General features: G+C 36.4%; 1 pseudogene; it reads left to right on the top strand.

Moving 5' to 3' along the window:
* Positions 1 to 18,769: 18,769 nt before the first annotated feature.
* LOC131856957 (clathrin heavy chain 2-like) lies at positions 18,770 to 30,698 on the top strand (annotated as a pseudogene).
* The last annotated feature ends 41,391 nt before the right edge of the window (positions 30,699 to 72,089 follow it).

Here is a 72,089-nt window from a genome sequence, read left to right on the forward strand (position 1 = left end):
TAAATGTGCCTCGTGCATAGATGAGTGCTTGTACAAGGCTCATGATGTTACAAGAAGGCCTGGAATGGCAAACTTACCACCTTCTCTTCATGAAAGGATTGGTAGGGTCCGCATGAGACTTAGTTGGAACCGGAGGCTCGGGAGAGGTTACCAGGAGAAACCCGAGTATGGGGGCCGAGACCTATGGAGGTTGTACCATGGTAACCATCAAGCTATGCGATGACACTCTCTTCTTAGAGTCACTAGTGTTTTGTGAGTTATGTTACATGGATGGTTGCAGAGTCTTGTAGTCCTTTTGTACTTGTCTTACTTTGCTTGCTTGAGGGTTTCTACTATCTCCTAGCATGGTGGGGTGGTTCCATTTTGAGATCACATGGTTGGGTGGTAGTGCCACTTCCCATCAGATGTTCTGGATTGTATCTTCAGGCGAGGAAAGGCTTCACTGGTGTTTCTTGGATCGTGGTTTATGTACCAGCTCTTGTTTGAGATCATTGTTTAGTTGAGACCTTGTGGTCATTGTATCAGACTTTTATGTAACCTTGATATTGTATCTTTGTAACCAGTGGTATTATTGGAAGCCATGTATTTATGGATATTGTAATATTATTATGTTAGTGAAATGAATGTTATTGTTTTGATCTTATGTTTAAATTATTTATGAAGATTGGATACATTGGAATACTTGTATATTTTTGTTTTGGGATGTATGTGTAGTTTTAAACTTAAGTTTTCAATTTATCTTATTGAATGGATTAACTGTGGTGTTAATATAATCTATGAAATTAATCTTCGTTGGTTACCCTTAGGAAAACTTATGATAGACTTCCGTTGTGTTGTTAAACATGCAATGATTATAGTTAGTAGACTTAGTCTTTAACAAAAAAAATTTATTTCACCCTTTAGTTGCCTAGTTGTGTTGTTTTCCTTTAGGGTTCCTGGCGGGCCATTACAATCTCTTTCCATAGTAGGCCAAAAGTAACCCATATGGATAAGTTTCTTAGCTAATGTTAAACCACTTGAGTGTGTACCACAAATACCTGCATGAATGTCATTAAGAACTCTCTCAGATTCATCTTTTTCAAGACATCTCAACAATGTACCATCTAGACCATGCCTATATAGGATATCAGCAATAATGGTATAGCGAGAGGACTTACGGATAAAGTTTCTTTGTTGATTACGAGATAATTCTAGAGGAAGGATATGATTTTTCAAATATTGGTAGGTTTGACCATATAAGGATTCACTGGTTCCTGATATATGGCAAATTCGATAGGTATGCTGGGATTGGATGGTAGGGGTTAAGATAACTTCCACAAGAAATTCGCAACACTATTGATTCTCTTTATTTTGCAAGAGAGATGCTATTGTAGCCATTGCATATGTTACTTTATTCTCATTTCTGGGAATCTGGGTGAATGTGATTTCTTTAAAGTGTCTTTTAAATTCCTCTACGAGCTATTTGTATGGCATAAGCTTATCATCCTTTGTTTGATATTCATAATTTATTTGATTTATGACAAGTTGTGAATCACCATAGACATGTAGCTCTTCAATATTCCATTCAATGGCCATTTTAAGCCCTATAGCCAATGCTTCATACTCTGTAGTATTATTGGTGCATGGAAATCATAGTCTATATAATTTCAGAATTGTGTGTCCTTGAGGTGTGATGAAAAAGATTCTTGCACCTAATCCATATTGAGTATAAGAACCATCAAAGTAAAATTCCAAAAAGTTTGTACTTATTGTCAAGATATCTACATCAGGAAATTCGATGTGCAAAGGCATGTTATTATGTAGAGGTGCATCAACCAATTGATCAGCGATGACTTGTCCCTTGATAGCTTTCCAGTCAACATATTCTATGTCAAATTCACTCAGTATCATAACCCATTTGGCTAGTCTCCCTGTCAATGTTAACTTTCTCAATAGATATTTGAGAGGATCTATCTTTGTTGTTAGTTTTACAGAATGAATCAACATATAATGGTGTAGCTTCTGGGTTGCAAGTACAACTGCTAGACATATATTTTCAATTGAGGAATAATTTAACTTATAGCTTACAAGCATTCTACTGATATAATAAACTGCTCTTTCTTTTCCTTCATCATCATGTTGAGCTAGGAGAGCACCTAATGATACACTTGGTGCTGAGACATAGAGTAACAATGGTTTCCCCTTGGTTGGTGATATCAGTACTGGAGGAATCCTAAGATATTCTTTTATTTGCAAGAAAACTTCTTCACATTTTGTATCCCATTTGAATGGAACATTTTTATGTAGAAGATGGGTAAATGAAAGACATCTATTGGCCAATTGAGAAACAAATCTCTTGATTGATTGCAACCTTCCTTGTAAAGATCACAATTGACTTATGTTCTTGGGTGACTCCATCTCCATGATAGTTTTAACTTTTCTAGGATCTACTTCGATGCCATGAACTGATATAATGTATCCAAGGAGTTTTCCAGAGGTTACTCCAAATGCACATTTCTTTGGATTTAATCTCAATTGATATCTTTTCAGCATGTCAAAAATATGCTTAAAATATTCAAATGTTCTTTTCTTGTGTGATATTTTGCAAGTATGTCATCGACATAATCTTCCATGAGTGTATGCATCATGTCATGAAAAATTGTCATCATAGCCCTTTGATAAGTTGCTCCTGCATTCTTAAGCCCAAATGTCATAACATTCCAGCAGTACGTTCCCCATGCATAGGTGAAAGTTGTCTTCTCTTGATCTTCAAGTGCAATTATTATTTGATTATATCCTGAGAAGTCCACTATGATATCAATGTTTGGTAAGGGGAAATCATCTTTTGGACATGCTTTATTTAGATCTTTGAAATCTGTGTAGACTCCTATGCTCTTATCTAGTTTTGATACTGGTACGATACTTGAGACCCATTCTGGATAAGCAATTGGTCTTATGAAACCCACTTCTAATAGTTTCTTGAGCTCGGTTTTGACAAGGAGAGCAATATGTGGATGCATCTTTCTTAGCTTCTGCTTAACATGTTTTTCTTTTAAATCCACATTAAGATGATGCATTATAAGATCTGGGTTAAGTCCTGGCATTTTTGCATAAGACCAAGCAAAATTTATTTGTCTTTGCTTAAATAATTCCATGTACTCTTTCCTCTCTCTTTCTGATAATGAGGCAGCGAAATGAAGTATTTTAGGATCTTTTGATGTATCAATGTTTATTGCTTCTATTGGTTCTATCAGGTTAGCAAATCTCTCTTGAAAATATGTAGGAAAAATGTCAAACTTTCCATCTTCTGGTGCCTCTAGGAGGTTTTCACCATCAAATACACCCTTTGTTTTCTCTTTTGATTGATCTAATGTTGCCATGAAACGGTTTTCAACAATAGGTCTCTTTCCTTGTTTTATTTCACTTTTGTGACTGGAAAGTTTGGCATTCTCCTAGCTATGAGAAACATCACTTGATTCTGCAATGGAAGATATCTTAGGATGGATAGGTTCAACAATGTTAAGGTACATGACTAAGTCATGATCATTGGAAAAGACATTTAGTTCAGGGTTGTCTAAATTATCCCAATCAATTAGTTCAAGATGTAGAAGGGGTAAATCATAATCACTATCATCATTAGGTGTTTCAATGTTCATGACATAATGATCATAGCTTGGCGTAGAATAGGTATTGTCACAGATTAAATGTTTTGGAGAATTGTCTTTCTCAAGCATTTCCGAATTAGTCTTAACAAGATTAATATTAGCATTTGGTAGTTCACACTCAAGTGGTCCTTCAACTAACGTGTGTCCCTTAAATGAATGGATTATATCCATGCACACATCTTTGATACTGCAAATTCCTTCTTGATTGACCTCATTGGCATTTTGGAGTTGACATATTTGTGCACATGATGAAGTAGATTATTTTGAAAGATTTTTTCTCCTTTCAAACTCAACTTCTTCTGGACTAATAGTTAGTCCAACTTGACTATCCCTTAGTTCTTCCATGGTTCTTACATATCTGATCCGTGTTTGTGCTTCCTGTGGCATTGCTTCTCTGTCTTTGTTATTTCCTTTCCTTTTTGCATACGCCTCTTTTCTTTGGATTCTGATTTTTTCTTGCCTTCTTTATAACTTCATCTTTTGTTCTTCTATAGACAAGTCTTCTTTTGTGATAGCTACTTGATCTTCATTATGTTCTTTACTTGATGTATTGGATAAGACATCTAGACTCCATTCATACTCATTGGAGTTTGTTTCTCAATCCTGATCCAAGATTACTCCACTATACCATATTGGAATGTCATATGGTGCAAAGAGTTCTCTGATTTCTGCCATCTCTATTTTTACTGCTTCTGGAATATCTTGTAAAGATTTTGCCTTTGTTTGTATTTTCAGAACTTGTTGACAAGATTTTTCTTCACCTTGGATGATGATCTCCTCCTCTTTCTTTTCATGTTCTTCTTGCTTCTTTTGTTTATTGGTTATTGTTTTGATCACTTGATGTAGCTTTTCTTGCCAATTTTCTTCTTTAGAAACTAATTTCTTTCTCCATTTTTGTTGTTGATGATTATGTTGCTTCTTATTAGACTTCAAATATCCTAGCCTGGATTTATCTTCTGTGGATTGTGAGTGTGGACAAATGGGTTATGAAATACCTTGATGTTGCTTACCAATTGGTCTGTTTCCTTCATGTCCCGTCATTTGCATGATTGCATATCCTTTGCCATATTGTTTTATGGGAATATTGACTTTTGTTGCTGTTGCTGTAGTTTTATCTTCATCTTTGTATAACCAACCAAGAATGTCTTTGTCTTCATTTTCCTCTTCAAGAGTTCCAACACTAACAAAGGTTCCTTTAAACATATGTTTTGATTTTTCTGATGCCTTTGATTGAATATCTGTAGGTTTCCCATATGACTTAGGGGAAAGTGGAAAATTTTGCAAAGAACACTTTCCCATTCCTTTATCATTTAACTTGAGCTTTTCTTCAAAAGTTTCCCATAACTTTGCTTGAATTTCTTTGGTAGGATATACTGATTCTTTGTTATGTGGAACTCTTGTATCTTGTGTTTCCTTCAAATTATTGCAATATTGACTGGTATCTGCAATTATAGTGATTTCTTTTCCTTCATGAGGAAATTTTACACATTGATGATATGTAGAAGGAACTGCTTGCATCTTGTGAATCCATGGTCTTCCCAAAAGAATATTGTGGGAGAGGTTCAAATCTTAAACTTGACACAATGTATCCTTTTCCACAGGTCCTATTTTTATTGGTAGCACAACAATCCCTTTAGAAGAATGTTCTGCTTCATCATAAGCCTTGATGGTTATTTTCTTTTTCGGGTCTACTGCATTCTCTGAATATCCCAAAGCTTTTATCAAACTTAATGCACAAATGTTTAATCCAGCTCCTCCATCTATGAGCACACGTTTGACACAAGTTTTATTTATGGAGACTTCAACATGTAAAGGAGCATTATGAGGATGTTGCAAGGATGCGTCATCATTTTCAGAAAATCATAAGCAATGAGGAGCTATGAGGTGTCCTACCATATTTTGGAACTGATCTATATCCAAATCTTTTGAAATTGTTGTCTCCACTAAAGCTTTCTCCAAAATGTCCTTATGCATAGGTGAAATCTTGAGAAGTTCCAGAATTGGTATTTGAGTGGGTATTCATTGTAATTAATCTACTAAATTGTATTGTTGTGGATTGGGTGTTGGATCTTTTGTTACACTTGGAAAGGTAACCTTTGCTTTTCTTCTTGTGATAACATTGATTGGTTCTGAAGATTAATTTTTGTTAACAATAATCACATTCACTACATCATCGTATGTATAAGTGTAATTCACCTTGGTTTTTCCTTTGTCATTTTTTAATTGAGACAATTCGCCTTTGTCATAATTTGGGAGTGGAGTTTTGAAAGCCAAGTGTGATTCGTTCATTTTATGGCTATCCACTATAATGGTTCCATTATCGATTAGATCTTGGATAAGGTGTTTCAATCTCTGACAATCATTTGTTAGGTGTCCTTTATTTCGATAATAGTTGCAAAAATGATTGTCATTCCACCAATTGGGTTTGATTGGTGGTTCATAATTTCTTGTTTCCGGCAAAACAATCAATTTATTAGCAAGTAAAGTTTTTAGAGCTGAATCTAAAGATTCTCCAATGTTTGTGAATTTTCTTCGAGGATTGGAGAAAAAAGACTTAGCTTTGTTGTTTTCTGGATTGTTATTGCTTGGGTTTTGACTTGATAGATTGAAAATTGGTTGTTGTTTTGCATTACTATTATCATCATTCCATTCATTGCTGACATTCCTATTATTTGACTAGAACTTGGGTTTGTCATTGTTGTTGTTGTTGTATGAATTATTGTAAAGTTTTAGTTCTCCTTTCTTTACCATTGCGTTCTCTATTTTTAGTCCATTCTCGAACATTTTGGTGAAAGAGGGAGGACATTGCATCTGATAACTCAAAGATGAACAAATAGTACCAAACTGGTACTAAGAGGGGGGGAGTGAATCAGTACAGACAAAAATACAGTCCAAAACCAGTTTGACAGCAAATACTCCAAATGACTGGCAAATAGTGATACTAGTTGAAACAGAGTGCAACTGGTAAGACCCAGAACAACTAAAACAATCATAAACCAGTTACTCACTAAGCTTTCCTCTTAGCTCAATACTACAACACCATTACACCCTCATGCATGAATAGGTAAACTATCATCAGATCTTCACAATAGCTAGTTCAATATGTTTTATAGACAGGCATAAAACACAGAACCATCATATGCTCAATAGGTAATGACAAAGCATCACAAGATAAAAGTATCTCACATGACACACATATTTTTCATGTGGAAACCCAACTGGGAAAAACCATGGTGGGGATGAATACCCACAAGATGTTTTTTGAACTCTTTAGAAGTCCGCTCTATTAGGAGCCTTGTCCAGTTAAAGACATTACAATAGGTTATGCTAGGAACCGATCCTGTCAGGGATCACCCAGTTAAGGGATGGCTATAATACCCAGTCAAGGGTTAAACCCGGTTAGGGTTACCTTGTTAGAGGATTTCAAGAACTCAATAGCTAAAGGATCTCTAGAGCTCTATAGCTTCTCAGAACTCAATAACTTCAAGTTACCTTGTTAAGGGATCTGTATCAAGCCAGTTAAGGCTACCTTGTTAAGGGATTTCACAGCTGTTGAAGTGGTTAAAGATCAACAAGAATTACAATGATCTGGTAATAGCACTCAATGCTAATGTAGATCCGTTTCGGCTCCTCTTCACCTTCTACACATTCACTTTGTAGATATCTCTTCTCTCCTTTGGTCTGGCAAGAATCACGTATCACTTCCTATGGATACACACATACAACTTTTGCCAACAACTTTGGAAAGAAACACAACATCAACCTTATAGGAAACAGACAGGTCGGTAGCAAAAACCCTAAACCCTAAACCTGTTAGGTTAAGCAATTCAAATGGTTCAATCCTGACCGTTGAATCATATTGCATTAAATGCAACACTCTTGAATCGATCTCGAGACATTCTCCATCATCCATTATCCACCGATTTCATGGTAGTTTATAACCCATCAAGCATTATCACCGTTTGAAAAACTTTGCACATTCCCAAGGTGGATAGGGATAGTCTTCTTTATGCAAGATCCTTCATGTGCATAGGGTTTACGTGGCAACACAATCTATTCTCCATTATATTGCTAACTCATCACACAAAGATCACCGATTGAGTCGCACAGGCTTGAGGTACTCCAATCGGAAATCCTGAAGTGGAAACTACCTACCAACCGGTAGTCACACAATGCTTCCATGTGTCGGTTCCCATAACTACATATCAGTTCATCTTGACATGTCGGTTCATCTTGAACAAATATACTGCTTCACTTTGGCATATATACTGGTTCATACATATGTTGGTTCTCTCTTCTCACATATCACATGTGTCAGTTCACATCATGTCACATATTGACATCAATGACAACATACAATATCATTATGTCTTCATACCGGTTCACATAATGCCAATAGCATCCTTAGTCGATAACTCATTTCACTGATAAGATTATCAATGAATATGTCCATTTTTTCTTGATCAGGTACATCTCGGGGATACCTATTAAACATGCATTTCCATCATTGTAAGAAAATCATAAAAGATTCACCATTCTTTTATTTAACATTGCAAAGATCTAGCATTGTTATTGCATTCCTTATATTGTAGGAATATTGTGAAATAAACCTATTTGCTAGTTCTTCAAAGGATTTGATTCCGAGTGGTAATCTTGAAAACCACTCCATTGATTGTCCATTTAAACTCCTAGGAAAAAGATGCATAAGGTAAGTTTCATCATGAGTAAATTCCATGCTCATAGTACAAAACTCCCTAATGTGATCTTGAGCATCAGATCTTCCATCATATTTGTTATATTTAGGAATCTTGCAATGTTGCAGAAATGGTATCATATTCAGATTTTTATCAAAAGGATATGGGCATATGTCTTCTAATGAATATTTCTTGGAGCTTGTCCCATTTTTTATGTCTTGTATTTTTTGTTGAAGAGTTTGTATTTGTTTAGTAAGGTTTGATAAGGGATTATCTACATAGTTTCTTCTTGTTTCTTTGTGAGTCTTTTTGTCACTATGCTCTTTTCTTTGATCATCCCTTTCTTTCCTTGTTTCTCTGTTACTTTCTTTGTTAATGTCCTTGTTATTTGGATCATCTGTGTTTTGGGTGTTACTTGTCTCTGCATCTTGTTTCAAGCTTTCCATGTTAAATTCTTGTGGTAGTTTAGGTCCAGATTTTGCCAACATCAAGAGATATTTTTCATTTTGTTTTGCCAACAATTTTTCCATTAGCTTATCAAATTTGAAATCTTGCTCAAGGTCTCTAATGGTGCTATTGACTGCTTCTTCATCAATAGCGGTAAATCCAAGAGTGTGGAATATAGAAGTATCTTCTTCCTCCATTTGTTGTTGTTTTCTAAGTTGCTCGTGTTGGGCTCTAGTCCAAACTGGCATGTGATTATTTCAATGTTGTTGAAATTCCCAAAGGACAAAGTCAATAGGCGATTATTGGTTTAGGAAGATATGCTTTGTTGATCTTACCACTATTGTTTGTTCGTTGGGATAAAGCATCTCTTTGTTGAAAGGCACGTCTTTATAGAGTTTCACCGTCAAATTCTGTACCGCAGCCACGTAAGTAGTGATGAAAATAGTGTAAGAATGTCCAATGTTTCAATAAGATCTTGCGATTGATATACAAGAATCTTATCATTTTTTGAGTATCTTTATAACTGGGTTTTGTTTTCTTAAGGAGATACTTAAAAGTCATATAAGCATTTGACAATTCACAAGTTTGTTTGATTCCAAAGTTGGTGCAATTTTGGTTTTGATATAACCTAGGTTCAAAATAGGAAAGATATATCCAAGATTAAGAACCTAGTATAGATTTGATCAAGCTTCGTGATAGAGGATTTGATTATCCTGATGAGAAACTTGACAAAGATGTTGATTTTTGCACTTAAGATAGTTGAATCGATAGCTTGTTAAATGTTGATGTTTATAGAACCTTTTGAGTATAACTTGTTGGATTAGTAACCTAGTTGTTTGAGCTTGTTTGAAAAGTATGTGATGGTTTAGAGACAAACCTACTTCAAGAATTATTTTGACATTGATGTTTTGACACTTTGATTTTGGGTCTGGTGTTTCAAGTGTTGAAAAGCTTTTGTATTACCCTTTTGATCAAACTTTTTTAGAAATTTGTTGGAGTTTTTCTCTCTTGTAGATGATAATTTTTCTTCAATTTTTGACCATTTGGAACATGTTATAGACATAGAAGACACAATGTTTAATAAACAAAATTCATAAGCAAGTACAATCCCTATGGCAGGCTGAGACAATAGTTGTTGAATCTCACATGGATTTTCCCCCAAGGCTGCGCTATTCAAAGCGGATATTTAGATGCTTGACCCCACTGGCTCCACCCTCGACACTCATTTCTTCAGAGCAGCCAAGCACCAATTTCCATGAAATCTCCTCATGGCAAACTTTATATCTCTACTAGGAACTGTATGTATGTGAGCCGCTTCAGAGGTCTGACCTCCTGTACCAACAACTAGAAGGATTTTGGCAACTACTACAAGTGGTTTTTAGTAAAGGCTTACGGTCATGTGGCCATACATGCGACACTTTCAGATCTGTAAATACAGAAGGTTCCCAGCCTATAGAGGTTATGCTCAATAGGGTTTATGGGGAAACATAGTGTCGGTATGAACTTATCAACACATGTTGTTTGGGACTTTCGTCACAAACACAATTTATTTAAAGTGGATTGGAAGGACTTGATATTAGCCCATTTCCACTTTAGGTCATTCCCCTCTCACTGGCCCCCGCAAGGCAGCTCGGGAAGGCAGGCCCTCTTAAAGGATTTAATTGCTTGAAAGTAAAGAAAGCGTAAAAGAGTGGGTTTGGTTTTTTTGGTCACCCAATTAAGGGGAGAGCATATACCTACCACTTTCGAGACACGGAATACAAGTGTTCTTTTTATCCTTTTCAAAGCAATTATTGGCTAAGTCCTATTTGGAGATGTTGCTCCAACAAGCATGGTGTTCATTTTAGCCCTTTTAAAATTCTATGTGCAACTATTTTAGAGAAAATACCAAAAATGCAAGTTGCATGCTGTCAATTCATCCTCTTGGTTAAACTAGGTGAACAAGATATGATATATTACTTCCCAAATGAAGACTTTCAATTAGCTAGATGATAAAATACATAAAATTTGCCTTAAATGCCATCCTGCACATGCATGTTAGTAATCTGACAAATCTGATTTCTTAGACATTCGGACCTACAAGAAAATTTTGTCAGTTTTATAAACAGAAGCGCTAACCTAACATATGTGATATCTTTCTGTTCAAAAGAACTAACCTACAGATCAAAAGCACTAACTTAGACTGCAAAAGCGTTCCTCTATGGATACAAAAGCATGATTTCTTTGACATATGCACTAACCTATGATGAAAATGCATGAACCTATGATGCAAATGCATAGAATTTAAGACAAAAGTGCTAACCTATATGATATATGTGCTAACCTATGATGTAAATGCGCAGTTTTTCAAACAAAAGCGCTAACCTGCATGACATATGCGCTAACCTATGATGCAAATGTGCTAACCTGTCGAACAAAAGCGCTATCAAAATTCACACATGCATGAATTTGCATTACAAATGCGTTGATTTAACTTTTTGCGAGATTTTTTTTTTTTTTTTTGAAGGTATATGTGAGGTCCTGCCCCACGGTGGGCGCCAAAATGTGTGAGCTTGAATTTCATCCTCATAATTTTACCTGTAATAAGTTACTTTCACAAAATACAAATGGAAATGCATACAAGAAATCCAAAATCCACCAATGAAACTACATGAAATACATACTAAAATAAAACATTATTTTACCTTCATAGCTTATGTCTCATTGTGTCCTAACTCCATTGTTCCTGGTTGCAGATGGTGTGCTCTCAGACAATGCACTATTGGCTTCCAAGATGGCATATGTAGAATGGACTGATAACTTGTAGTTTACTGACACTATGATATACAAATGCTACATGATTATGCTAAATGATATTATATGATAATTGTTATTTGCTTCAAAACTAAAACTCATGGATGCATATGATTAGCTTGCAAAATGCACTTGAAGTCTCTTGAAGTCTAACTTGAAGATTAACTCTCTCATTTGAAGCTCTTGATTTTATAGACTTTGAGAGGATAAGATGATGTGGCTTAGATCAACAGTCCTGATCAAATTTGTCGATTTGGATGGCTGTGAGCAAAGGTGAAGGTTGAGAGAAAGGGGGAAAGAGAAGACAAGTGTCACTCATCTCACCTTGACTGGGTTGCTGACTAAGGGAATCTAGGGATGGTTGGAGGAAATTTAGGCATGAGAAGATAAGTGGACTCAAGTCCTTCCTAAGATGTACAGGGTGTTGGAGAGAATATAGGAAATGGTTATGAAATATGTGTACGTACACAATTTTCATTAAGTTTGGAAGTTGAAGATAAATGATGAATTAATATTTAAGAAATATTAATTTCCTTAGACACATGTTTGATGAGTTGGTCAAGGGAAGATGAAGTGGAGATGGAGGGTGAGTTGGAAAAGGGATTAAATAATTTAGAAATTATTTAATATTTGAGACTATAGGATAGGAGAATAACTATTAAATATTGGATATTTAATTGTTTGGAGGAGATAATTAAATATTAGATATTTAATTAACTTGGTTAGAGGAATAATTAAATATTAGATATTTAATTAATTAGAGGAATAAAATAGATGAATTAATTAATAAAATATTAATTAATAGAAAGACATGAAAATAAATTAAATAAATTAATCTTTTCAAATTAACTATTTAATAGAAGAATAATTATTAAATAAATATTAAATATTTATTTAATTGCTCATAGCCAATTTTTATGTGTATACAACAGTCTTTGAGGTGACCAATATTTCATCTAGAAACGACATAAATCCTCAAGAGTCTCAAAATCAATACTATGGCATTTTGGATGATATACTTGAGTGTGAATCTAATTCCTTTAAATTAGTTATGTTTGTCGTCAAATGTTATAGGCTATAATTGAATAAAAATGATCCCGATAGAATTGTTATTGAACATGATAATGGATTTACAATGGTTAATACAAGGTCGTTCAAGCCAGTTGGGGATGAGCCCTATGTTCTTCCAAGACAATGTAAGCAGGTATTTTACTCAGAGTTTCCACATAAACTGGGTTGGTCATTTGTTGTTAGACATGATCCAAGAGGAAGGACGATAAAGTATAATAAGATGGAAGAAGAAGATACCGAAGAAGTAGAAGATGAAGATGATGATGATGATGATGATGATGATGATGATGATGATGATGATGATGATGATGTTGATGATGATGATGATGGTGGTGATGGTGATGGTGATGGTGATGGTGATGGTGATGGTGATGGTGATGGTGATGATGGCAATGATGATTATGATGATGATGATGATGATGATGATGATGATGATGATGATGATGATGATGATGGTGATGATGATGATGGTCATGATGATGAGTTGGATGAAGAAGAAGATCAATGACATGAATGAAATGTATGATTTTTTTTTAACTTTGTGTTTATTTATGGAATTTGGACTGTTTATTAGTTATGTTATGGACGGTGATTTAAAATACATATGTGATGGATTACATGTTTATGATGATACATTTGACATTTTTAAACTTTGTCTTTATTTATGAAATGTGGATTGTCTATTAGCTATGTGATGGATGGTGATTTATGATACATATGTGATAGATTACATGTTTATGATGATACATATGGAATGCCTATGATACTCAATTACATATATGATGATACATATGTGACACTTATGATACTCATGATACATATGTATTTATTGTTTATCAAATTAAAAATGTAATGCTTATGATGATCAATTGTTGGTGCTGATTTCATGTATATATTTTGTTCATATTGTGTAATATGTAATTTTTAGTATACGTATCATGTAATTTTTAGCTAACATAATGCACAGTCTCATGGATCAACATGTATAAGTCAATACACCCTATAGAAATAGTTTATTTTTAAAAAATTACTAGGAAAAAAAACTTCCTCAATTCTTCAAACCTTGACATTAGCAAAAAATCTAATACAGTTATCAACACTTGAGGCCCCAGTTGGACTTATTCAATTTTTAATCTCAACGTCAACTTTAGGGCCAACTTGTTCATCAACATTACCCTCATTTGCAAAATATCTCTCTCATTACCAACTAACTCTCTCATTTGATGGAGTGCAGGTACCACCAAATAGGTATTTGTCATATGTGTCTTCCTTGAGTGAGGGAAATGTAGGAATAGTCGATGAAAGTGAGACATGTAGTAGGTCTAAAATAGGGAGATCAACTAGAAGTGAAAAAATTAGAAGAAAATTCAATAAATGCATGTAACTTTTCCTTTCTCAAGGGGGGTCATGTTCTTATGATGATGAGACCAAAGGCAACATCGAGGTGCCCTTGAGGTACAAACATCTACAGAAACAATGGGTACCCAAGGAACTTCCTCCAATAAACACCGATTTTTGTGTTAACGAGAGGATATATCACATTGCACCTTCATAGTTACATGGTTTGGGCCTATTTTCAATGGATGGCATAAAGGTCTGTTACAACAAAGTTGCTAAATTAATGGATTATTTTGGAACTTGTTACAATTACAAAAATTGGATGCAGATTGTTCAATATAAAAAAATTATGCGTAGGTATGCACTGTCTGAAAATTATATACAACAGAAAGATAATGATCAAAGTAAATGAGTGGTTGTATACATTGATGGAAGGCCAAAAGCAATAGGCAATATTACAGGTTTTATAAATAGTATGCGACTTGGGTCAACTAATAAGCAACCCAATTGCATATTTCAGGTGCGTGAGGGAAATTGTGTATTCGTATGTGCGATAAAATCAATAAGTGTAGGGGAAGAGTTGCTAATCAATTACAATTTGAATCGTATAGATATAAACAAAGTTACTAACATGGGGGTGGTACATACTTTATAACATTTAAACCAAACTCTAATTAATGACTCCAATATACCATCTTATTATTAATTTTTTTTGTTAAGTGTATTGGTTTCATTTCGCTAATGTTGACCTGGATCCGTCACATAGCATAGACAGGGATGTAGGTCCCGACACTTCTACTGAGTAGGTAAACCTCATTGTAATTGTACAAATTAGATAGAAGAAAATTGTTACATTATTATGTTATTTTATTGAGTGTTTTGGAGTAATTTTGATAGTGTTAATAATATTCTTGTCATAGATGGGTGTTCGGGGAAAGGGAAAGGAACCTCCCTTACATCAGTACCTCAACACAACATTAAGCGATGAGGACTATGCAATTTGCACAAACCCTGTAGAAGTGATAACAATGTCTATCACAAAAATTAATAAAGAGATTGTTGCTTTGGTATGCATGACCCCTCAGAATGATGAGATAAAAGATAGGCTAAATCAATTGATGCTAGCAGTAGAAAACATGCAAGTAAGAAGTAATGAAAGCTTTAATTATAACAAAAGTTCAATAATGGTTTATATTTTATACTCTTTTATGTCACTAACTAAAATATGTACATGTTGTTTTTACAAAATTTCATGTGTCATCATCAACCTGGTGGACATGATCAAGGTATTGTAGGTAGTGTAGGTGATGATCATGTTCTATACATTAAAACTACTCCTTCTTTGGACTTGTGAACTTGCTTTTTCAATGCTAGTGTTATTTACACAGGCCTTTCACTGTCTACACTATTGTTCTCTATTTAGAATGAATGATAATAAGTTTTATGTGTATATATGTTTGTAATAATAGTTTATTAAACTATTAATAAAGTATTTAGTTGCACAATTACAAGTTCTCATTTGATCATATCTAATCACTTGTATTTTAATTTAGTATTATTTAATTATATTTCAAAGTAGGGACATTACAAAGACCAATAAGAAAACATGAAGTTTGACAACATGAGATAGCACATTGAAGCAATCTAAATAAATAGATTCCATGGACTATCTTTTGTAAGGACTATACTAGTTTATCACTTACACTTCCCTCTTGTCACAAATTTCCATACCTTTGTCTTGCATCAAAACCTACCTTCCTTATTCTCCTTCATACTGTTGTATCATTAAGATTAGCATCGAATAGTTGATAAACATTCATATTTCTTTACAACTCTTAATAAAGGTTCATCCTTGTTTACAATTCTTGTAGTTTTCATATATTTAATGTATTATTCTTCAGGTGTTGCCAATGTTCCAGAGGAAAGGCCACCCCATTCAAGGTTATCCCCATCTATATTGCTGACTATAATGTTGGCAACAGGTAGCATGTAGATGTCCTCTACTACTAATCATGTTGACCCACTCATTGTTGGTAGATCCCTCTTTTGCTTTCTCTTTTGTTATGTGTTTATTTCCCTTGAAGTGTTATTTCTTGGGGGCATTTCATAATGGATTCATTTTATGTAGTAGGAGATGCACATGAGGATGTGCCAGGGTGAATACTAGTGATAACATACCATCATTTCCTGGATCTTCCCATATTGCTAGTATGAGAATGTTGCAGACCACATTGGTGGTGAGCGATGAAGAATTGATTCCCTTGAAGATACAGAAGGTTCTAGGTACTTTTAAAAAATTATTATATATAGTGTAATTGTAATTTACTTACTGATCACTCATTTTGGACTAATTATCCCATGATTTTTTTGTAGGAAATGATATTTTCTATAAAAATCTTAATGACATTGCATTGCAGATGTTTTGTCCCACCATACGTAAAAGATGGAACATCATATGTGAACTAACCCTAATCCACTATTTTTATTTCACATCATTTCTAGAATAGTTTTCCTTTGATCCATTTCTTGGACTATATTAAAGGTATCTTTAGTTCATTTCTAAATCTAATAGGTTTGTTTTTGCTTAAAAGGTGGCATGACCAAGAAAACAGGTTAAAAGATGAACTCAAAAAATGTATGGTTGAGTTGTTTAGAAATGACACATTCAACAAAACCAAGCTCCTTGAAAATGATGACACATATCTAAAGTATGTGAGGGACCAATAAAAGATACATTTAGAGAAGAACGTAAAGTACGAATGTCCCCCCATGATTCCAGAGAGGGAGTGGAAGGACCTGATTTTGGATGCCAAGGAGAGAATTGAAAGGAAAAAAGGAAATACACCAACAGGTGCCAAAAGAAGGTATGGGATACTATTAAGAATGTAATTATGTACTAATTACTCTTTATATTTATATAATCTAATATATTTAAAAAATTTCATAGATTGAGTGACACATAAAAGGCAACCAAGGCAAGACAAGAAAAGAATGGGCAACACAAACTCGGCTCTGGTGGTTATATGGAACTTATCGCATCAAAATATTTATAAATTGCAACCAATTTTTTTTATCAAACAATGCAAGCAAAATTCACGATACCAAGAAAAAATGAAGGGCTTTGAATTCAATAGAGCAGCCACATAAGATGACAAGAGAATTTCCTACCAGCAAGGCTATACAGTCATGGTTGAATGGCTATGAGAATTGAGTGGGCAAACACAAGATTTTGGTGCATCTGTCACACAAGTAAATAGGCTAAATGAAAATTGTTTCAAATAGAATACTTTACCAATAATCTAATTGATGTTGAGTTCCAACATAAAGTGACCATATTTGTTTTAAATAAGGAAGCAATGATAACAATACGCGTGGTATTGGAATGTAGCCTACTAATTGTGAAACATGACCTGTACATGAAGGTCCAAATGTGCATCCCAGTAGTGGAGGTATTCATTTTCTATTCAAATTTATTTATGTAATTATTAATATAATTAAACATCTTAAATTGTAATTAGTGTAGTAATAATGTAACCTTTTTTGTTAATATTTTAGAGCATGTAGTCAGTGTTGACCAAGTGGAGCATGATCTAGGTACACAACATCAGGAACGTTATGTTCCCCAATCGGGTAAAGAGGGCCACTTTTATTCCTTAAAACAAATTTAATTGCAATTGGTGTTCAACATTAATGTAACCTTTAGTATTTCAACTCTAGAGGATCTAGAGGTTGTTCAACATGTTGAGATTGAGGCTAGACAAAATGATGTGGAAGATGATGTAGCCCCATCAGGTAAAGAGCGCCACATTTATGTTCTTTAAATTAATGAAATACTTGAAATAATAATAAAAAATATTTTGAATTTAACCCATTTCTTTGTTATTGCAGAGGACAGCCCTTCACTCCAGTGTCCTCATCCTCAGTATAGGACTAGGTATACATCAAGATCACGAGCAGAGGGAAGAACAACTGAAGAGGGGAGAAATGATGAAGAAAATGATGCTCCACTTATTCTTTACATAGCTTCAAAGAAATTAAAAAAAATTTATTGTAATCTACCTTATTTGATAGTGACTCATTTTTATGTGTTAATGAATATAATTATGTGCTAATGAATGGTTATGAATGATATGTGTTAATGAATATTGATGAATTTTGTGCATTAATGAATGTTAATCAATGTTTTGTGTTAATGAATGTTATGTGATATTAATGAATGAATGTTATATTTTATTAATGGTAGAAAGAATGAATGAATGTTAGATGTTAACGGGGACTTTAGAGTGATATTAGGGGGGGGAGGGGCCAAATGAGCTTCCACCTTCATGTGGTTGGCCCTGTTAAGTAGAGAATATTAAAATATTCTCAAAACAAAGTGAAGCTCAATAAGATAACACAATTTTCAATATTTCATTATGTTGCATAGTTAATCTTATTGAAAAATGTATATTGGATCTTATTTGCAGGGTCCAATAGAGCCAATACGAACAACAACACCACAAGTAAGTGGTTTGTTTTTTAAGTTTTTTTTTTCATGATAATTTGGGAAGGTTCATCTGCAGTTTTATGTGTAACTGTGAAGGTGAGAAATTTATATTTTATGTGTTCTGACATTTATTTTTTGTTCCAGGTGTATGAATTGGAAGAGGTCAATGATTACTATCAAAACAGGGATCGCTTTGATGAACTCATATTCATGTTTGTGATGAGAAACATCACTGGAAGGAACTTACATATTTATATATTCAAGATGATGAATATGATAATGTTGGCACTACTATCATGAACCATTCTCCAAAGGCATGGGATCATATGAAATTGAAAAATGTTGTAGTTAAAGTGGTCAATGTTGAATTGTACTACAAAGTTGTATACTTTTATTTGCAAGAACACCTAGATCTTATTAATGACTTCTTGAATGTCCTTTCCCTTAGGGTAGACCACACATGAGTGGTTGACATCATGCATAAGGTATGGCTCTCAACTCTTTTATTCTATTACTGTTTTTAGGATTATCGTGATGTCTTTCACTTGGGTATTAAGTTTTTCTAGATGTTCTCTTTAGCAGCTATTTGGTTTGGAAAAATTTCATGAGTATCTTTTATGCTATTGTATTTGTTATCCACGTTGGACATCTCCATCTTGTGAAGTCGTACATGGTTGCAGTACAGAGAAACAATATAGCTAATGTTAATGAGGCTTTGAATGAAATTTATGTAGAAGAGGAAGATTATGATAGGCTTCGAGAATCTATAGATATGCACGATAACTTTGATCAGATAGGGATTTCTCAAAGGGTGAGAGGAACTTCTTTATTGGTTCTTTTATTTAAGTTAAAGTATTCTTGATAGAGTATGTTCCATCGGTATATGTTTCATTGATGATTTCTTTGGGCGTTAGGGTGGCTCAAAGTAACACATACCGATCGCTTTCGTTATACCAATGTAACTAGCTTCATCTACATGAGTCTTCCCAATAGTGTCTTAGCTCTACTCAATCAATCTTCTCCTTCATGAGGTATTGGGGTAATCCTAAATGAAACATACTGATAAGAAAATTCTTCTCCATAGAGTATGTTCCATCGGTATATGTTTCATCGATGATTTCTTCGAGCATCGGGGTGGCTCAAAGTAACACATACTGATCATTTTGGTTATACCAATACAACCGGCTTCATCGCCATGAGTCTTCTCGATAGTGTCTTCGCTCCACTCAATCAATTTTCTCCTTCATCGGGTAATGGGGTAATATGAAATGAAACATACCGATAAGAAAAGTCTTCCTGATAGAGTATGTTCCATCGGTATATGTTGCACCGATGATTTCTTTAGGCGTCGGGGTGGCTCAAAGTAACACATATCGATCTCTTTGGTTATACTGATGGACTCTTCTTTTCACCACTCTTATTAGTATAAGTCTTACTGATACCCTCATCAGCTATCGGGAAGACAATTCTCCATTATTGTCGCTAGTGTTTATTATGTCAATGGGTCATATCGGTATAGTTTTTTTCAATGCATCAATTCTCCTCAACTTTTCTCCTTGATCAGTATAACTTTTAATGATGAGTAAAACTCTGGCTTGCTACACTCTCTCATCAGTATATGGTATCCTGATGTAAAATTGGTCTTTGTTAGTTTAAGTGCCCTCATCGGTATAACATACCGATAATGTGAAATTTCAATCATTTTTAACTCCTTCTTTAAGATACAAAAATTCATAATGGATTTAATATAATATGAACAAAAAATCTATTATGCATGGGAGATTTAACCTTTCTGGTAATTACTTGTGCACTTTGACCAATCCCAAGAACTTGTTTGCCAAGCATCCTGATAGGGAGACTCTCACAAAGAAGTGAAATTTGACTCATACTCTAGGAATAGGTCTCATTGTAGGCTTCCTTGTTTGTCCTATTCCCTTATTTCCTTTCTTGATTCAACACCAACCCCCAAAATCCTTTGGAGAAATCTCTACCAGTGTGTTTGCTCCAGTTACTCAATTAAAGTTAGGACTCACAGGAGTAAGTCTAACCAACAACATGTCTAATTATTTATCCTTCACTTGCAAGGGACTAGGAGGAGTCTGTGATGGTTTGTTAACTCCTAACATGTGGTTTTAAATTTTACTCCCCTTCATTTCTCTATCATTTTCATAGTTTCCTATTTTCAAGGCCTAGTAGCCCTATGAGCCCCTTTTAGCCCTACCTTCACGGTTTTTACTCTTTTGTGCTAAAAACTTCCAAATGACCCCCTAGAAGATTTTGTGATCTGGATACCCATTTGGACACTCTTTAGCATTTAGGGGATGAGGTGGTCTGATTTGTTTGTATAGGTACGACCCCCAAAATGGCTCTTTTGAAGGGTTTTAGGCTTAAATTCTCTCACCAATGGGTTTTATAGGTCTCCACACCCTGTCAAACCTCTACACTAATACTAATATTTTTCAAGACAACCATCTTCCTTTCCAATTACTTGGCTCAATCAAATTTGATCACCCCTGCAAGAAATAGTAAAAATAGCAGTCATGTTCCCTAGATGGGCTATGGTAGAGCTCGCCTAGGACATGATGGTAAAATGATCCCAAGCAAATTATAGGCCACAAAATAGAATATTTTCACTACATATAGACTCCATTACTCTAATCCCAAAGGAAATAGAGAAACCACAAAGGGAATTCAAGTTGGAGCTATTTTAGGGCTTTGGCCCCTTACTCAGGCCGAGAGTAGTGTAAGCAAGAAAGAATTTCTTTACACCAACTAAACCTACACAAAGAGTGAACATAAATACTTTCTAAGCACCACAACAACTCAGACTAAACATCCATGAAGGTAAAATATGGAAATCAATCCATCTGGTATGGACTACAATAAATAATTTTGCAAATTTATCGAAGAAATCAGGAAATTGGCTCAAGTTGCTATTCCAAATTCAATCTTTGGATCTTATGACTCTTCTACAACATTTTGAGAGGCCTTATATAAACATAATAAACCAAGACCAACCACCAATTGGTCCAATAACTATGGATTTGATCATTTTTCAAAAATTGCTCACATGGTTGTAAAATGTTATCAAGCAAACATGACAACTTTTCCTCCACAATGCATTTTTACAATTTTGTTATATTTTCACACTCTTGACCCCCTAGGATGGTTTCCTAATATCAAATAAAAATTTCCAAAATCCTTATGAGGCCTTACAAGGAGTTTTACATAATTTTTCTATATGATGCCATTTTAGGCTTACAAAGGCACATAGGCCAAAACTGAGTAAACAAGCTAAGAATAAAGACAATCAAACTACAAACAACTACAAAACACACTTTTGGACTCTTCAATAGTCCTTTATTCAATCACTGACCCTAGGAGGATCATCCACTCCAAAATTTGAAAGTTCATCAAGAAACCTAGGTGCTCCTGCCTCATACTCCCGCAATGAGAAAGAAGTCAAGTAACTCCTTGAGGAAAGAAAGAGAGGTCAATTCCAACCTTTGGAAAGTCTTCTTTAGGTACCCAAGTGGCCTCAAATTCTAGAAGATACTGCCATTTAACCAAATGCTCCATGTAGGTGGTGTGCCTAGTCTTTTTGATAATTATGGAGTCCAACACCTTCTCCACTTGCAGCATGGTTAGAAGTGGCAAAGGTAGGTCTGAAAGTGATTGAGAGACATCTAAAAATCCATTGTATTCCTCTAGATGTGTGACTTTGTACTACACCAAGTCTGCAACATTGAAAATAGGAGACAAAGCTATGTCCCCAGGTAGATCAATTTTGTAAGCATTTTGTCCATATTTGGCCAAGACCTTACAAGGTCCAATCCTTCTCATTTGAAGTTTGTTGGGTACACCTTTTTGAAGCCTTAATTTTTTCAAGTGGTCCATTACCAAGTTACCAACAACAAATTGTACTTTCTTCCACTTTTCATCCACTTTGTCCTTGATTCTTTGAGAGTTTTATTGTAAAGCCTACCTAACTTTCTCATGAATCTCCTTCATGGACTGATCCATATCAACAACATGTCCACTCCTCTTCTCCATACTTCCAAGGTCTTTAAGCTCCAACACACCTCTTGGATGAATCCCATAAACTATCTCAAAAGGACTCTTACCGGTTGATCTATTCACACTATCATTATAAAAAATTTGGCTTGATGGATGATTTGATCCCATGCTTGTCCATACTTCTTTATCAAACATATGAGAAGGCTCTCAAGTGTCCTATTTACCACCTCTATTTGGCCATCCATTTGGGGATGGTATGCTGAGCTAAAAGACAAGTTAGTACCCAATCTCTGCCACAAAGTTTTCAAAAAATGATCAATGAATTTGGTATCTCTATCTGACACTGTGTTGAATGGAAAACCATGAATCCTAATGACTTCTTTGAAAAACAAATGAGAAATATGGTTAGCATCATGAGTCACCTTACATGGAATAAAATAGGCCATTTTACTAAATCTATCTACTACAACATAGATGCTATCAAATCCAATTTTTGTCTTGGGTAGACCAACAATAAAATCCATACTTACACACTCCCATGGCCGGTTTGGGATAGGTAATGGCTGATAGAGTCCAACATTAGAAGAGATTCCTTTTTCTTTTTGACAAAGAACACATTGTTCAACATACTTTATAATATCCTTTATCATCTTTGGCCAATAATAGAATCTTTGAACAAGTTCCAAGGTTTTATTCAACCCAAAATGACCACTTAAGAAACCATTGTGCTTCTCTTGCATCAATTTCTCTCTCATGGACCCTCTTGGCACACAAAGTTGTCCTCCTTTTAAACAAAAGACCACTTTGCAAAGTAAAATCTGCATATTCACTATGAAAATGATTCCTAAACTCTTGGCAAACCTTGTAGATGTTAGCAAAATCTTCATCATCTTGGTATAGGCCTTTGAAACTATCAACCCCAATGCTCTTGAGATATACTTCTTGAACTATTAGTAACGTTCTACTTAATGCATCAAAAACCTTATTACATTGACCTTTCTTATGCTTAATGGTAAAATTATAAGATTGCAAGTACTCTACCCATTTGATATGCCTATGATTCAACTTTTCTTGGGAGTTGAGGAAACTAAGAGCTTGGTTATCAGTATAAACCACAAAATATTTAGGCATTAAGTAATGCCTTCATTTTCTAAGTGATTGAACAAGTGCATATAATTCCAAATCATAAGAAGAATACCTTTTCTTGGCTTCATTGAGTTTTTCACTGAAAAATGAAACCGGTCTTTTATCTTGGCTTAGAACTGCTCCAATGGCTATGTTGCTTGCATCACATTCAATGGTGAAGAGTTTGTCAAAGCTTGGAAGAATAGGGAAAGGTTGAGTATCCACCTTTGTCTTCAAGAGTTCAAATCCTTTATGTGCCTCTTTTTTCCATTGAAACTTAATCTTTACACCTCCTTTGATTGTATCAATCATAAATGCACATATCTCACTGAACCCTCTGATGAACTTCCTGTAAAATTGAGCCAAACCATGAAAACTCCTCACTTTACTTGTTGTTTTAGGTGTAGGTCAACTGATTATTTTTTCCTCCTTTGAGGTATCCATCTTCAAATCACCACTTGAGATTACAAACCCAAGATATACCAACTCCTATTTCATGAACTCACATTTCTCTAAATTGATAGTTAGTTTCTCATCACATAATTGCTTTCAATACAATCTCTATATGCCTAAGATGTTCTTCTTTAAATTTACTAAAATCAAGATGTCATCTAGATAAACAACAACAAATTTACCAATGTAATCTTTGAGAACTTCTTTCATGAGTCTCATGAATGTGCTATTGGGCATTTGTGAGTCCAAATGGCATAACAAGCCATTCATAAAGACCTTTTGTGGTTTTGAATGTTGTCTTCCACTCATCTCCCTCCTTGATTCTGATTTGGTGGTAGCCACTCTTGAGGTCTATCTTGGTGAAATACTTAGCACCTCCTAAACAATCCATCAAATCTTCAATTATTGGAATAGGAAATCTATATCTAATTGTAATCTGGTTAATGGCTCTTGAATCAGTACAAATTCTCCAAGTACCTCCCTTCTTAGGTTGCAAAATGGTGGGAATTGCACATGGGATGATGCTCTTTCTTATCAGACCATTATCCAAAAGTTCTTGGATTTTCTTCGCCACTTCTTTATTCTGCTCTAATGTCATTTTTTAGGCTGCTTTATTAGGCAATGAGGCTCTAGGTATAAAGTCAATCTAATGACTTATGGCTCATTGAGGAGGCAAATTAGTAGGTGTTCCATCAATTATGATCTCCTTAAACTGATTGAGTATTTTCTGTACTTCATCAGGAATACAAACTTTCTTGTCCTTATTTTCCTCTTTTGGTTTCACAACAAGTGCAAACCCCACTCCTTCTCCTTCTTTGAGAGTGTTTATGAACTCCATCTCACCAACTAATAGAACATTTTAACCTTTAGATCTGCTCTCTTCTTCATCTCCTATGGACTGAATTTTATAGGTAACTCCATCTTTTTGAAAGGTGTAGGAATTCTTTTCTCCATGGTGTATTGATTTTCTATCAAATTGCCAAGGCCTACCTAGGAGTAGGTGGCATGTATCCATTGGAAATATATCACACAAAATATTGTCTTTGTAGCCTCCTATGGTGAACTCTACCCAAGTTTGATAATTCACCAAAATATTTTTCCCTTTGTTGAGCCAAGTAACCCTATAAGGATCACTATTTGGGATTCTTTGTAGTTTTAGTTTGCTGACAGCTTCTTCTGACACTATGTTATTAGTGGATCCTAAATCCACCAATACTCTACACACCTTACTCATGATATTTCATTTTATCCTAAACAAGGATCTTCTTTGACTAGGTTCCTTCTTTACTGGTTCTTTGATCAAGACTCTTCTTATCATAAGGTTCTCTCCAACTTTGGAATCTAAGCTCACTTCTGATGTCTTCACATTTTCTGCATCCTCTTGGATATAACTCACTCTCCTTTCACCTCCTTGCGATGAAGAAGAATTCTTAGGACATCTATAGGTCGAGTGTCCAAGTTGATGACAGTTGTAGCACTTCATTGTGGAGAAATAGGACCCTCTTATTGATCCACTAGACCTTCCTCTACTAGAGTTGCTAGATCCCCTTCCTCTATAGCTTCTCTTGCTATTGGAATCCCCACTTTGTTCTACCAACTTGTATTCCCCTTGGGATCTTTGGTCTACACCTCTTCTACCATAACTACCTCTATGACCTCTGCCATCTCTTCCCCTACCTCTGCCTCTATTACCTTGCTCTTGTTTCATTTTACTCTTCTTTTCCACCTTGAGTGCCAATTGATAGCACTTGTGGACCGTACTAGGACACAACAAGCTTAACTCTTTTTGGATATTCCACCGCAAACCATTCAAGTATCTAACAACCTTGATACTTTCATCTTCTACCACCTTGGATCTCAAACATAACTTCTAAAATTATTCAGTGTAGCTACTCACATCCAGTTCTCTTTGTCTCAAATTTTGTCTCCTCTTGTGTAATTGAATTTCATAGTCTTCAGGGATATAGGCTTCTCTCACCTTGGCTAGCATTCCTTTCCAAGTGGCAATTGGGTTCTTACCCTCCTTTTGTCTCTCCTCTTGTATGAACTTCCACCAAGTCAAGGCTTCTCCTCTCTATCTAGTATTGGCTACCTTCACCTTTTGTGCTTCACTAATTCCATCATATTCAAAGTGATTCTCTAACCCTTCAATCCATTCACTAACCACTTCTGGTTCCATTTTTCCACAAAAAAGTGGCACACCTTCTAGGGACTTACCTCCTAAGGATTTCATGGCTCTAAGGAAAGGCTCTTTAGGCAAAATAGGATCTAGTTCAGGTGTGCCATCCTCCTCTACCACTTCTTTACCCTTTTCCTCATTGACTTTGATAGTCACCTTCTTGGTTTTGTCTTCTAATTCACCTAGTTTTCTCTCCAATCGTTGCAACTTTTCTCTTCCTCTTGGTGTTCTACCCTTTTGGCTAATTATGCATTAGTCATCATTGTGAAACTATTTTCACCCACTGACTTAGTCTCTGACATCAACTAGTTCCTTCCCAAGTCTTATTGGGCTCTAATACCACTTTGATAGGGAGACTCTCACAAAGAAGTGCAATTTGGCTCATACTCTAGGAATAGGTCTCATTGTGGGCTTCCTTGTTTTTCCTGTGCCCTTCCTTCCTTTCTTGATTCAACACCAACCCCCAAACTCCTTTGGAGAACTCTCTACCAGTGTGTTTGCTCCAGTTACTCAATCAAGGTTAGGATTCAAAGAAGTAAGTCTAGCCACCAACATGTCTAATTCTTTATCCTTCACTTGCAAGGGACTAGGAGGAGTCTGAGATGGTTTTTTAACTCCTACCATGTGGTTTTAAAGTTTTCTTCCCTTCATCTCTCTATCACTTTCATAGTTTCCTATTTTCAAGGCCTAGTAGCCCTATGAGCCCCTTTTAGCCCTACCTTCATGGTTTTTACTTTTTTGTGCTAAAAAATTCCTAATGAACCCATAGAAGCTTTTGTGATCCAGATACCCATTTGGACACTCTTCAGGATTTAGGGGATGAGGTGGTATGATTTTTCTGTACAATCATGGCCCCCAAAATGGCTCTTTTGAAGGGTTTTAGGCTTGAGTTCTCTCACCAATGGGTTTTATAGGTCTCTACACCCTGTCCAACCTCTACACTCACATTGAGACTCTGCAAGACAACCATCTTCCTTGCCAATCACTTGGCTCAATTACATTTGATCACCCCTGCAAGAAATAGTAAAAATAGCAGTCATGTTCCCTAGTCGGGCTATGGCGGAGCTCGTGTAGGACATGATGGTAAAATGATCCCAAACAACTTCCAGGGTACAAAATGGAATATTTACACTATATACAAACTTAATTAATCTAATCCTAAAGGGCATAGAGAAACCACAAATGGAATTCAAGTTGGAGCTATTTTTAGGGCTTTAACCCGTTACTCAGGCCAAGAGTAGTGTAAACAAGAAATAATTTATTTACACGAACTAAACCTGCACAAAGAGTGAACACAAATACTTTCTAAGCACCAAAAAAACTCAGACTAAGCATCCATGAAGGTACAATATGGAAATCAATTCATCTGGTATGGACTACAATAAATAATTTTGCAAATTTATTGAAGAAATTAGGAAATTGGCTCAAGTTGCTATTCCAAATTCAATCTTTGGATCTTCTAACTCTTCTAATTTTTTTTGAGAGGCCTTATATACGCATAATCAACCAATACCAACCAACAATCGGTCCTCTAACTACCGATTTGAGCATTTTTCAAAAATTGCTCACATTGTTGCAAAATATTGTCAAGCAAACATGACAACTCTTCCTCCACAATGCATTTTTACAATTTTGGCATATCTTCATACTCTTGACCCACTAGGATGGTTTTCTAACATCAAATAAACATTTCCAAAATCCTTATGAGGCCTTACAAGGAGTTATACACAATTTTTCTATATGATGTCATTTTAAGCTTACAAAGGCACATAGGCCAAAACTAAGTAAACAAGCTAAGACTAAAGACAATCAAACTACATACAACCTCAAAAAACACTTTTGGACTCTTTAATAGTCCTTTATTCAATCATTGAGCCTATGAGAATCATCCACTCTAAAATTTGAAAGTTCATCAGGAAACCTAGGTGCTCCTGCACCACCTCTTCACCTCAAAAGGAAACCCAGAGTGCTTCATCTTGTCTCAATGCCACCCTCAATATGCCCACTTGATGGTTGAATCTTTGGAGAGAAGTCATACATGGATGGACATTGTCACTACAAGATTGCACCTACACATAAAACCCAACAGTAACTATTCTTATGGAGAAAGTGCTAAATATATAAAAGAAAATTATAGAAAAATAGCATTTTTAAGAGCATAATTAATTTGAAAAATTATGTGCTACAAGGATGCAATGGCAACTAGTTCTCAATCGGATGATTGTGAACTTGCAGAGGAATTGTTGGTATATTTTGTGGAACAGGTATAAAATTGGTAAAACACATAGTTGGTTGTTCTCTTTCACAGGCTAAAGTATATTTTGAATTTTCATTTTGGATTGGGGCATTGAAATGGGGCTTACTTTTGCATTTGGAATTGCAAGGAAACAAAGAATTCTTTTCTTCATGCTTGTTCATATACTATGACTTGATCAGACCAGATGTGGCTTTGAAACTTGCCTGGATGAATAATATGATTGACTTTGTATTTCCATACCTACTTCAGGTTCTTGATATACTCTGATGATTCCTGTGAATATTTTAAGTTTATCTTTAATAAATATTTTAAATCTTCTGCAAAATTAAATAGCTAATATTCAAAAAAAATCTTTTTTAAAGTTCATTCGAGAATACACGACAAAAGTTGATGAGCTTGTTAAGGACAAGTTAGAGGTTTTCCAAGAAGAGAAATACAAGGAGAAAGAAGAGAAAGATCTTGTTGCTCAACAGGTATGCATTTTGCTTAATTGAGCCTCAAGGAGCACTTATTCTACTCTATTGACGGTTTTTAAAAATTCAAATAAATATGTGTCTATTTTGTTTATAGAATATGTATTCTCAGCTTCTTCCCCTTGCTTTTTCAGCACCTCCAATAGCATTTTACGAGCATAATTAAGCAAATTATAGAAAAATAGCATTTTTAAGGAAATTATAGAAAAATAGCATTTTTAAGGAAATTATAGAAAAATAGCATTTTTAAGGAAATTATAGAAAAATTATGTGCTAACATATTGCACTGTCTAAAAAGGGTAATCTTTACAAGGATGTAATGGAAACTAGTTCTCAATCGGGTGATCGTGAAGTTGCAGAGGAATTGCTGGTGTATTTTGTGGAACAGGTATACAATTGGTAAAACATATAGTTGGTTGTTCTCTCTCATAGGCTAAAGTATATTTTGAATTTTCATTTTGGATTAGGGCATTGAAATGGGGCTTACTTTTGCATTTGGAACTGTAGGGCAAGAAAGAATGCTTTGCTTCATGCTTGTTCATATGCTATGACTTGATCAGACTAGATGTGGCTCTGGAACTTGCCTGGACGAATAATAAGATTGACCTTGTGTTTCCATACCTACTTCAGGTTCCTGATATACTCTGATGTTTCTGTGAATATTTTAAGTTTCTATTTAATAAACATTTTAAATCTTCTACAGAATTAAATAGCTAATATTCAAAAAAATTATTTTTCAAAGTTCGTTCGAGAATACACGACAAAAGTTGATGAGCTTGTTAAGGACAAGTTAGAGGTTGTCCAAGAAGAGAAATCCAAGGAGAAAGAAGAGAAAGATCTTGTTTCTCAATTGGTATGCATTTTTCTTAATTGAGCCTCAAGGAGCACTTGTTCTACTCTACCGACAGTTTTTAAAAATTAAAATATATATGTGCCTATTTTGTTTACAGAATATGTATGCTCAACTTCTTCCCCTTGCTTTTACAACACCTCCAATAGCATTTTAAGAGCATAATTAAGGAAATTATAGAAAATAGCATTTTTAAGAGCATAATTAAGGAAATTATAGAAAAATAGCATTTTTAAGGAAATTATTGGAAAATTATGTGCTAACATATTGCACTATCTAAAAAGGATAATCTTTACAAGGATACAATGGAAACTAGTTCTCAATCGGGTGATCGTGAACTTGCAAAGGAATTGCTAGTATATTTTGTGGAATAGGTATACAATTGGTAAAATATATAGTTGGTTGTTATCTCTCACAGGCTAAAGTATATTTTGAATTTTCATTTTGGATTGGGGCATTGAAATGGGGCTTACTTTTGCATTTGGAATTGGAGGGCAAGAAAGATTGCTTTGCTTCATGCTTGTTCATATGTTATGACTTGATCAGACCAGATGTGGCTTTGGAACTTGCCTGGATGAATAATATGATTGAATTTATGTTTCCATACCTACATCAAGTTTTTGATATACTCTGATGATTCTATGAATATTTTAAGTTTCTCTTTAATAAACATTTTGAATCTTCTACAGAAATAAATATGTGCCTATTTTGTTTACAAAATATGTATGCTCAGCGTCTTCCCTTTGCTTTTCCACCACCTCCAATGCCTGGCATGGGAATGGGTATGGGAGGTTGCTTTCAGCCAGGTATGAGTGGAATGGGAATGCCTCCCATGCCAGCTTATGGTATGCCACCTATGGGTGGCTATTGATGGGATTGAAGAACTTAACGTGGGACACAATTCTTCAATCATACATGGTTTTTTGAGGCTGGTCTTCAAGTGGAAAGATTAGATTGTCAAATTGTTTTTATTGTCATTTGGTTGGTTGATACAAAATAATGAATCTTTAGTATTATCGTATTGGTCAATCGGTTCAAATATTTCCATCCACCAAGCATCCGACACCTGAACCGTTGCATGCTTAGATTGTCAAATTGTTTTTATTGTCATTTGGTTGGTTGATACAGAATAATAAATCTTTAGTATTATCATATTGGTCAATAAGTGCAAATCTTTCCATCCACCAAGCATCCAGTGAGGATGGTGTATGTCTAACAATATTCTCGTCGGATAAGTAGTGTGGAAGCCATTGGAATTCTGATGCCCACCCAATTTATTCCAACAACCAAACCATCACACATACAACATATTTGTCAGTACGGATGTCCTAGTTGTTGTTGGACATCATCAAAAGTCTGACGCACCCCCACAAAACATCCGATGACATTCTCGTCAGATGGGTGGTCATGTTCACTATCAAAACATTACCTAGAAGCCGTTGGAATTCTGATGACTTATCAAGTTTTACCAATGTCTAAACATAGTCATGATCATCGTTAGAAGATTATTTGATGATATCAGAATTCCGATGGTCTTGAGCACTGTCAGAATGTTTGATTACAAGTTTTTGATCGCATTGCTCATCGGAAGTCTGACGAATCATAGTCAGAATTCTAATGAACTGCCATCCGAATTGAGCCCCAAATGTACTAGTGCCTCATTTTCTTCCACCTTCTCCTTCAAAAAGTTATACTTGATAGATATGTGCTTTGTCTTAGAGTGAAATATCTGATTCTTTGATATTTCTATAGCGGCAGAGTTATCACAATGAATAACTACCAGTCCAATGCGATGCACTTTGATTTCCTTCAACATTTGTTTCATCCATAGAACTTGTGTACAATTAGTAGCAGCAGAAACATAGTCATCTTCGACAATCGATAAATAAGTACATGATTGTTTCTTGTTGATCCATGAAACCAACTTCTTTCCAAGAAAGAAAGTTCCACTAGAAGTACTTTTCTGGTCATCAACATCAACTACCCAATCTGCATCTGTATATGCACATAAAGTAAATTCATCATCCTTAGGGTACCACAAACCATATTCAGATGTACCTTGCAAGTATCTAAAAATTATTTTCACCACACTCTCATGATTTTCTCTAGGATCACTCTGATATCTTGATGCAATGCAAACAACATTCATTATATCCTGCCTAGTTTGAGTCAAATATAGCAGACCTCCAATCATAGACTTGTATCTTGTAGGATTTATCGGTGTAGAAACATCTTTCTTTGTCAATTTTTCACTTGTAACCATAGGAGTACTTACCGGTTTAGAGTCTACCATACCAAATTTCTTCAACAATTCCCTAGCATACTTAGTTTGACAGATAAAAATACCTTTATCAGTCTAAGTAATCTGCAAACCTAAGACAAATTTCATTTCCCCAATCATAGACATTTCAAATTCTTTCTCCATATTTTTAGAAAATTCCATGCACAACTTATCTTCACCTCCAAAAATAATGTCATCAACAAAAACTTCAATAATTAGTATATCGACATCAGTGAATTTATAATATAGATACTGTCAGCATTACCTTTAGTGAAACCAAGATTCAAAATATATTTGTCTAACCTTGCATACCAAGATCTAGGTGTCTGTTTGAATCCATATAAAGCTTTCCTTAAACTGCAAACCATGTTTTTATCATCTGAAAGTGAAAAAACATTAGGTTTCTCAATATAAACTTCCTCATCAAGATCCCCATTCAAAAAGGCACACTTAACAACCATCTGATAAACCTTGTAGTATTTATGTGCAACATAGACAAGAAATAATCTTACAGCTTCAATCCTAGCTATAAGTGCAAAAGTTTCACCATAATCAATTCCTTCCTTATGAGAATATCCTCTACAAACCAATCTAGCTTTATTCCTTACAACCTGTCCATCTTCATTTAACTTATTCCTAGAAACCCATTTAGTTTCAATAACATTCTTATTTTTAGGCCAGGGAACTAAAGTCCATGTGTTATTCATCTCTATCTGATCTAATTCTTCTTCCATAGCTTTCATCCAACTTTCATCTTTACATGCTTCAATTACTGATATCGATTCAACTTGAGAAATTAAACATACCTCATTAGTTGCTAGTCTCCTTCTTCTCATCACTCCATTGTTCTTATCCCCAATGATCTGATCTTCTGAATGATTCAATCTCACATACCTAGGAGTCTTCTGATTCTCTTTTCCTCTTCCCGGTTCTTCAGTTACTGTTGAATTTTTGGATATTGTTGAAGTAACTGGTTCAACATTCTATTTTAGTAAAAGTGTTACCGATTCAGTTATGATCATTTCCACTGCCAGTTCGTTCTCATAAACTCTTATTTGACTTCTATTATGCCCATCCATCTTGACATTAGCACTCTCCACAATTATCTGCAATCTCTTGTTATAACATCTATATGCTTTGCTTTCATTAGAATAACCAAGAAATATTCCTTCATCACATCTAGGATCAAATTTTCCAATGACATCATCTCTCCTGATATAACATTTACTACCAAGATTCTGAAATACTTAACTGTAGGTGTATTTCCAAACCATAATTCATAAGATGTCTTACTGGTTTCTCCTTTGATATGTACTCTATTGAATGTATAGATTGTTGTGCTCACTGCTTCTCTCCAGTAGATATGAGATAGATTAGCTTCCATCATCATTGTTCTAGCAGCATCCAAGATAGTTTTTTCTTCCTTTCCACAACTCTATTCCACCGAGGTGTCCGGAGAGTAGAAAATTGTCTCCTTATGCCATGCTTCTCACAAAAGTTGTTAAACTCATCGGATGTAAATTATCCACCATGATCTGACCTTAAAAATTTAATCTTCAATCCTATCTCTATCTCAACTTTAGCTTTAAAGATTTTAAACTTTTCAAAAGCCTCAAATTTCTCCCTTAGAAAAGTAACCCACATCATTCTAGAATAATCATCAATGATTAGCATAAAATATCTATCACCTTGAAAACTTTCAACTTTAGCAGGGCCACACAAATTAGTATGAATAAGATCAAGAACACCATAAGATTTGTCTTGTATACTCTTAAAAGAGGTTTTGACCTATTTTCCTATTTGACATTCTTTACATACCAGATTATAGGGCTTCACAATCTTAGGTATATCTCTAACTGCCTTAGTTGAACTGATCTTTACCATGCAATCAAAATTAACATGATATAGCATTTTATTCCATAGCCAACTCTCATCAATTTGTGCAATCAAACATGTCTTCTCACTAGAATTCAAATGAAATATATTAGCTTTTGTCTGAGTACCGGTTGCAATCTCCAAACTAGATTTGTTAATGATTTTTCATTTTCCATCCTTGAACTATAATTGAAATCCCTTATCCACCAATTGTCCTACACTCAAAATATTATGCCTTAATCCTTCAACATAATAAAAATTATTAGAATTGTGCTTACCATCCAATGGTATATTTCCTTTTCCTTTGATCATACATGCTTTGTCATCTCCAAATCTAACCAGACCGCCATCAAATTCTTGCAAAGATAGAAAATTCCTTTTATCTCCAGTCATATGATATGAACATCCACTGTCAATTACCCATTCATCCTTATCTTCAATTTTAGAAGCAAGTGCCTTCTCTTCAAATACATTCTGTTCCAATGTGAGAACATATTCCTTGATAGCCAGGAACACCTATTCCTTCCCATTGATGGAACCACTAGCAGAGTCTTGTGTCGGTTCATCATCAGAATCAGTAACACCTTCCTCATCTGCTATGTAGCATGATTTATCTATATTTTTCCTATACTTATACTTGTTCTGATATCCAAGGTTAGGCTTAAAAGATCTATCTCTCTCTTCAAATCTTGAATTTCTTTCAAGACATCTAGATGCAAAATGGACCTATCTTATTACATACAAAACATTTAAAAGGTGCTTTTCCTTCATACTTACTTCCTATCGTTCCTTTAGGTACTCTTTTAACAAATAAGGCTTCAATTTTCTCAAATTCATCATGTTCTCTCTTCATATCATCCAATTCCTTTGCATACAAATCTTTCTAATCTTGCTTTTCGGTTGATGATGTAGATGCATGAAAAGCAGGTTCAGACTTCATAGCTCCAGAAGGTCCAAATTCTTCAAGCTCAAAAGTAGATAGTTTCCCAACCAAGGTATCTCTATTGACAAAAGTATTAGCCATTGTTCTCAATTCATTAATTGCAGTAGTCTTCATCTTGTAAGATGGTGGTAAAGCTCTCAGAACTTTAGAAACTATTTCATCTTCACTCAGAGTTCCACCACAACATTGAATTCCCATAACAATCTCATTTACCCTTTCCATGAATGCAGTAATCCTTTCATCTTCTTCTATCTTCAAGTTTTCATGTCTCACTTGGTAACCATCACGTTTAGAAATCTTTACAGTAGGGCCACCTTCATTAAGAGTCTCCAACTTGTCCAGTATATCCTTTGTAGATAATTTGTCAGTTAATCCCATTATTTGCTGACCAGAAAGTGTAGACAAAAGGTCTTCTCTTTCTATACAATCATTCTCAAGCTCCTTATCCAAGTTTGTTGGAGGAGGGTTGCCAGATGCCAGATTATAAGGAGTACACCATTCTCTATGATTTCCCAAAATTCCTTACCAAGACATATCAGATGAGTCTCCATTTGAATGTTCCATACTTTGTAATTCATTCCATCAAGTCTAGGAATATCTTTCTAAAAGATAGCAACATATTAACTAGATGAGCTTTAACTGTTAGTTACCATAGGATTTTCCTCAAGTGGTTAATCTTTTGCAGAGAGGGACAGAGCTTTGATACCAATAATTAGACAATTCAAATAACTAGAAGACAACTGAGAGGGGGGGTGAATTAGTTGTCACCATATTACCAGAACCTTAAGCAATTAAAAATTTAATACCGAAACCTAAAAGATCAATACCGAAATGCATAAACCAGTTACCAAATGTAGCATCCTAAAATTGTGACACTTGCAATTTCGACTGCATTTCGGTCTTCACGATGGCGACGCAACATGCAACCTGAATGGAGACCCCGAAACTTGCTCACGACATTAAAAACTGCATTTTTCAAGCATCCTGGCCTGAACCTCCTTGCACCCTGCTGTCCCGGGAGGTGGGACCAAAGCGCCCAGCACCCTGGTCCCTCAGGACCAGGGCGCCCAACGCCCTGGTCCCCCAGGACCATGGCGCCCAGCACCCTAGTCCCTGGGTCCTATTTTGGGCGCGGTCTCCTAAGGGGTCTCGGGTCTTTTTGTTTGCAATTTGGAAATTATCTTTCCTAGTCGGCCTAAGGTCAGGAAAATCAGTCTATTAGCCCTAATTGACAAGTATATAAACTACATTTTCCTCTTTCATTCGACATGATGGAAAAGGCATGGAAACTATACTCAAGCATTCAAGCATTCAAGCATTCCTTCAAGCAATTGATCATTTCAAGTCTCCATTCAAGGCTAAGTGTTGCATTCAAGACAAGGATTCAACCATTGAAGAGGAGATCACATACTAATACAACATACAACATACAACATCTAAACCTTCGCACATAAGGATACAAACATCCTTAGAACAAGGTATTAGTACTTGTTTTACAGTCATTTACATTTACAGCTCTTGCTCATTTCTTGGTTAATTCCAAAATCGGGGTTTGACCTAAAGGCAAACCCCTAATCCCTAACCCCCCAATCGTCTTCGCTTTTCTGTGTGTAGGTTGCAGGTACACGGTTGAAATTGAAGATCTGGAATCCTTGTGCAGAGATGAACAGATCCCCCTTCATTTCGCGGATTTTTTGGAGGACCGTGGCGTCGGGCGCCATCGTCCCGACAACTTTTGCTCAAATTTATAGGATAGCGCTGTATCAACATTTTACTGCTAATTCCAGGTCCGCAGCTTCATACTGTATTCCTATCTCAGTTTATAAGCGAATCTTTCTCACTTTCTATGCATTCCTAGCTTAATTCTCCTATGCACATTCTTTACAAAAGAGGGTAGCCTTGCTGTCTTAACCCTTGAAACTCATTTAGCATCCAATCTTGCATTGTGTGGGATTGGATCTTGTAGGTTTCAACCCCTCTTTTGAATGTAAAGTCTCTCCCCTAAGTGAAAACCATCAACCCTAGTGAATCTCCCTTCTCTCTCCTTGGAGTTGGAAGAGGGGAGAGCAACTAGGGTTCGATCGCGATTTTCCGCTTTACATTTTGGTGAACCCGACGTGAACATCCTTTCTGATTTTTCATGCTTAGATCTGAAAAAATTGATTACATTTCAATGTTTGATCTTTTGCAAAATTTTAGAGGTGATTGCATAAAAACCCTAAAATTTCTTTTTAGTAATTAAGCTTGTGAAATGTTTAAATGTTAATGCTTGTTTCAGATCTATCCTTCTATTACAAATTATCAATTCGTATTTGTGCTTTAATTTTGAAAATTAAGTGGTTAAGTGTCAAAACCCTAATTTTTGAAACCTTCTTGATTCAACCTTTGACTGACGATTTCACTGATCAAAACATCTCCAAATCAGCTGTAACTTTGGATTCCGCAATAAAATCACAATATCTTTCATCCCTGAAAATTTGGAAAAAAGTTGCGAGGACCGTGTGCACTCCGAGCGCCATCGTCCCCGACATTTTTTTCGAAATTTCGGGAGTGAGATCTTACTGTATTTTCCTGCTAAAATCCAGAATTTTGGCTGATTTTATCAATTTTAACACCTTCAAAATTACAGTCAAAGTTGGTCTTGTGATTGCTTGGATTAAGGCTTTTAAACATTCAAAAATCATTGAAACTGAAATTTTGTGTCAAAATTGTGTTCTTACTGTCCTAAATCTGAAAAGTGTGTTAACATTCATTAAAAATTTCAGTGCTTTATTCAAATTCTTGCGTTTTGTGACTTTTGAAATTAATTGCTTAATTACAACAACTTTGATTTCCGCTTTCAAAATTGAATTTTGCGTGAAATTGAGTCAACTTTTGAATTTCAAAACTTGCATTGCTTTCGGCATTCCCTCTAAAATCATAAGATTCAAAATTTCAGTTTCCCTCTCTTTTTCAAAATTCAAATTTTGCATTTTTCGACAATCTGGGTAGGGTTCAATTTTGAGATTGCAACTTTAATTTGGCCTACCTACAGATCGTAAAACCACTCAATTTTTTCAGATTGGCTTTAAAATCATCATGCCTTTCATCCCTGCAAATTTCGAAAAAAGTTGCAAGGACCGTGTTGCACTCCGAGCGCCACGGTCCCAGACATTTTTTCCGAAATTTCGGGAGACTGTCGTGATTGGATTTAACAGCTTAAATCCAGAAGATTGGCTGATTTTACTGAAAATTGCTACCTCTAAAATAAAAATTTTCTCTCCCTCTCTAGTGCATGAGTTTTACAACAATAAGCCCTACTTACACTATTTCCGTTAGACGAAGCCGTAGAATTAAGTCTTTCCGAGGTTTAATTACCGAGGAGATGGAACCTAATTTGAATAGCCTTTTTAATGAGGACATGGGTAATTCCTCTAATCCTCCTAATGATGAAGAAGCTCTCCATGAGGTTTCTGAAGAACAAATTTCGAAATTGGATAACCAATTTGATGATTTTCGACAATGGATGTCTCATGAATACCCTGATAGTCAAGCTCTTCCTTTAATTGAGGGTCTAAAACATATGCTTCAAAGTGATAAGAATGGAATTGATATTTTGCGTGGTATTGCACACATTGTGGATTCGAATGTGATGCCTATGAAGAGTTGTGCTGAAACTTTAGGTTATACACAACCTCCTACACAAGTCAATCATTCTATTCCTTTGATGACTTCTATTGCTAGCATACCTACCTTTACATCAAACATAATGACCACTTCTATACAAGACATTCCTTCTATGATCACTAGTCATGGGAGCAATCCCCCTTCTTCAATCAACCCTCTTCCTTCATTTAATCTGACTTCTTCATTCATTCCTTCAATGAGTGTTCCTATTACATCTTCACAAATGAACATGACACAAGGGGGCAATTCATTTAACCATTCCATTCCTCCTTGTAGTGTTCCTCTTGTCCAATCATCCCCTATAATTGACTATCATAGAGTCCCACCACCTTACTCTTTACCTTCTTTCAATAACATAACACCTCCATCTCAATCTAACACATCTAATATGAACTCTTCGACTGAAGCGACCATTAACAATCTTGCACAAACTGTCTCTTCTTTACAGCAACAAATTGCCTCTATGAATCAATCTAAGTTTAGTGTGCCCACATTTGATGTTGCGAGCCCACTTTCTCTTGACATTGTCCGAGCTATTCCCCCTAAACATGTTGAAATCCTGCATTTGGAGCTCTATAATGGTAAGGGCGATCCTCTAACACATGTTAAGACCTTTCAAACAATCTGTACTGATTTTGCTTATGACCAAAGGTTGCTTGCAAAATTGTTTACTAGAACATTAAGAGACAAAGCCCTACAATGGTATTGCTCGTTGCCTTCTTATTCTATTACTTCTTTCGAACAACTTGCAAATGCTTTCATTCAACAATTTCAAAACAATATAAGTCCTAAAGTTACTTTGATTGATTTAATGCATTGTAAACAAGGTGTTAAAGAAAAAGTGACTGATTTCATTGGTAGATATAAGCATTTGTATGCTCAAATTTCTTTTCCAGTGCCTCACAATGATATTCAAAGAATCTTTATTTCTAATTTACAAAAAGATATTCGAGACAAACTTCTGTTTTCTAAGTATACTTCTTTCCAACAGTTGTGTGCCACTCTTCACAATTATCAACTGACTGTGAGTCAAATGGAACAATCACATCCTATGGCTCCGAGTGATAAGGGTGATAGCAGTCAACAACCATTTGGGAAGTTTAAACCGAACAGAGATTCCATCAAATTCAATGAAAACATCATCAACAACAATGTGAATGCAGCATCAGGTGTGCCTCCTATTTCTAAATTTTTCAAGAAAGAAAGAAAGTATACTCCTTTGAATGAATCATTGCATAGTATTATGAATAAGTTATTGGAACAAAATGTGCTTACTCTTCCTCCTATAAGGCAAATTGATCCTGCAAAGATTACTTCACCTTATTTTGATAACAAAGCCTTTTGTCAATTTCATCGTCAGCCTGGGCATGATACTGAAAAATGTTTTTCTTTAAAGGGTAATATTCAAGATTTGATTGATAATAATACTATTTCTGTTTCTGGAGTGAATGATAAAGGCAATACATCTGTAGCTCCTCCTAATCAAAATCTTCAGATTTTCACTGATCCGTTACCTTCTCATACCTCTAATGCGATTGAGACTAATGATTCCTCTTTTTCATCTGATGGTCTAGTGTCTATGGCTCCGAATGTGATTAACTTCGTAGAGTAGCAAGAACACCCTAAAGAACCTTCCATCACATTTGATTCCAGTGAAACTATTAGGGCACCTGATGGTCCTTTATACATAGTTGCAAAAGTCAAGAATACACCTTGCCGTGGAGTGCTTATTGATCCTTCGTGCATGGTTAATGTTATTACTGAAGAATTTCTTTTTACTTTTCAATTGAATTAAGTGATCTATGACAAAACAGATGTGATTGTGAAACTATTTGATGCATTTTCTTCTCCTGCAATTGGTTCTATTACATTGCCTATTGAGGTCTATAACAAATCCCTTGATGTGAACTTTGCTATTATTCCTTCATCCGAACAATTTCGTGTGAAGCTTGGCTATCCTTGGCTGTCTTCCATGAAAGCTATAGCTTCTCCTATTCATAAGTGTTTGAAATTTCCCCATAATGGTGAAGTTGTTACTGTCAATCATAGTCTCTTTAAATCAGCTGAAAGAACCTCTAGTGTTCCTCTTGATTACTTTTGGCCTAAACAATTCCAATCTCTTCCTCCACGAAGTGATCATCTTTTCAAATCTTATCAAAAGTGGAAAACCGATATGATTCTATCTTTAAGTGAACCTAGAACACCTAAACTTGACATTCCTATCATTCTTGAGAAGGAAGTTCTTCCTTTGAAAGATAAAACTAATGTCTTTCCTCAAGAAGATTCCCAACCCATCCCTATGGATGTGACTATGTCTATATCTAATAAACTTCCTAAAAGTAGACCTATCCCTCCTCGTCATGATGGACTTGGTCTCCTTCCTAAACCAAATATTCCTCCCTTATATGGAGCAGTTCCTCCTCCTTCCTTTTATAGAGAGAAGAGACCTTCTTCTTCTCCTATTATCTAGCCTAAGAGACCACAACCTAAACACCCAAGTGATAGGGATGAGAACATTCCTCCTCCTCAATCTTCTTCACTTCCTACTAAGACTAGACGAAATCATTCTGCACGTGAACGCCGACGAAAGCGTCGTCTTAGAGCTCAAGCAGCTGCTTCTCAAACTTTGAAATCTCCAAAAACACCTTCAACAAGCATTATTCCATTTTCTCCTCAGCCAGACATTGAGTCTAAATCTCCTAAACATAAGATGCATGATGGTCTTGATCCTGTGCGAGTTAAAAATCCTATTTTTATAAATCTTGATGATGATATAGATGAAAATGTTACTCCTCTTGCTTCTGATAGTGAATATGAACTTGTTGATATTGATAACCATTTATCTAACGAATTTTCTAAAGCACTTATCCTAGCTCCTAGACAAGAACAACGTGGCTCGGAACATGAACATAGCCCTTGTTTGGATCTTGTGATAGCTCCATCTGCTGTGTTGGATGTTCCTCCTCTAGCGTGTTCCCTGCCTTCCCGAAACATTGATCAGCAAGATCGGGGGGTAGATGACGTGCTAGACTAATTACATTAGCATAGCAGATTCTCTCCTCCTCTCTTGTGTTACTTCTTCTATATGTTATTCTCATTCTTCTATTTGTTGTCCTTAGTGTTGTCTACTTGAGGACGATGCAAAGCATTGAGATCTCTTGATCTCTCTCATGTTGACTCAAAAGACACATGTGTTCCCTTCTCCTAGGTGACCTTCCTTGATTGGGGAATGAAGAACAATTATGCATACATACATATGATATATATACATGACCTATCATACAGCATACTGACCCCAAGGAAAGCGAAGTCACCTTGTGCTTTGTGTTTTGTGTCTATTATCCTTGGGCTTATCTCACACTTGGGGGCTAAATCCTTGCGATAACGTGCTCCTTTCCTTTCTCATTCTTATGTGTATCACTACGTTAAAACAATCACCCCCAGTGAGGCGTGTGCGATCGCTTTAACGTAGGGGGGCATACATCCCGTTCATATCTTTTCAAGATACTTGAAAATTTCTTGGTAAATTTAGCCTTGCCTTGAAAATTTTTGATATCTTTCTTGCATGACTCATAGTGAGGGAACCTTACTACTGACAGTCATGGTTCTCCCTCGTGATCTTCCCTTTTACTTTGTCAATCAAAGTCGTAAGATCCTTAGTCCACTGGGGGCTTGGTGTGTCTTGCCTACTTGACGTGGTGAAAGTCTTTCAATATTGTTTCCTTGTACTTTACCGGAAGTATGAGCATACATACTCCCGCTTAAGTGGGGGCTAAATGTAGCGTCCTAAAATTGCGACACTTGCAATTTCGACTGCATTTCGGTCTTCACGATGGCGATGCAACATGCAACCTGAATGGAGACCCCGAAACTTTCTCACGACATTAAAAACTGCATTTTTCAAGCACCCTGGCCTGAACCTCCTTGCACCCTACTGTCCCGGGAGGTGGGACCAGAGCGCCCAGCGCCCTGGTCCCCCAGGACCATGGCGCCCAGCGCCCTGGTCCCTGGGTCCTATTTTGGGCCTGGTCTCCTAAGGGGTCTCGGGTCTTTTTGTTTGCATTTGGAAATTATCTTTCCTGGTCAGCCTAAGGTCGGGAAAATCAGTCTATCAGCCCTAATTAACAAGTATATAAACTACATTTTCCTCTTTCATTCGACATGATGGAAAAGGCGTGGAAACTATACTCAAGCATTCAAGCATTCAAGCATTCCTTCAAGCAATTGATCATTTCAAGTCTCCATTCAAGGCTAAGTGTTGCATTCAAGACAAGGATTCAACCATTGAAGAGGAGATCACATACTACTACAACATACAACATACAACATCTAAACCTTCGCACATAAGGATACAAACATCCTTAGAACAAGGTATTAGTACTTGTTTTACAGTCATTTACATTTACAGCTCTTGCTCATTTCTTGGTTAATTCCAAAACCGGGGTTTGACCTAAAGGCAAACCCCTAATCCCTAACCCCCCAATTGTCTTTGCTTTTCTGTGTGTAGGTTGTAGGTATGCGGTTGAAATTGAAGATCTGGAATCCTTGTGCAGAGACGAACAGATCCCCCTTCGTTTCGCGGATTTTTCGGAGGACCGTGGCGCCGGGCGCCATCGTCCTGACAACTTTTGCTCAAATTTACAGGACAACGCCGTATCGACATTTTACTGCTAATTCCAGGTCCGCAGCTTCATACTGTATTCCTATCTCAGTTTATAAGCGAATCTTTCTCACTTTCTATGCATTCCTAGCTTAATTCTCCTATGCACATTCTTTACAAAAGAGGGTAGCCTTGCCGTCTTAACCCTTGAAACTCATTTGGCATCCAATCTTGCATTGCGTGGGATTGGATCTTGTAGGTTTCAACCCCTCTTTTGAATGTAAAGTCTCTCCCCTAAGTGAAAACCATCAACCCTAGTGAATCTCCCTTCTCTCTCCTTGGAGTTGGAAGAGGGGAGAGCAACTAGGGTTCGATCGCGATTTTCCGCTTTACACCAAAATAGAAAATAAACCAATTAAGCATAAACAACAATTAGAGAATAAATACCATCCACATGACACCAAGATTTGTACGTGGAAAACATGGTAAAGGGAAAAACCACAGTGGGAAGCCTACCCACAGTTAGATAATACTTCTATAGTAAGTATGTGATTACAAATGAGGTTCCTACACTTGCAGGAAGGCCAAAAGCCTAGAGCACACTACTCAACACAAAAGGAGTCTTACTGACTATATAAAAATCCAGACTATAATCTGAAAGAAATAATGAACTACAAAGATAGTATCTCCTATGTCTGAGTACAGTTTCGATTAAGCTCAATACCGAAGGACTAAATCCTCTTACATAAACCCAAATCGATCACCAATGATTGACCAAATCCTTTGCCTGAATGATTATTACATTATTCCCTCCTTACATATTCATATCATTGCCACATATGATCTATAATGAGATCTTACATCATATATATACAAATCCTTGGCCATAAAAAACGTCATCGGCCACCAAACAATAAATCAATTACATAATTACAAAACATGTCGGCCTAAGATCAAACAAATAATATCCAACCTAGAAACACATCAAGAATTCCAATCCACACATTACATTAAGTCAGTCCATAACCTAGATAGACTGAGGCCCAATATAGGTCCACACACGCTAAAGCAATGATCCCAATCAACCAAGTCTCAAACATGATCACCATCAACATCCTGAATCTCCACTAGAAGCCACACCATCACCACTTATGCATATCATGAAAGATCTTCAACAAAGCTCTACCGGTGAAACCCTCACCAGAACAACAAACCAAGCTTTCCAGCAAACATGATAGCATTCGATCACCAAATCAAAACCAACTAAATGAACATTAATCTAAGTAGCATGAATAAGCCAATTCCATAACCCAAACATACTGGAGCATACTGGATCATCATGATCTAATACAACCAGAAACCAAACATCCTACCGAGACTAGAAGGATACTAGTAAAGCATCCAAAACAACCAGTGTTGACATCAATGACAAAACATCAATGCAACACATAATCAATTCCTCCAAATGGCCAACAATTGTTAGAAAATTCAAATAACTGGAAGACAAATGAGAGGGGGGGGTGAATCAGTTGTCACCAGATTACCGGAGACTTAAGCAATTAAAAATTTCATACCAGAACCCAAAAGATCATACCAGTATGCATAAACCAATTACCAAAATAGAAGATAACCAATTAAGCATAAAGAACAATTAGAGAATAAATACGATCCACATGACACCAATATTTGTACGTGGAAAACCTGGTAAAGGGAAAAATCACAATGGGAAGCCTACCCACACTTTGATAATACTTCAGTAGTAAGTATGTGATTACAAATGAGGGGCCTGTACTTGCAAGAAGGCCAAGTTTTGTTTGACCTTCATACAAAGGTTTTAGGGTTTCATGTAGGATATCTTTATAAAACATTGATCATGCATGCCATCTTCAATACTTGAATTTGACTTCACTATTGCTCTGATGCTTGATGAATGATTGATTACTTGCTCATTTGACTGTAATTGAGATCTTGAATTTTATTATATGATCACTTAGCTTAGGATTTAAAATGAGAGGGGTAGACCTCCTTTTATACTTGTCTACTTGAAAAACAAATTGAATTTTTGGAACAGGTTGACATGGGATCAAATTTTCTTCTGAAGTGAAATGACCATTGTGAGGCCCCATTTTAGGGCCTAATTAGGAGGACCAGGGCATGGGCTACCTTGGTCCTAATTTTGGACCACATGGTACCACGCCCTAATCCTATAAATAGGACTATAGAATGAGGAGGAAAATGGACAAGTGATTAAAATGTAAGATTGGAATCGGGTGTGAGCATAATCAATGCTACAATGAGGAATCAAAAGCTAGAATGCCAAAGTGAGGCTTAAGTGAGGAAAAAAATTTAAGAGTACTATTTTAAGATGCTACAAATATCTAACATTTGAAATGTACAATTTTACACATGTATATAATGTTTTGTACTATTTGTACAGCTCAATGTTGTAACATCGTAAACTGCACTGCATGTAATTCTACATCACATAAGCACCTTTGCTTTAAGCTGATTGGAGTCATTCTTTGTCTCTTTGTCTATTTGTCCACATAAACTGCCTTGCCTGCTTAGAATCTAACCTTTTTTCAACCATGCTGATCATTTGACTTATGGATCCTAACATGTCATGGTGACATCCACGCGTAGTGTTAGCATCTTGTGAATATGTCAGCCTACATGTGGTCATTTGAGCATTATGCATGCACCATGAAGAGTTTGTAACACCTCTATCCACAACCACCGATGTCAAGATTCTTCCCTAGGCCCTCTATTTTGTCCATTTGAGCCTATTTTGAGTCTTCTTGATCATTTTGGGAATTTTAGAGCTCTTGGCATTTTGTTCTTCATCTTTCATAGGTTTTTTAACATTCAACATCCACCATTATCATAGCTTTGGAGATTTTTTGGTCCTCAAATTCTCTCCCTCAGGGGATATCTTCTTGGTGTTGAAGGGGAGTTCTTTCTCTTTGACTGTTTACATTTCACAATTCCATGTCCATTATTTTCCATCAAGCATATATGTTATTCTATTTATATAATTGTATTTTTATCATTTTTCCTTTCTTTGTGGCTATTATCTTGGCTATCTGTGGAGGTGGAAACACCAAAGAAGGGGTATAACTAAGGTAGACCTCCTAACACAACCCCAATTTTTTTCTTCTTGTTTGTGTGTAGGTTTGTTATTGAGAGAGGAAGATTTCTTTATTAGAGGCTTCAATTGTGGACTAGTTGTGAGCCTCTTTTATCTCCCTTTGCCTCCTCTTAACTATTTTCATTTTGTGCTAATTCATTTTATTCAACATAGTACTTTTAGTTTAGTAGTTTTATTATACTCACATTCATTGTATGGCTTCTATCCTCTGTTTGTATAGTCCATGTTAGCATGTCACAAGTTGGTGTCCAAGTTCTATACATTTGTCATGATAAAAAGGGCTTAGAAGAGGTCGTTCAGAGGTCTCTATAGTCTACTTGTTGATTTTTACAGTTTGTATCCTCTGGCTCACCAGAGTGCCAGTAAAGTGAGATAGAGCAAAGATCGGTTTGCTCCTTGAACTTCATCACTTCGAGGGTAGAAAATATCATCCTCTACATTTTGGTAAACCCGATGTGAACCAGTTGCATTTTTATTTTTCATTGTGTGTGTGTGTGTGGTTATAAGTTTAAAAAAAAATATAAACAAATTTCAATACAATTTATTTATCACTAAGTATTGTAGGATCCTCATAGTACCCTCATAGAGTGGTCAAAGTGTTGTGGAGCATTTCTATGAACTTTACGACCTAGACTGCCATAGGGTTTGTTGTAAGAAGGACTATTAGGAAGATAATTCCTCCAAATAATTATAGTCTCCCTCAACCAAGCTTGATGTTTAAAGAACCACTTCCCAATCCAAATGGCTTCATGGTTTCCCATCCTGTTAAGACCATTATGACAAGGTCCCATTCTCTATCTAGTTCACAATATAATTCTCAAAATAATACCTTGATGAACTCTCCCTTGTCTTCTCCTACTATTGATCATGACTCCACCATCACCATTGAGTTTGATCGGATTCATATGTTAGAGGAGAACTTGAGAGATTTTGAAGGGTTCTTAAACTAGGAAAATGTTCTCCCTCAGGCTGGGAATGTTATAAACACTTTAAGAGTGTAGCATCCTAAAATTATGACACTTGCAATTTTGACTGCATTTCGGTCTTCATGATGGTGACGCAACACGCAACCTGAATGGAGACCTCAAAACATGATTATGACACTAAAAACTGCATTTTTCAAGCACCCTGGTCCCCCAGGACCATGGCACCCAGCGCCCTGGTCCCTGGACCTATTTTGGGCCCGGTCTCCTATGGGGTCTCGGGTCTTTTTGTTTGCAAATTGGAAATTAACTTTCCTGGTCGGCCTAAGGTCAGGAAAATCAGTCTATTAACCCTAATTGACAAGTATATAAACTACATTTTTCCTCTCCCATTTGGGTAAGAAGAAGGACATATGTGTACAAGCGTGGAAACTATACTCAAGCATTCAAGCATTCAAGCATTCATTCCAAGTCTCCATTCAAGGCTAAGTGTTGCATTCCAGACAAGGATTCAACCATTGAAGAGGAGATCACTTACAACACATTACATGCTACAACATACAACATACAACAAACAACAACATCTATACCTTCACACATAAGGATACAAACATCCTTACAACAAGGTATTAGTACTTGTTTTACATTACATACATTTACATTTACAGCAATTTCTCATTTCTTGGTTAATTCCAAAACCGGGGTTTGACCTAAAGGCAAACCCCTAATCCCTAACCCCCCAATCGTCTTCGCTTTTCTATGTGTAGGCTGCAGGCATGCAGCTGAAATTGAAGATCTGGAATCCTTGTGCAGAGACGAACAGATCCGCCTTCGTTTCGCAGATTTTTCGGAGGACCGTGGCGCCGGGCGCCATCGTCCTGACAACTTTTGCTCAAATTTGTAGGACAGCGCCGTATCGACATTTTACTGCTAATTCCAGGTCCGTAGCTTCATCCTATATCCCTATCTTAGTTTATAAGCGAATCTTTGTCACTTTCTATGCATTCCTAGCTTAATTCTTCTATCAACATTCTTTACAAAAGAGGGTAGCCTTGCTGTCTTAACCCTTGAAACGCATTTAGTATCCAATCTTGCATTGTGTGGGATTGGATCTTGTGGGTTTCAACCCCTCTTTTGAATGTAAAGTCTCTCCCTTAAGTGAAAATCATCAACCCTAGCGCCCTCCCTTCTCTCTCCTTGGAGTTGGAAGAGGGGAGAGCAACTAGGGTTCGATTGCGATTTTTCCGCTTTACATTTTGGTGAACCTGATGTGAACATCCTTTCTGATTATTCATAGTTAGATCTGAAAATTGGATTCCTTGATTACATTTCCATGTTTGATCTTTTGCAAAATTTTAGAGGTTAATTGCATAAAAACCCTAAATTTTCTTTTTAAGTAATTAAACTTGTGAAATGTTTAATTATTAATGCTTGTTTTAGATCTGCTCTTCTATTACAAATTATCAATTCATATTTGTGCTTTAATTTTAAAAATTAAGTGGTTAAGTGTCAAAACCCTAATTTTTGAAACCCTCTTGATTCAACCTTTGTCCGACAATTTCACTGATCAAAACATCTCCAAATCAGCTGTAACTTTGGATTCCGCAATAAAATCACAATATCTTTCATCCCTGAAAATTTGGAAAAAAGTTGCGAGGACCATGTGCACTCCGAGCGCCATCGTCCCCGACATTTTTTCCGAAATTTCGGGAGCAAGATCTTACTGTATTTTCCTGCTAAAATCCAGAATTTTGGCTGATTTTATCAATCCTAACACCTTCAAAATTACAGTCAAAGTTGGTCTTGTGATTTCTTGGTTTAGGGCTTCTAATCATTCAAAAATCATCAAAATTGAAATTTTGTGTCAAAATTGTGTTCTTATTGTCCTAAATCTGAAAATTGTGTTAACATTCATTCGAAATTTCAGTGCTTTATTCAAATTCTTGCAATTTGTGACTTTTGAAATTAAGTGCTTAATTACAACAACTTTGATTTCCGCTTTCAAAATTGAATTTTGCGTGAAATTGAGTCAACTTTTGAATTTCAAAACTTGCATTGCTTTTGACACTCCCTCTAAAATCATAAAATTCAAAATTTCAGTTTCCCTCTCTTTTTCAAAATTCAAATTTTGCATTTTTCGACAATCTGGGTAGGGTTCAATTTTGAGATTGCAACTTTAATTTGGCCTATCTACAGATCGTAAAATCACTCAATTTTTTCAGGTTAGCTGCAAAATCATCATACCTTTCATCCCTGCAAATTTCGAAAAAAGTTGCAAGGACCGTGTGCACTCCGAGCGCCACGGTCCCGGACATTTTTTCTGAAATTTTGGGAGATTGTCCTGATTGTATTTAACAACTTAAATCTAGAAGATTGGCTGGTTTTACTGAAATTTGCTACCTCTAAAATTCAAAATCTTCTCTCTCTCTAGTGCATGAGTTTTACAACAACAAGCCCTACTTACACTATTCCCGTTAGACAAAGCCGTAGAATTAAGTCTTTCCGAGGTTTAATTACTGAGGAGATGGAACCTAATTTGAATAGCCTTTTTAACGAGGACATGGGTAATTCCTCTAATCCTCCTAATGATGAAGAAGCTCTCCATGAGGTTTCTGTAGAACAACTTTCAAAATTGGATAATCAATTTGATGATTTTCACCAATGGATGTCTCATGAGTATCCCGATAGTCAAGCTCTTCCTTTAATTGAGGGTCTAAAACATATGCTTCAAAGTGATAAGAATGGAATTGATATTTTGTGTGGTATTGCACACATTGTGGATTCGAATGTGATGCCTATGAAGAGTTGTGCTGAAACTTTAGGTTATACACAACCTCCTACACAAGTCAATCACTCTATTCCTTTTACAACTTCTATTGCTAGCATACCTACCTTTACATCAAACATAATGACTACTTCTATACAAGACATTCCCCCTGTGATCACAAGTCATGGGGGCAATCCTCCCTCTTCAATTAACCCTCTTCCTTCATTCAATCCAACTTCTTCATTCATTCCTTCAATGAGTGTTCCTATTACATCTCCACAAATGAACATAACACAAGGGGGCAATTCATTTAACCATTCCATTCCTCCTTGTAGTGTTCCTCTTGTCCAATCATCTCCTATGACTAATTATCATAGGGTCCCGCCACCTTACTCTTTACCTTCTTTCAATAACATAACACCTCCATCTCAATCTAACACATCTAATATGAATTCTTCGACTAAAGCGACTATTAACAATCTTGCACAAACTGTCTCTTCTTTACAGCAACAAATTGCCTCTATGAATCAATCTAAGTTTAGTGTGCCCACATTTGATGTTGCGAGCCAACTTTCTCTTGACATTGTTCGAGCTATCCGTCCTAAACATGTTGAAATCCCGCATTTGGAACTTTATAATGGTAAAGGTGATCCTCTAACACATGTTAAGACTTTTCAAACAATATGTACTGATTTTGCTTATGACCAAAGGTTGCTTGCAAAACTGTTTACTAGAACATTAAGAGACAAAGCCCTACAATGGTATTGCTCATTGCCTTCCTATTCTATTACTTCTTTCGAACAACTTGCAAATGCTTTCATTCAACAATTTCAAAACAATATAAGTCCTAAAGTTACTTTGATTGATTTAATGCATTGTAAACAAGGTGTTAAAGAAAAATTGACTGATTTCATTGGTAGGTATAAGCATTTGTATGCTCAAATTTCTTTTCCAGTGCCTGACAATGATATTCAAAGAATCTTCATTTCTAATTTACAAAAAGACATTAGAGAAAAACTCCTATTTTCTGAGTTTACTTCTTTCCAACAGTTGTCCGCAACTCTTCACAATTATCAACTAACTATGAGTCAAATGGAACAATCACATCCTATGGCTCCGAGTGATAAGGGTGATAGTAGTCAACAACCATTTGGGAAGTTTAAACTGAATAGAGAGTCCATTAAATTCAATGAAAACATCATCAACAACAATGTGAATGCAGCATCAGGTGTGTCCCCTATTTCTAAGTTTTTCAAGAGAGAAAGAAAGTTTACTCCTTTGAATGAATCATTGCATAGTATTATGAATAAGTTATTGGAACAAAATGTGCTTACTCTTCCTCCTATAAGGCAAATTGATCCTGCAAAGATTAATTCACCTTATTTTGATAACAAATCTTTTTGTCAATTTCATCGTCAACCTGGGCATGATACTGAAAAATGTTTTGCTTTAAAGGGGAAAATTCAAGATTTGATTGATAATAATACCATTTCTATTTCTGGAGTGAATGATAAAGGCAACACATCTATAGCTCCTCCTAACCAAAATCTTCAGATTTTTACTGATCCATTGCCTTCTCATACCTCTAATGCGATTGATACTACTGATTCCTCTGTCTCACCTGATCATCTTGTGTCTATGACTCCTAATGTGATTAACTTTGTGGAGCAGCAGAAAATCCCTAAAGAACCTTCCATCACATTTGATTCCAGTGAAACTATCAGGGCACCTGATGGTCCTTTATATATAGTTGCAAAAGTAAAAAATACACCTTGCCGTGGAGTGCTTATTGATCCTTCTTGTATGGTTAATGTCATTACTGAAGAGTTTCTTTTTACTTTGCAATTGAATCAAGTAATCTATGATGAAACAAATGTGGTTGTGAAACTATTTGATGCATTTTATTCTCCTACAATTGGTTCTATTACATTACCTATTGAGGTCCATAACAAATCCCTTGATGTGGACTTTGCTATTATTCCATCATCCGAACAATTTCATGTGAAGCTAGGCTATCCTTGGCTATCTTCCATGAAAGCTATTGCTTCTCCTATTCACAAGTGCTTGAAATTTCCCCATAATGGTGAAGTTGTTACTGTCAATCATAGTCTCTTTAAACCAGCTGAAAGAACTTCTAGTGTTCCTATTGATTACTTTTGGCCTAAACAATTCCAATCTCTTCCACCACGAAGTGATCATCTTTTCAAATCTTATCAAAAGTGGAAAAAAGACATGATCCTATCTCTAAGTGAACCTAGAACACCCAAACTTGACATTCCTATCATTCTTGAGAAGGAAGTTCTTCCTTTGAAAGATAAAACTAATGTCTTTCCTCAAGAAGATTCCCAACCCATCCCTATGGATATGACTATGCCTATGTCGAATAAACCTTCTAAAAGTAGACCTATCCCTCCTCATCATGATGGACTTGGTCTCCTTCCTAAACCAAATATTCTTCCCTTATATGGAGCAGTTCCTCCTGCTTCCTCTTATGGAGAGAAGAGACCTTCCTCCTCTCCTATTATTCAACCTAAGAGACCACAACCTAAACACCCAAGTGATAAGGATGAGAACATTCCTCCTCCTCAATCTTCGCAACTTCCTACTAAGACTAGATGAAATCGTTCTGCATGTGAACACTGATGAAAGCATCGTCTTAGAGCTCAGGCAGCTGCTTCTCAAACTTTGCAATCCCCAAAAACACCTTCAACAAGCATTATTCCATTTTCTCCTCAGCCGACGATTGAGCCGAAATCTCCTAAACATAAGATGCATGATGGTCTTGATCCTGTGCGAGTTAAAGATCCTATTTTTATAAATCTTGATGATGATATAGATGAAAATGTTATTCATGATGCAAATGTTACTCTTGTTCATTCTAATAGTGAATATGAACTTGTTGATATTGATAACCATTTATCTAATGAATTTTCTAAAGCACTTATCCTAGCTCCTAGACAAGAACACCGTGGCTTGGGATATGAACGTAGCCCTTGTTTGGATCTTGTGATAGCTCCATCTGCTGTGTTGGATGTTCCTCCTCTAGCGTGTTCCCTGCCTTCTCGAAACATTGATCAGCAAGATCGGGGGGTAGATGACGTGCTAGACTAGTTACATTAGCATAGCAGATTCTCTCCCCCTCTCTTTTGTTACTTCTTCTATGTGTTATTCTCATTCTTCTATTTGTTGTCCTTAGTGTTGTCTACTTGAGGATGATGCAAAGCATTGAGATCTCTTGATCTCTCTCATGTTGACTCAAAAGACACATGTGTTCCCTTCTTCTAGTTGACCTTCCTTGATTGGGGAATGAAGAACAACTATGCATACATACATATGATATACATGAATTATCATACAGCATATTGACCCCGAGGAAAGCGAAGTCACCTTGTGCTTTGTGTTTTGTGTCTATTATCCTTGGGCTTATCTCACACTTGGGGGCTAAATCCTTGTGATAACGTGCTCCTTTCCCTTCTCATTTCTTATATGTATCACTACCTTAAAGCAATCACCCCCGGTGAGGCGTGTGCGATCGCTTTAACGTAGGGGGGCATACATCCCGTTCATATCTTTTCAAGATACTTGAAAATTTCTTGGCAAATTTAGCCTTGCCTTGAAAATTTTTGATATCTTTCTTGCATGACTCATAGTGAGGGAACCTTACTACTGACAGTCATGGTTCTCCCTCGTGATCTTCCCTTTTACTTTGTCAATCGACGTCGTAAGATCCTTAGTCCACTGGGGGCTTGGTGTATCTTACCTCCTTGACGTGGTGAAAGTCTTTCAATGTTGTTTCCTTGTACTTTACCGGAAGTATGAGCATACATACTCCCGCTAAAGTGGGGGCTAAATGTAGCATCCTAAAATTGTGACACTTGCAATTTCGACTGCATTTCGGTCTTCACGATGGCGACGCAACACGCAACCTGAATGGAGACCCCGAAACCTGATTATGACACAAAAAACTGCATTTTTCAAGCACCCTGGCCTGAACCTCCTTTGCACCCTGCTGTCCCGAGAGGTGGGACCAGAGCGCCCAGCGCCCTGGTCCTTCAGGACTAGGCTGCCCAGCACCCTGGTCCCCCAGGACCATGGTGCCCAGCGCCCTGGTCCCTAGACCTATTTTGGGCCCGGTCTCCTATGGGGTCTCGGGTCTTTTTGTTTGCAAATTGGAAATTAACTTTCCTGGTCGGCCTAAGGTCGGGAAAATCAGTCTATTAACCCTAATTGACAAGTATATAAACTACATTTTTCCTCTCCCATTTGGGTAAGAAGAAGGACATATGTGTACAAGCGTGGAAACTATACTCAAGCATTCAAGCATTCAAGCATTCATTCCAAGTCTCCATTCAAGGCTAAGTGTTGCATTCAAGACAAGGATTCAACCATTGAAGAGGAGATCACTTACAAAACATTACATGCTACAACATACAACATACAACAAACAACAACATCTATACCTTCGCACATAAGGATACAAACATCCTTACAACAAGGTATTAGTACTTGTTTTACATTACATAAATTTACATTTACAGCAATTTCTCATTTCTTGGTTAATTCCAAAACCGGGGTTTGACCTAAAGGCAAACCCCTAATCCCTAACCCCCCAATCATCTTCACTTTTCTGTGTGTAGGTTGCAGGTATGCGGCTGAAATTGAAGATCTGGAATCCTTGTGCAGAGACGAACAGATCCCCCTTCGTTTCGCGGATTTTTCAGAGGACCGTGGCGCCGAGCGCCATCGTCCCGACAACTTTTGCTCAAATTTGTAGGACAACGCCGTATCGACATTTTATTGCTAATTCCAGGTCTGCAGCTTCATCCTATATCCCTATCTCAGTTTATAAGCGAATCTTTGTCACTTTCTATGCATTCCTAGCTTAATTCTTCTATCAACATTCTTTACAAAAGAGGGTAGCCTTGCTGTCTTAACCCTTGAAATGCATTTAGCATCCAATCTTGCATTGTGTGGGATTGGATCTTGTGGGTTTCAACCCCTCTTTTGAATGTAAATTCTCTCCCTTAAGTGAAAACCATCAACCCTAGCGCCCTCCCTTCTCTCTCCTTGGAGTTGGAAGAGGGGAGAGCAACTAGGGTTCGATTGCGATTTTTCCGCTTTACAAAGAGACATGTTAATTTTATATAGAAGAGGCTTAGAGATTTTGAGGGTATTCTTTAATTAAGTGTCATGTGCCTCTAGTAGGTACTCCTCCCTAGGAGAATCAGTTTGACACCTATATCTCTCAAATTGGTGTTGACATACCTGGGATGAGAGTACACATGGTTGAATCAGGACATACTATTCCTACCGTCAATGCTTCTACCATTCCCCTGGGTTAGATTGGCATGTCTAGTATGTCCCTTACTTCTTCCATGGAAGCTTATACCACTTATGTAAGTGCTAGTTTTGGTGCTAGTACTATCCCTGGTGGTGGTACTAGTCCTTGGCATGATGAAGATTGTAATGTGTTCATCATATCTTGTCATTGATGAAACACTCACACACACATATGATTATATTGACTACCAGTATAACTTCAATTATTTAAACTATCAACTAGCACCTTGTGTTAACTGGTATGTGCATAAGAGACAATCTGTGGTTATACTAAGTTGGCATCAAGATGAAGATCAAGATGGAGATCAAGCAGAGATTCAAGGACAATGGTTCATATGTTTTACTCAAACTGGTATTTTATTGATCCAACCAGTATTTGGTAATTTTTTGATGAGTTACCATATTCTGTGATGAGTTACTAGCAATGACTGCTTGGCGGTAATTTTTGTGATGAGTTATGATCACTTGTCCAAATGCACTGCACCTAGGAAATTGTGTTATGATTTCTTAAGACTAACATGAAATCATAAGGTCTATATATTGACATTGCAATGAATTATTTGATAGAGTAAAAGTGTTATGTTATGTGCAAAGGTAAAGAGAGTTAAGTTGCTGAGTATGCAGAAGAGAAGAGTTGAATATGTTTAGAAGGATCTGATCAAGCAAGTATTGTGCTACTCAGAACAAATCAAACCATTCTTATTGTTTTCTAACAATTACAATAGAATCAAATCCCCTAACCGAGTAAGCTCTAGCAAGCTTCAAAGTATAAATCCTCTAACAAGGTGATCCATTAGTTTGGATTTAGAAATCCTCCATCGAGGTTACTCCTAACAGGGTACTACCTTTAACAGGGTATAAGATTCTAATCAAGCTTTGGGATCTCTAACAAGATTCACTCCTAATAGAGCACTTTGTAGACCTTAACTGGTGAGTTATCTATTACTGCAAATAGTTAACTTGTGAGTTCCATCTCGCCATGGTTTTTACCTATTTGGGTTTTCCACATACAAACACTTGTGTTATGGTGGATGCTTTACTTTTTGTGGATGTTGTTATATCATTTTGGATTGCATGCATTATGTATAAAAGCTTTGTGAAGTTCATCTATCGGTTAGTGTTTGAAGTAGTTTTATTTTTGGTGTCATTGATTCATCCCCCCCTCTCAGTTCTTTTAAAGTCCATCAATTGGTATCAGAGCCTAACTTCGTTCAAGCCTAATCACTTAGAAGGGAGCCTTAAAACCACCATGGGGCACATGAGCTACTTCAAGATGGCTAGAGAGCTAGAAGCTAGCAGAAATAAGCTTGAAACCCTTAGGGTCAAACTGAAAGCTTCATAAGTCAAAAGGAGAGAGCTAATTAAAAAATTGTTAGAGATATCTGATAATAGCTCTTCAGATGAAGCCAATATTGATTCTTTAGCAGAGGAAGTTGAAAAATAAATGGTGAGAAACTGAATCTAAGGAGAGAGCTAGAAGGTCTCACTATCCGCATGAGTCAAGAACTAGAAGCCAAAAGAGCTGCTAAAGATATTTTCAAGGAAAGAGATCAAGAGATTGCCAATATCAAGTGGGAAAATGTCACTATGCATGAGCATTTGGTTGCTGAAAGAGAAGAAAAGGAGAACCTATATCTAGATCTTGAGCTTGCATCATCTCGAAGAGAGAACCTATCAAAGCATAATGAATATCTCACCAAACAACTTACTAAAGCTAATGAGAAATTGGAGAAGTTTAACAGAAGTTATACCATGCTGGAAGAACAAATTCAATCACAAAGAATGAAGGGTGATATCTCTGGACTTGGTTTTCACACATTTGGAAAAGGTGAATCCTTCGGTACAAAGAACAACATTCCTAAGAACAAATCCGCTCCTAAGATCAATAATCCTACCAGTAAGAAGGTCTTTAAACCTATTTGTTTTATTTTCCATAAACCTGGTCACACTATAAATGTTTGTAGAAACAAACCTAATAGAAATTCAAGTTACAATACTAATGCTAGGTATGCGTCCAAGAAATTTGAAGGTCATTGCTTCACATGTGGAATGTATGGACATAGATCTGTTGAGTGCAGATATGGAGCAAACAATCCTATACCACACATGCATCCAAGACCAAATGGTGTCCGGATAAGGAATTTTGACAACTGGGTAAACCTGAACTGGCAAAGACCCTACGCCAATCGGTTTAGTCCATTTGAGATGGAAAAGGTAACAAATGTTATTTGCAACATCTGTAATAACTTTGGTCATGTGGCTATGAACTACAAAAGAAGAATAGGAAGAGGCAATGCATGACCTTGGAGATCATCTGGTATGGTCTGTTATCACTATAACAAACCATGGCACTTAGCAAAATTCTGTAGATCCAGAAATAGCAAACCGGTCAATTCTTCTAAGGATCAGAAAGGAAAGCAGAAAGTTAATGCTGAAGAAACTAGACAAGAAATGAATCAGATTTGGAAGAAGAAAAGTGATGACTCACCTGGAGAAGAAATTGTTCCTTCACCTAGTGAAGAGAACCATGCATCGGTGAATTAAGCCTTTTTAATATAGCTAAGGGGAGCTTAACGGTCAAATTACCTCCGGACCCCTTGAGAAAATGAGCGGTAAGAGAATTTTGAAGCATGAAATTTTGGTAGCCTTTTGTCAATATGTTATCAACTAGTTTTCTCCTTGAGCGATGAAATTAGAGTTTGTAACCCTAATGAGCGAGCATTAAATGCAGTAGGTGAAAAGGATAAAAGAGAGTTTTTACTTTGTCATTTTTACCCTAATGCATTCAAGAAAGAAATTGGAGCACTTGCTGAGCTGAGAAAGATTGTTTTGCTGTCAATTACTGAATTGCTTTGTGATTTGTGCAATTAAGCTGAATTGAAGGTTGCAGAAGGTCGAACTAGTGTGCATTTGGGCATTTCAATAGGTAAACGGGGCAACGTGCGTGAAACAAGGTATTTCTTTGAACATCCTACTTTGAATCTTATTTATTTGGAATGGCATCAACTTCAAAGAATGTAGAGAGGTTAATAATTACTTTTGAGCCTATGGAAGCTATAGAGGTAGAACAAATTGTGTCGTATAATACATTGTCACAAGTTCTGAGTGGAGTTTTGGTCAAAGGTGATTTATCTAGTTATATTGACTGCAAGATAGAAGATCTAGGATCTCTATACATTTATACTCAATTGAAATCACTTTGTGATGAGAATGGAAAGATTGAAACAAAGTATGCTAAGGTTTTTGAAAAGTGTTTTCATAATGCCGCTTACTTTCTTGAAGATTTTGAGGAAGAGCATATCAGAATCATTTTGAGTCAAGTTCATGGAGAGAACATGTATTTAGAGAGAACTCACACAATAACTAAGGAAGCCATTCAGGCTATAACTGGTTATTTCTCAACCGATAAAGTAGTTGTTCTCAAACAAATTTCAAAAGACATGGTATTCTCTTCAACTGGTTCTACTTCTGATAAGAATTCATTCTCTATCAACAATATTAGAGAGCCTACAGTGAAACTTAGCAGCGATGGTGATAGGCTATCGAGTATTTTACTCTAGCAGACTTAATAGTGTTCCATCTGTAGCAATTCATACAGCTCACAGAATGATTGTTGATAATGCAAATTATGATCTCTATGAAGCCATCAAAAGGAAATTATTTCAAAATTTATAATCTATTAAAAAGGACAACAATCAAAAATTCAAGTATGGTCATCTATTGGTTGGTCTATTCTTCTATTTCCAGAATTTTCTACTGAGAATTGGAGAGATTGAGTGGTCAAAAGACCTACCAGTCACTGCACAAATCAAGAACAACATTAAGGTTGTAAAGAATACTTTCCCTGCAGCCATGAATAAGTATTTTAATAAATTTCAGAAAAAGATGAGCATGAGAATGAGACTACCAGAAGATGTGGTAAGGTACTTTGCAAAAGACATAGTCTTTACTGTTACCACTGACTATTGCTTGATGCAAGCAATTCAGCCAAGAGAAGAAGAGATGGAAGACATGAGTTATGAGGTGAACTATGATCTACTGGTTGGTTATGCTAATACCCTATTAGCATCTCCCAAAGATAAAAAAGAAGGCAAAATTGGACATTGTGGCAGTCCAAGATGCACAATCAGAAACCATTAATACTCCTATTACTAATGTGAAAGGAAAGAAAAAGAAAACTGACTCACCTCCAGTGATAAAGACTACAAGGGTGACTTGGAGTGTCCTAACCAAAAAGGAACCGACACCTAAAGTATATACAAAGAAGGAGAATGCACCAAAGAAGAGAAATTGAAAACTTATTCTCCAACCAGAATTTGAAGGTTCAAATACTAAAGAAGAACCTAAGAAGGTGAATGGTACAAGTAGAGTAGCAAAAATAGTTAAGGAAATGCCAAAGGAAACTGTGCCTATTGATATAGAATCTTTCAAGCCTAAAACCCATTTTGAAAGAACAATGAAGACACTAGAGAGGAATAAGTTTGACAATGTCAAAGAGCATTTTGATTCCTTCACTGTAAATGAGAAAGAGTAATTCATTCAATAGGTAATCACTCATTTGTGTCATTAGTAGATATCCACATGAACTGGAAAAGGATATCTCAAATTTTTTGTACACTATTCTTTTAGATAAATGGGAGAAAGCTATAAAATTAGAAAAAGAAATCATTGATGAGGTATTTGTACAATATTTTCCTGAACTTTCTAGAGATGATATTAGTACTTTAGTCGCTCGATACAAATCTCAATTTACATTCAAAGCAAGAAGACTAAAGTTACTCAGTGGAAGGAGGGAAATTATTGAAACTGAGACCCATCAAATAGCTTGTGAAATCAAAAGAATGGAAGAACTCATCCAATCCTCTATGATTGAGGATAATGTTGTTGATGATGTTAATCAATCGAAAATGGATGAAGAAGAGATTGTTCAAGCTGATGAGGTCTATCCTCTCAAGAAAAAGGATAACTCCATTATTCATATTGTTGGTGATGTTCAAGACACAAATGACCTATCTAGAGACAACACTGCACCAGATATGGAGCCTCCTGCAATTACTGATGTACAGGTTACCTTAGTTGAGCAACTGGAAACTCAACTAAAAGTGGACAATCCACCAGAAACAGAACAACTGGAGAAACCCCAATCTCCACTAGTCACTAAAGATAATAAGGAGTCTACTGAAAAGGTTGTCACATAGTCCTCTAAAAAGGAAATGGAGAAGAATCAAGATAAAGAAATCATTAAGGTTGTATCCTCTGAACCAGCAAAGAAAAAACAACTTGATGAAGATGATGATGATTATTTAAGTATTTTAGGACCTATTGATATGAACAACCCGAATGTATCAAAAATGATGAAGATTGCAAGTGTCATGCAATCTAGAGCGCATAAGAAGAGACTGAAAGAGAAAAGGGTTGAAGCTGAAATAATTCAGACTACAATAGATATTTTATCTAGTCTACTACTAGAAACATCTACAGCACATCTACCTACACCTATTAGAAAAATTGATCAGTTAGTTGTAGATGCATCTGATCAAATCAAGTCACTAGAAGATGCTTCTCAAATCTATGCTGAAAAGAGTCACAAAAAGAAGTATGGAGAAAAACTAGCAAAGGATATTGATAGTGGAAAAATGGCTCTATCACACAATAAATATTTGTTGAACAATGCTATTAAAACGGGAGGAAAGTATCTTACTTCCATCTCTAACATTTCTTTCTTTTATTCTAAGATTTCAAAAAGACAAACAGAAACCAAGCAAGAGCTAGAAAGGATATACAAGGCATATGTCCCACTTCAGGACTCTATATTTGTGTTTAGCAAATCTATAGATGATTGCATAATAGGTTGGATATCTATGATAATGAGAAGGAAAAGAGACTCCAGTATCTCAAGGAACTCAAGAGTCTTCTCACATCACAAGTAGACATATTATAGAGAGCCTACTCAAATGCAGAAGCTATCTTAGCAACTCCTAAAACCTGCACACTGGACTCAATGGAAGAATTTCATTCACAGCTGATGTCTACATTCAAGTATACTAAGAACATGTTGGAGACATGGACCAATTCTTTATCACAATTTAAGCAAAGCTACAATGTTATTTTTATGAGAATTTCTTATGCTTGAACTTTGATTCAAGTTTTTCAGTTCTTTGTGTGTATGATAAACACCTTGATACAAATTTTCTCTCTCTCTCTCTCTCTCTCTCTCTCTCTCTCTACATATATATATATATATTGGTTTTTCAATTTGGCATTGTTGTCAAAGGGGGAGTAGAAATATGTATGTGTGTTTTTGAAAATTTTGTATAATGTATGAATTAAGGGGGAGTATGAGTATATGTGTAAATTTGTTGTGTATGCACACTTAGCGGTTGTAAAATTTTCTAAGTGTTGCCATCAATGCCAAATGGAGAGATTTTTGGAATGATGAACATTGTAATGTATTAATCATATATTATCATTGATGAAACACTCACACACACATGATTATATTGACTACCAGTGTAACTTCAATTATTTACACTGTCAACTGGTATACTTAGTGGTTAATCTCTAACTGGTACCTTGTGATAACCGCTATGTGCATAAGAGACAATCTATGGTTATACTAAGTCGACATGAAGATGAAGATAAAGATAGAGATCAAGCGGAGATTCAAGGACAACGATTCATATGTTTTACTCAAACCGATATTTGATTGATTCAACCGGTATTTGGTAATTTTGTGATGAGTTACCACATTTCATGTTGAGTTACTGGCATCAACTGCTTGGTGGTAATTTTTGTCATGAGTTATGATGACTTGTCCAAATACACTGCACCTAGGAAATTGTGTTATGATTTCTTAAGGCCGACATCAAATCATAAGGTCTATATATTGACATCACAATGAATTATTTGACAGAGTGAAAGTGTTATGTTATGTGCGAAGGTAAAAGGAGTTAAGTTGCAGAGTATGCAGAAGAGCAATGTTGAATACGTTTAGAAGGATCTGATCAAGCAAGTATTGTGCTACTCAAAACAAATCAAACCATTCTTATTGTTTTCTAACAATTATAACAGAATCAAATCCCCTAACCGGGTAAGTTCTAACGAGATTCAATGTATAAATCCTCTAATAGAGTGATCCATTAGTTTGGATTCAGAAATCCTCCACCGAGGTTACTCCTAACAGGGTACTACCTTTAACAGGGTATAAGCTTCTAATCAAGATTTGGGATCTCTAACAAGATTCGCTCCTAGCAGAGCACTTTGTAGACCTTAACTGGTTAGTTATCTATTAATGTAGATAATTAACTTGTGAGTTCCATCTCACCGTGGTTTTTACCTATTTGGGTTTTCCACGTATAAACACTTGCATTATGGTGGATGCTTTACTTTTTGTGGATGTTGTTATATCATTTTGGATTGCATACATTGTGTTGAAAATCTTTGTTAAGTTCATCTACCGGTTAGTGTTTGAAGTAGTTTTATTTTTGGTGTCACTGATTCACCCCCCCCTCTCAGTGCTTTTCAAGTCCATCAATCCTCATGTTATTGCTAGTGGAGGTGGTGGTACACGTGGTCCTCCACCCGCTTCACCTTCAAATGTCATTTTGAATACCATATTGTAGAACATGAATCAATTGCAATAGCAACTCACAAACCACACATCTATCTCTAGCCATTCTTATTTGCCTACCTATTACCAAAAGAGCCCACTTGATTTGACTATGCCTAATGCTTTCCTTATCTAAGGGCTAAAGTGTTGAAATTTCATCGATTCAATGGAGATGATGATCCTAATGTGGATATCGATTCATTCATGACCATGTGTAGCAATTACCACAGTTTGGATTTTGTCTTGCTTAATATTTTCTCATGGTCCCTCATGGGAACTACATTAGAATTGTACAACTTGTTACCTGATCATTCCATTCAAACATTTGATCAACTTATGGATTTGTTTCTCATAAAATGGTTCCAAGATAATATTGGTAGTAGGGTCACCATCATAGACCTTGTTTATTGTAAGAAAAAGCCAAACAAGAAGGTTATTGATTTTATTTCATGATACCAATCTATCTCTACTAGAATCCCCTTTGCCCTACCAGTTAGTGACTTGTAGACAATGTTTATCCAAAATTCATAGTTGGTATTAAGAGAGAATCTGTCCCTTAATTGATATCAAAAATATGCTAATCTACATTCTACTCACCGATTACTAGTATATGATGACTTAGTTTAGAGAGTTTGTTTGAAACTTTCATACTAGTTCTTTTGGTAGCATGTCAATAGAAGGGTCTAGAAAGAACAAAGTTGTGGCTAATGTCATAGCTACACCACAAATAGTTGTTGCATAGGAACCATAATGTAATAGGGTACTCACAAAATTGAATGACTCCTATCTAAGCATAATGAAAAAGTTATTAAAGAAAAACCTTATAAACCTTCTAGAGATTAGACCTTTGCCTGATAATAGACCACACCTTCATTGGTATGATGGTTCAAAATTTTTGTTAATATCACCGCATTCCTAGACACGATACTGAATATTGTTATCATCTTAGACACATAGTCAAAGATCACATTGATAATGGGGATATTAAGGTTGGTGAAAGGAAACATAAATATTATAAATTTGTTGATAAAATAAATAGTGGTTTGCAAATTTATACAAATCCTTTTCCTCTGTACTCATGTCTAAATTCATCTTTGCATCATCTACAGATCCAACATCAAATGAGGGCCCTTATATTAATGTGGTTACTATCACTCCAATTTCACTACCCAGCCAAAAGATAAAAATCTCTGACATATCATTCATCCTTCTGGATACCCCATATTGTGGAGAGATTTCTCCTTCGTACATCCTTCCAAAGCTCAATGGTCAAACTATTGTGGGTGTAATGATTGATCCTTTGTGTAGATTCGATGTCATCACAGAGGAAACATTGTTTGTAAATGGATGGTATATACCAAGATATGATGAGTGTAATTCTACTTTGAGAATGCATAATGGGTTGTCTCTTTCTCCTTTGGGTAATACCACCTTGATGGTTCTCATGGGACCTAAGGCCCTTTCAACTATGTTCGTCGTCATTTCTAAATCAGATTTTTTTTACTACACTAGGTATTCCTTGGTTGGTAGTTATACTTCCCTCTCCAATTGGGCCTATACTTCCCTTTGGTGACTTAATGTATACAATTTATTATCAATGTAAAATGAGGGAGTTGGCTCCTAAATCAATTCAACCTATCTGTTCTTTGCCTCTTCCTATATCAACTTTTTCTCCATCCATTCATGTGTTACAAGGAGTAGTCCCTTTTGCCTTTTCTTTGTCAAGGGCTAAGCTTAAACTTGTTCCTCCTAGTAGACCACCTCATCTGCCCAAGACTACACAACCTTCAATGGTGTCTTTGGTTCTTGTGACTGCACCTAGTGCAGAAAAGGGAAAGGAACTCACACTGCCAAAGTCTATGGCTTTCCCTCCATTTGATCTCTTCATCCTAGTAGATATCCCCCATCCTATTAGATATGAGAAAGGAAAGCACTCCCCTTGTTAGTTTTTGTCACCACTAGCTTATACCTTTTAGCCTTTGATGGTAACCCTTGTTCCTCTAGTTACTTCTTCAGGAAATTGAGGAAGGGTACCTATGGCCACGAATGTAGTGCCTATCTCAAGGGAACCTCCTACTTCATCAGTGGGGCATTCTTATGTGCCAAACATGGTCTCAAAGGCCTCTCCTATGGAGCATGATGCTCCTGAATCTTCACAAGATTTAACCCCTAATCACCATCTTTGTCACAATCAGTGTGTACATGAGTGTAAGAACCATCACCAAGTGATGGCTCAGGAACATGATGTTTCCTTACAAACTAAAGATGCACCTTCGGCATCCATTTTTGTTACATCTATTTATGTTCCTTCGAATATTCCAACATATGTATCATCTTTGGTGTTCTTACCAGTCGCTTTTGGGACTCTTAAAGAACCTTCCCCCAAGAGGGTGCAGGTCTTCATTATGTCATCCCTGGAACTTCCTCTCATCACCTTGGTGCCTGGGGTACCTCCATTATCTTAGCCATTGGATATGTTGTAGACATAGGTGGTGTCTAGTTTTGCTTTTCTTAGTCCTCCTATTTTACAACCACTTCTTTATTAGAACTTTCCTAGGGTCCTCCAACTTTCTACGATTGATAGGAGGCTAGTGCCTCCTTCACATCCTAAATGTAAGTTTGAGTAGGGCCCCATTCTAGAGTTTCATCAATGCAAATCAACTCAAGTATGTTCCTCAGTTGTATCTTTGACTACTTTTTTGTCTTTTTTTGTTTTCATTATTGAGAAGCCCCTGCCTTCTCCCAAGTTTGTCATTGCTCCTCTTACAAAGGTCAATAATTTGACTCCTATCTTGCCTCCTCAGATTGAGTCACCTACTTCATATACAGAGGCATGCTTGTTTGACTCTTTGGAGGAGATCTCGATGCTATCTACAATCTTCACCCAATTGTTGACTCTTGCCTCTTCTGATCTTGTGGACGTAGATGTTGAAGCTACCTCATCCTTAGTTCTATTTTTGGTGACAAGCCTAGTATTTACCTTGCTTCTATTCCTCTCTGAGCTCGTCCTCCCTTCCCATATGATAGATTGGGAGGATGATGATCTCCTAAGGGAAAACCTCTAGGATAATACCCTTCTTATCTTATAGCTTGGAGTGTGGGAATGTCTGTATTCCCTCATGCTTGCTTTACATATTTTTCCCTCTCAGAGGACCCAAGTTACTTTGTTGGTGCTTGGAAATGGGAGGTTGACTCTCTTTATATGTTGTGCTCTCCTAGAGGACCCGGATTACTCTATAGGTGCTCGAAAATAGTAATTTTTTATTGTGCAACTTATTCTATTTGTTAATCTTTTTTTTCTCTTTGTCATATATTTCTTTTCAACATTTGGGGATGATGCAAAGCATTGGGGGCATTTGGGCCTTCTTCCATGTTGACCCTATTTTCTTTTTATCTTTTTTTTCTCATCTCCTTCAAATTTGAGAACTTTGGCATTGTGATGAAACATCCATTTACAACTATATCATATGTTTTATCTCACTACTATGGTTTCTAATGCCAAATAATCAAATCCTCCTATTCTCTAACATTTTTGTCAATGTTGTGGGTCTTATGTATCATTTGTTGAAGGTGACATTCCATAGAAACATCTCTTTGAATTGATGTGACATAATATTTCTTCTCCTTAGAATGGCATGCCTTCCACACATACCATTCCAAGGGAGGGCTATCACATTTGCATCTATTTGTCTCAGCATCTTGTTTTCCTTGGTGGGGGCCAAACCACTTGATCTATTTATCTTATCACCTTTTATGAGGGCCAATTCACTACTTATCAAATCAATCTACGGTCACCCTATCGTATGGCTATCTAGTATAACACAACTTGCTACCTATATCAACAAAATCTTACTTAAATCATCACCCTATCATATGGCTATCTAGCATAATACAACTTAATACCCATACCAGTGCTATCTATTATCTTTCATAATGGGGGTTCTCCTCTATTAAGAGGGGTCTATTTCTATTATGCTCTCTTGTCTTCTTTGTGCCTAATCGCTTTATTTTTTATTTCTCATACAACACATTTATCTATAGCTAACGTGTTTGAGATGAAGCAACCTAGCAAAATCTAACACAATTTCAAGTTTATCTCACTGAGGGAAACTACGTTTGATAGGCGAATTATACTTCCCCTTCGCAATCTTTCCTCTTGTTTGTGTGTGGTTTCATTATTGAGGGAGGAAGATTGATTTGTTGGAGGCTTCAATCATGGAACTATTGTGAGCCTTATTTATCTCCCCTTGTCTCCTCTTAACTATTGTCATTTCATGGGTAACTGCACCAAGATGGTGAACAGAAAAGTGGCCACATGCCAAAAAAAATTAAAAAAATTCATAACCCGTGCGGGTTCTAAAATTTTAAAAACTTGCTAGGCTTGTTAACACCAAGCCCAGAGAAAAAATAATTAAAAAACCCCAAAAGTTCCTCAAAACCCATATGGGTTTTGAGGAAAAAAAATTTTAAATAAAAAGATTTAAGTACAGGTTTTGAGAAACATATTTCTTTTGTTTAGGCCATGCGTTTTGGCTATTTTCAACACCAAAACCCATGGAACAACAGCAAGGAGAAGCCAAAAAAAGCATTGAACCTGCATGGGTTTGCAACTATTTTTTATTTTCCCATCATCAAAAGCAATTTTCAACAATGGCACCCTGTCGAACAGGTAAGATTTGATTTGTTTGATTATTTTTCTTTTCATTTTAATTAAATTAGGGATTTTTAATTGATTTAAGTTTTGTTTTTATTAATTTGATGTCAGATTCTTCAAGCAATCCCCAAAAATGAAATAGACAACAAAGATCTCCTCCTACACAAGCAACACAAGAAAACCCTACTAACATTGCACAAGAGCAACAAGAAAAGCCCCAAATCTTGAAATTTCTACTCCTCAACAACAACCACCACCCCGAAACCCTCCATGTCCTCCATTAGATCATGTAGATGCCACACAAGAGGATCGCATCAATCGCCTTACACAAAATAGTGCCCAAATTTCTATATTGGTGAATAGGTTGAGGACCTCTAGGCTTGAGCACCACTCAACCCTTGCCAGAACACTAGAAATAATGGCTAATAGTGCAAATAAGGTATCTAGGGAGGTTACGAAATGGGGTTCATGGAGGGATAGATGTCAAACATTTTATGCGGATGGGTTTTCATATGATCAAGTGAAGAAAGAGGGCATAGTTAAAGTTGAAATATGTGCTCTTTTCACTGATTCTGTTACTGGTAACAACCTAGAACTAAATACAACTCGATTTCCTATACATTGGTGTGTTCATACCAAGTTGAAAGATGCTTTTTGGGATAGGTGGTATATGGTCTTTGACCAACCACCTTGTAATAATTGGGAGGTGCCTCTATATTTTTGAGAAAGTTGTATTGTGAGTTTATCCTTGGCGAGAAGCCAAATTACTTTGACATCCGACAATTTCAGGGTAGAGGGAGAGGCTATGTGTAGGATACACCTAGGGCCCATAGGGTGGTAGATCCACAACATAAGATGCATACAACTCCTAAACCCATGGTTCATGTAACCATCCCTATATCCTTGAAGGAGTCTATGGAATTACAGACTCTTCAGGCAATTGCATCATTGACTGGTCATTGTTCAACATGGCACATAGCTGGTCAGAGTAGAGGATGTACTAGCACCTATAGCACCTCCTTCATCAATGACACTTCCTTCATCAACAACACCTCTTTCCTCTGCGGCACCTCCTTCATCAGTAGCACCTCATGCATCATTTGGCATGAGCCAGCCCATTCAGCATATGTGCCCCACTTGCTAGGGTGTATGTTCTAGTGTAGACTCTGACGCGAATGAGGATGGTGGGACATCTCATTCGTGTACATGTTGCGAGAGTAGATGCCATGCTTCCACTGCAGAGGATGTAGCCCTCACTGACAAACTGCTCAATATGTTGTACCCTCTCTATCAAACACAGGTGTGTTTAATTCTATTTATGACATGTTATCAATTAAGTGACTAAATCTTGTAAAAAGAAATGAATTTTTATTTTTAGAACAATTTAAAGTGACATATAAATAAAATGCATTGCAAGGTGCAACAGGTGGTGGAGAGAGCAAGAATGGGCAAAGGAGAGGGGGAGAGGGAGAGAGGGAGAGAAGGAGAGGGGGAGGGAGAGAGGCAGATTGGGGAAAGGAGAGGGGGAGAGGGAGATTGGGAAAAGGAGAGGGAGAGAGAGGGAGATTGGGAAAAGGAGAGGGGGAGAGGGAGAGAGAGGGAGATTGGGAAAAGGAGAGGGGGAGAGAGAGAGAGGGAGAGAAGGAGAGGGGGAGGGAGAGAGGGAGAGGGAGAGAGTGAGATTGGGAAAAGGAGTGGGAGGGAGAGGGAGAGAGAGGGAGATTGGGAAAAAGAGAGATTTGGGAAAGGAGAGGGGGAGAGGGAGAGAAGGAGAGAAGGAGAGGGAGAGAGAGAGAGAGAGAGAGAGAGAGAGAGAGAGAGAGAGAGGGAGATTGAGAAAAGGAGAGGGAGAGAGGGAGAGAAGGAGAGGGGGAGGGAGAGAGGGAGATTGGGGAAAGGAGAGGGGGAGATGGAGAGAGAGGTAGATTGGGAAAAGGAGATGGGGAGAGGGAGAGAGGGAGGGAGGGGAGAGAGAGGGAGATAGGGAAAAGGAGAGGGGGAGAGAGAGAGGGAGAGAGAGGGATATTGGGAAAAGGAGAGGGAGAGAAGGAGAGGGGGAGGGAGAGAGGGAGATTGGGGAAGGAGAGGGGGAGAAGGAGAGAGAGGGAGATTGGGAAAAGGAGAGGGGGAGAGGGAGAGAGGAAGGGAGAGGGAGAGAGAGGGAGATTGGGAAAAGGAAAGGGGGAGAGGGAGAGAGGAAGGAAGAGGGAGGGCGGAGATGGGGAGAATAGGATAAAGAGAGGGAGAGGGAGAGAGAGAGAGTATAGGAGAGAGAGGGAGATAAAGAGAGATCTAAGATAACAAAAGGGGGAGGGAGAGGGGGGAGAGAGAGAGGGAGGGGGAGAGAAAGAGAGAGAAGGGGGAGAGGGTGAGAATAGGATAGGATAATGTGTGTGTGTGTGTAAGAGAGAGAGAGAGAGAGAGAGAGAGAGGGTGAGAGACATGAGGTAGAGAGAGAACAAGAAGGAGAAAAGGGTGAGAGAGATGAGATAGAACTCAAGGAAGATAATTAGGGCTCAAAATAGACAAAGACAATGATGGGGGAAGTAAGACGAGAGAGAGAGAGAGAGGAAAAGAAGAGGCGCATGCATGTATAAAAACATATATACATATATCTATATAAATATATGTATATATAACTATAGATAAGCATATATACATACATAAACACATATTATCTAGGTATGTCTAAAACATGTGTAGTAAATGCTAAGTTTACAAGCATACATTATTATGTCTTCATAACCTGTACAGGTTTTGTGAAACAAAAAAAAATGTTTTTAGTTCTTCATAACCCGTACGGGTTTTGTGAAACAAAAAAAAATATTTCTAGTTCTTCATAACCCGTACGGGTTATTTAGAACTGTGAATAGTACTTTTGGTTCTTCAAAAACCATGTGGTTTTTGGCTTGGTAAGAGGGTTGGAAAACAACCCTAAGGCTTACAAGCCCATTTTCCCCCCTTTTTTGTTCCTTTACATGTTTTTTCATCCTCCACCATGATTTGTTGACTTCATCATCATTAGGTTTACAAATGATGAAGGGGGTATCTCTAAAATTACCACCATAATCTCACACATCTTCTTAGTTTTCTGACCATATAATTTTTTTAATTTTTGGACAACATTAGCATAGTAAACTTTAATTTTCTTTATCAGTGCCTTGACAGTCCTCACAGACATATGTCTATCATTTTTTTAATAAATTTTGATATAATTGACCAAATTCAAAATAAATTATATATTATTGTTCTACACTATATTCTATACACTTTTTTAAAAAAATTGCATTTTTTATTATTTTGATGCAAGTTATGCCCAGCGCACGAACAGGGACCAAATTTTCAGGATGCGGTCACTTCCAAAATCATAAAAAATAAAATACTCAACAAAAAATTACAAAAAATACACAACCTCTAGATCTCACTCTTACCTATCATCCTACCAAAGGGTTTTTAAAAATACTAAATCTAACTATATATTTTGTGCAGCGCATGAAAACAACTATGTTATATTTTTCTAAAAATATCAGGAACAGTTTTCCGTGCATGAAAGGCTCGACCCTCTTAATCTTATCCAATTTTTAAAAAAATTAGTAGTTTAGAAACTAGATTCAAAGTACTACGATTCTTATTATTTTTTGAACTCCTAGTTTTGAGTGCATGACCTTCAAATAGCTCTTTGAAGTTCAGGTTTACCTTTTTCCAGAAAAAAAAAAAAAAAAAGAAAGAAAAAAAAGTGGCCACTTATACCCCCCTTTTTGTTCACCATCTTGGTGCACTTACCCTCATGCTAATTCATTTAATTCAACATAGTACCTTAAGTTTAGTATGATTATTATACACATTCATTGTACGAATTTTATATTCTATCCATATAGGATGTTGGCATGTCGTGCTAGTATCTAAGTTTTGCATATTCATCCTGAGAATAGAGGCTTAGCAGAGGTCATTCAAAGGACTTTGTATTCTTCTTGTTGAGTTTTACAGTTTGTTTCCCTTGGCTCACCAAAGTTCCAATAAAGTGAGGTAGAGTGAAGGTTGGTTTCCTCCTTGAGATTCATCATTTTGAGAGTATCAAATCCCATCCTCTATAGAAACATCCATTAGAGTGGGGTTCACAATTAGAGGGTCACTCGACTAGCATCCAACATGATGATTCTTCCACTTAGAGATAGTTGTGTTCATTTTTCTAGATATTTTTGGATATTTCCACATGTTTTATGATACATTTAGTACTTACTTTGTTACATGTTTTACATTATATGTTTATGGGTCATGTGTATGCATTTCTGGCTAGTCATGTTTGCACATTATTAGATGATTTACATGTTATGGATTTTTTTTTAGGATCATACATTTGTGAACCTAGTAAATATGTTCTGATTAATGAGAAGTAGGTTAGGATTGTGCCATTAAATATCCACAAAAGAGTGCCACCTAGGGCACATGAGAAATA

The sequence above is a fragment of the Cryptomeria japonica genome, chromosome 1, assembly GCF_030272615.1.
Source record: "Cryptomeria japonica chromosome 1, Sugi_1.0, whole genome shotgun sequence".
Lineage (NCBI taxonomy): Eukaryota > Viridiplantae > Streptophyta > Pinopsida > Cupressales > Cupressaceae > Cryptomeria > Cryptomeria japonica.